This window comes from Puma concolor, chromosome B2, assembly GCF_028749965.1.
Source record: "Puma concolor isolate L17-30 chromosome B2, mPumCon1.1.hap2, whole genome shotgun sequence".
NCBI classification, from domain to species: Eukaryota; Metazoa; Chordata; class Mammalia; order Carnivora; family Felidae; genus Puma; species Puma concolor.
In genome coordinates, this window is record NC_141671.1 from 85,163,806 (window position 1) to 85,228,784 (window position 64,979).

The following is a 64,979-nucleotide window of genomic DNA, read 5'->3' on the forward strand; positions in this document are numbered from 1 at the left end:
CTTGAGAATGAAATCTGACTCCCATTATACTCAATATATTTACTCAATTCTAGAGTGCACTGAAAGTAGCTTCAAAATTGCCAACCTTTCTCAGAGACTGCAAAATCAAACCTACTGACCAGAGTTCAATGTTTGCTTGTAATTCGTTCCGTCTTTAGCCTAAGGATGTATAGTCAACATGTTTTCCAATATTACTTGGCTTAGTTTGGTTCTTTTTCGACTTCATCATTGTGGTTATATTATTCTTTTAAAATTGAGTTAGAGTTACTCCTTTCTGTTAGTATTTAATATTAGAATTTTCCCTACACATTTGTTGATATATTATTGGTGGTGCTGTTGGTAGTTAGTATGTAAAACATTAACCTGGTTCCAGGAGCCGCTATACTATTAGGTGTACTCAGAAAAGTGTTCCTCAACTCCTTACTTCCCCCTATTCTTATTCCTAATTCCCTTGCACTCTGTTTTCACTCCCCATTGTTTCTGCCACATTTCAAGCCATCTGATAGAATTTTATACATTCCCTCCATTCTTACACAAAATTTGTTCCTGTAGGTACTTTTTTCACATTGCTCTTTTCTACTTAATATATCACGAGAACCGTTCCATACATATTCCTACATATTTCCCTTATTTTGTTTTATATTTACATAGCATTTCTTTCTATTATAGTGTATTCAAAAACTCTTCGGTACATTAGTATTTAGGTTGTTCCCCAAATTTTGCAATTCTAAATAATGCTACAATACATAACTGCGTGCATATATTTTTAAGCTGTTGAGTGCGGAACATCAGGACAAATCCCTATAAGTTGAATTGCTGTCTTAATAAAGAAAATGTATGTATCATGTGTTACATATTGCCAAATTCCTCTCCGTGAAGCTTATACCAATTTTCCAGTAACGAGCATGCCAACTTCCCCGTAGCTCTCAGCCAACAGACTGGGTTGTCAAATTCTTAACATTTTGTCAGCCTGATAGGGGAAAAATTATATCACTGAGTAGTTATATTTTCATAAACTTAAAGACCACGTTTATATTTTATAATTTCTTCATGTTTTTTTTTTTTACCTGCTTTTGTATCAAGCTTAATTTATTTTGTTTTCCTCCAGCTTTAAGAGTTCTTTGTGTATTTTGGACATCATCCCATTATTTGCATATAGGATGCAAATATTGTCTTTCTGTCATTTGTCTTTCAGTTTTTCTTTGATTACATTGGTTTTTTGTTTTGTTTTGTTTTGTTTTTACAATGCAAATGTAGGGGTTTTGGTAGATGAATGTATTTTCATTGCATTTGAATTTTCACTCATAGTTAGAAAAGCTTTCCTTGTACTTAGATTGTACAGGATGTCACCCTTTTTTAATACGTGGGTGATGATTTATTTTTTATGCTTAAACATCTGAATTATTTGGAGTTTACTTTTTGGCATATTGTGTGGCCTGAGTCTAATTTAATATTTTTTCTAAAAGTTACTCAAGTGTCCCAGTACCACTTATTAAACAGCTCATCTTTTTCCTGGATGATTTTATTTTTTTTTTTTTAATTTTTTTTTTCAATGTTTATTTATTTTTGGGACAGAGAGAGACAGAGCATGAACGGGCGCGGGGCAGAGAGAGAGGGAGACACAGAATCGGAAACAGGCTCCAGGCTCCGAGCCATCAGCCCAGAGCCCGACGCGGGGCTCGAACTCACGGACCGCGAGATCGTGACCTGGCTGAAGTCGGACGCTTAACCGACTGCGCCACCCAGGCGCCCCTCCTGGATGATTTTAGATGCCACTTTAATCACTGCAAAATTTCGATCGCATCAAAATGTCTCCATGTGCTTGGATCTATTTCTGCACTTTTAAAAAACTGTTTGATATTTCAGTAAACTGTGTCTCCACTTGCATCATCATGACACTGTTTCAATGGTGGAGCCTTCACAGTATGTTTTAATACCTGCTGGAATCAGTGTGCCCTCTCAGCTTTTCTTTTCCTTTCTTTTTTTTTTTTTAAGTTTCTTTTTTATTTATTCATTTCGAGAGAGACAGAGTGAGCGGGGATGGGCAGAAGAGGGAGAATCCCAAGCAGGCTCTTCGCCCAATTCAGAGCTTGAATTTGCAAAATGCGAGATCATGACCTCAGCGGAAACTAAAAGTCTGAAGTTTAACCGACTGAGCCACCCAGGCACTCCTCACAGCTTTTCTTTTCACTATTTTCCTAGCTACCCTTGAATGTTTATTTTCCATATGAACCTAAGCATCAACAATGGCTACCTAAGAAGCTAGTTGTTTTGCTTTTTTTTTTTTATTGTGTTTTAAATGTTTACTTATTTATTTATTTTGAGAGACAGAGAGAGGCGGAGAAAGGGAGAAAAAGAATCCCAAGCAGGCTACACACTGTCAGCACAGAGCCAGACTTGAGGCTCGAACCCACGAACTGCAATATCATGACCTGAGCTGACATTAAGAGTTGGATGCTTAACCGATTGAGCCACCCAGGCACCCCATTTGGTTTTTTGTTTTGTTTTTTTCAAAATCTCTTAAATTGATAAATGAACTTAGGGGATATGACATCTTTATGATGTTGAGTCATTTAGTGCAGAATAAGGACTATCTTTCAAGTTAATTTTGTATCTTTTAAAAACATACTAGTTTTTTTTTTTTTTTCATTAAACAGTCTCCAAATTTTCCTGTCCCTTTCATTTTATCTTCTTCATTAGAAGCATTGCCTTATCAAGACTAACTTACTGAATCCCAAAGAAGTTTTAAGACCCTTCCTTATGGCCAGAGCTTTGATTTACTATGGCTTTTTAGTATTTCCCACTTGGGGTTGCCTTCCTTCTGGAAGGAAATTTTATCTACTGTTGTCTTCTCTCTCTTACACAGCATTCCTGCACCACCTTAGCAACCAAGCCACCATAAATGTTTGCAACAGGAGCTCAAGAGTAAGCTCTGTTGGAAATTGCTTTTTTTAAACTTAAATAACTTGAAGTCTTATGTTTTTATGCCTTCTGATTATGCTGAAGGCACCTCTATGATTTTATTTGTTCTTCTTTAGCATGTATTTGTAAGAGGCATGGAAAACATTTGGGTTTTGACTGATGACATAACTTATCAGTTCACAACAAAAATAGCTTCCCATTGTCAGGTTAGAGATGACTAACATACAGTCCTTACAAAAGAGTATCTGTTACAAAATCCGCCCATAATTAAATAATTCAGTCCAGCTCAACCTTATTCCCCCAGACAAATTTAGAATCTTCTTTTCATCAGTCAATGATTTGTAACATATTGTGCTCTCTGTCATGGGGAGGAGAGGGAGATTTGTAACCAATATTTGTTGTCTAATTTGGGTTTAGATGAGTTAACCCCAAGTTCACAATGTAAATATTTATTTCTACCCTTAAAATCTGTGGTTTTAATTTGTGTTCTATAGTCTTAGTGGTTCCATGGAGAGGGAAGAGTGGATATGTGGGCAGGCTACATTATCATTTCATCAAAGCAGTTCAACGTTTAATGTCTTTCTTTGGGGTTTGTTATAAATGATCATAAGAAAATATGGTTCAAAGCTTAGAAAGTACAAAGAAAAAGAAAAAGAAAAAATACATACCTCAAAATGAATTTGTCTTTTTTGCCCTTCTAAAGATGCACTGCTTTATGTTTATATACAGTTTCTTAGTAAACAAACTCCAATCCCACTTGAAAGTGTTCAGTAGAACTAGGATATGTGGATAAAAATTATATCTAATTAGCATGTCTCTATTCTGACTCTATTCCTTATAACTGAATGCCATTGTTTTAGTTATACTTTACTGAAAAAGATACAACTTTACAAGTTAGTGTGTTAAAATCACAACATTGTTAACTCTCATAGTTGTGTGAGTTGATGGGGTTCACCTTGGCAGTTTTCCGCTGTTCTACTTGGAATAATGGTGTGGCACTCAGATGTCAGCTGAGGATGAAGTCATCCAGACATTTGCCTGGCATGCTAAATGGCTGGGCCTCTCCCCATCTCAACATAGTCTCAAGGACTCTTTCCGTGCGGTCTTTTCACACAGTCTCTTAATCAAAATAGCCAGACACCTTATGCGGTCGCTTAGGACTCCCAAAAGTGCAAAAGTGAAATCTGTCAGGCTTTGTCAGGACCTGGCCCAGAACTGATATAGTGTTACTTCTGCCATATTCTATTAGTTAAAGCTAGTCCCAGACCCAGCCTAGACTCAAGGGATGGAGGCAATAAAAAGACATGAATACCAGGAAGTATGGTTTATTGTGGGCTATGTTTACTGTGCTCAAGAAGTTTTGCTGCACTCAGAGCTGAACCAGGAGCAAATGATTTCTCTTCAGTTTTGCTATTTTCACAAAACAAACCAATCTTTTGAGGGATTTTTCCACTTCTTTACATGTTTCCCAGTTTGCTCTGTGCTTTTACCCTCTGACTTCTTACTTCCTGATTTACTGTTGTTTAGATTGCCAGGACTAACTGTCAAACCATGAACATATACTAGGCAAGTTTTTTTTTTTTTTCCTTCTGCAAAATGTCTCTTAATATGAAGAATGCATCCCCCAAATATGGCATATTCCTGACTTTCTTCTCTCTGGTCTGACTAGAAATAACACGAGTCAAAAGACTTGTTGGTTGGAGGTCTTGTTACCGCCTTCCTGCCTTGTATGTAGTAAGTGATAAAACATACCTGTACTGAGATGAGTTCTGTAGTGAAATCCTTCTGTCCCATGTTCCTGTTAAGCCCAGTGAGAAACTGGGCCCAGACAAGATACTGCTTTCTCAGTCATTTCATTTCTCCAACACAGTGGCACAAAAGCCCTATTTGTGTTCTGAGCACTCCAGTCCCGGGTGACTTGGTGCGGAAGTCCTGGAATGAGATCGTTCCTTAGCTTGCAAGTCTATCCCTGAAAACTCTACTGCTGAAGATACTTCCCTTCTTGTTCTCAATCATTATTAGCACGAGTGTAGTATTGGATGCGCTCAAACTTCCGCCATCACCTTCTATGCCTGAGCAAACTCTGTTACATTTCATTTCCTGGTGATTAGTTCATTAATGTACCAAAAATTTCAAAAGAATAATCAGCTTAGATTTTAGTTGACAGCTTTTCCAAACCTTATTCTTGTAATCAACTATGATATTTAAAAAATACTTCTTGAACAGTTAATTTTACATGTCATTCTCTATCTCAAGATGCCACCCATAGATTAAGAAGGTAGATGTACCTTCCAGCTAGATCGCATCTGATGACTAAACGTTCAGTATGCGCCCTAGTAAATCTTGATCTGTGCCCTGTGGCCCCTTTCGACTCTATCAATGGAGTGCCTACCAGAAACTGAACTACTAAATTCTCTGCTGAACTTCTCTCAATAGGATTGTTCTCTATTGAAGGTTTCACAGTAGCTTATCATCCTGTGTGTGGGTGTGTGTCTATTTCAGCAGTCAGGAACCTATGGTACTTAATAATATAAAAAAATAGTTGTGAAGTAATGCTATCTTGGACTATAAGGTACATGCGGGTTTTCTTCCTAAGAACATTTCTATGAGTAGAAACAAGAGAAAGCAGATAAACTACCCTTCAACTAGAAGGAAAGAACATAGTAACCCGGCTTATTCTTCTCCGACTTCAGTGCAAGATCATAGTTAATCTGCCACAGGCCTGTGTAAGCCTTCTCAATCCTTTTTAGCAAAGGCAAAAGTGAGCAGGGCAGAAACAACAGTTAACAATTCATAGGGGTTAGTGGATGTGTATGACATGTTTCACTGTTTAAAATATAGTTGTTTATAACCTGGAGGATCCATTTACATAGCTGTGTAAACTAATCAGTGAGAAGTATTCTAGAAACTTTAGTGAGGTACCAACTGCTACTAGGCAAAACCTGTGTGTATTCTTTATCAGTGCCTAAAATTTGTTACTTAGGAGGAAAACACCAGAACAAGTCTAGAGAGCCTATTTAGATTATGCAATCTATCAACCAGTATATACACACAGGTAACCATATAAATATGTAGCTTATCTATGATTTGTAATTATATTCATCTTGGACCTTATTTATGTAACTTGTCTGAGAAGTGTTTTCTCTTCCTTTATAAACTAATTTGATTTTCAAACCTTCCCTGAGAGATTTGTCCTGTGCTTTGACTCCGACTTAGGTTCGCTGACCACCTGAATTGATTGTTGTGCATGCCAGCAAAATCCTGCTTCTCTCCAACTTTTCTCTGGCTAACTTTTTCCCTGTTAGCTCAACTCAATTTCTTTGTTTTCATTATTAAAAGGAGAAGGAAAGAAAAGACAAAGATGGAATGAAAATTTTTACTAATCAATATTAACTATAATCTTGGAATGCTTCAGATTCACTCATCAAACTAATTTATTCTATATTCTGCAGACTACTCAGAGTGAAAAAAAAATTTGCATGGGTAACCACAATTAAAAGAGAAAATAAGTAAGTGTCATACTCTTATAACAATATAGCCAATTCTCGGTTAAGCATCGAACTCTTGGTTTTGGCTCAGGTCATGATCTCACAGTTGGTGAATTTAAGCCCCACATTGGGCTCTGAGCTTCCAGTGTGGAACCTGCTTGGGATTCTGCCTATCTCCTTGTCTCTGCCTCTCTCTCTCTCTCTCTCTCTCAAAATAAATAAATAAACTTAAAAAATACAATACAGCCAACTTTTATATAATATTCTGTATATGCTAAGCACAGACCCATGGACTTTATTTTTATTAAGTGATTCAATTATCAAAACACCTTTCAGAATTTTGGTGTCATTGTTATTGTTCTTTTCTGTGGTAATGGTTCTTTCTTTGCTTAATGTTGTCATTTGAGGTTCGACCAACAAACAAAAAATAAACAAACAATACAGATGATTTATAATGTTAGGGCAAGTAGCAAATACAGAGTGGAAACGTTGAAAACCAGAAAAGTAGGGGTTAGCTCATGGACCAACAACAACAACAAAAAAAAACTGTCAGGAGACTGAGTCAAAATGTAGGTAGAGGTATCAGCTTTTAAGGAGAAATTAAAGATTTCATCATCTGCAACCAGAAGAGACACAAAATAGATTTTGAAGAATCGATAGTTATGGAAGTAGGACACTGATTTGGTTCAAGTCACATATTCTTAATTTTATTGGAAGAACTGGAGGTAAATTTACATGCTGAGAGGGGCTAGAATGCTACCTGTTATATAGTAGAACATTGACTATATTCAGTATGAGCAGCCAGAGAAAGGAAGCTTCACCCCCGTGGCACAGGTAGTCTATCACAGGGAAGCGTGGCTTCCAGCAATGTGTACCTTCCAATTAAAGGATTAGAAGACCTCTTGAACTTGAAGGTATTCCAAATTCTCCACAACCTGACAACGAAGTTTTATTTTTGTAGTGCAAGGAATTTGGAATACTTGAAAACAGAAACTAAAAAGGATTTTCAGTCAGTGAATTAAGTATTGAAAAGCTCCATATAAATGATTCAGGCCACATTATCTTTATGGCGCGGGGGAGGTTCTTCATAGAAGAATCCTAGCTAATTTTAAGAAATTAGATACGAATCTACCATGTTTAAATCACATTTCTCTCAGAATTTTTACTCTTTGACTTATTCTATTATTTAGTATTAGAATCCTAGGTCTGAGATGGTTTATTGTGTGTGTGTGTGTGTGTGTGTGTGTGTGTATTTCCCTTGTAAAATGTATTCCAGAATGAGAGATGGTTTATTGTGTGTGTGTGTGTGTGTGTGTGTGTGTGTGTGTGTATTTCCCTTGTAAAATGTATTCCAGAATGAGGTTTACTTGAAAACTGAGATAGAAATTTGAAATGGTTCATTCGGAGTTACTAACAAATAACAACTGGCATCTACAATTCATTAAATGGAATTTTCCACCAAGCAAAATTCTGACTTTTGTTTAAGTCTTTCTTTGATTTTCTAACTAATGCAGTCTCTACATCACCTTTGGTACTTAAAAATCCCTGAGTGGCTCTCTGTAATTTCCTCTGACCCTTAAGAAGTAAGTACATGACACAGCTATTCCTGGGCGGAGCTGACCCAGACAGTGTGGGAACAGGTTTGATAATAGTCGTTATTTCTTCAAGGACTAGATTCCAAATATGTATTTCTAGGACCTTTCTGATTTTGATCGTAGTAGTCCTTTTTCATGCTTCTATTAATTTGTGAGAGTTTTGACCTGTGCACCATTGATATGTAACTGGATTCTATTTGGTTATGTTTTTATTTAATATGCTAGGTAATTTGAGGCAAACATCATATATGACTGGCATTTTCCCTAAATTGACAGTTGCTTTACTTACATGACTGGTTATTTTGGCTTTGGATGTAAGCAAAATCTCTCTAATGAGTCCAAGGTAATTTATGATAGCATTGTACCTTGTGTGTCAAGCCAAATCTTATTTAACTAGCTTTTGCACATCTAGTGACAACAGTAGACATTACTCAGTTGCTAAAATTCAGCATTGTGCCACATAAAGTCTCCTCATCCCTTAATTTAAAAATAACTAAAGCTATCATATACAAACAAATAAGCATACATTACGTGTGCCAGTACTGCAAATGCTTTTGTAGTGACTTTTCTAAGTAACTAAACTACATAGAGGCCAAAAGAACTCCCCCATCCCCTGGATAATTTAAAGAATGTACACAAAAGATGACATTATTTACAAAAATCAGACACATTGGTTTTATGCTCTTTTAGAGTACATTCTGGGATAGGAAATGACTGGGTCAACCTTGGTCACTGAGGGTATATATTCTAAAATCTCATTATTTTAAACATCTGGCCAGGGGTAGAAGTATTTTTTTTACAGTTTAGTATCAGAATACATATATATATATAATATATGCATAATATGTATATTATATGTATATGTATATTATACATATATATTATATATTATACATATACATATTATAGATACACATATACTTACACTACATACGCACACACACACACACATATATATATATGTAATATACATACACACACATGTATATATTCTTTGTTCCTATCTGCTCCAGGTGTCATCACAATGTTCTTACAAATAAAGCATTCTATAAGCATCTATTATTTCAGTCTTAGAGGCTCAATCTCTTCAAAACATATGCTGAGGAAGAAAGACAAGTTAACAATGGGCATCTTGTATTCATTGTTTAGGATCACTTTAAAGCGAATCATTTCCTTGTCAACCCTTCTTCCTAGCACCTAAGTCATATCTGCAAATAGCTCCCATGATAACCACTTGCTTCCACGTCCACTTAAAGAAAAATGCGGAGCATTTTCCAGTTGCTTATAGGGAGACCCTGAAGTAGAAAACAGAAGGTTTTTTTTTCTGTTATCAGACTGTCTAACTCCTATCTTCCCCCTAATAAAAGACCTTTTAAAGTAAACCTATTTCTGTCTGTAATCAAATACTCAAGAAGGGACCCGTTAGTCATGTATGTGTACTTCCTTCCCTTATTAGAATTCTCTCCCTAAAGCCAAGAGTCCTCTGTTGACTTTCAGCTCAACAACTTCTGAAAAATGCAGCTTCCATTCTGCTGTCTTGGACTGGTAGTCATGTCTCTGCCCATGTATTCAAATATACAGTGACATGGTCGCCAATGTTTCAAATGCCAGCGGAAATGCAATCCACTGCTAGAAGGAAGCACTTATGATCTGGCAAAGAATAAATGGCTGCCATTGGGAATAAGTGCTTGTCATATCAAAGCTTTGGCAAACGTTGATGCTCAGAAGACTTAGTCTAATGAATTTCATCCACACCTACCAGATGTGATACCTAGAAATTTGCCAAGTGTTTGTACAAATATATATTGCCTGGGAAATTTTAAGAATAAATGAGGTTTCATTTTGAAATTGATTAAAATTTTATTTTGGTAAATAGGCCTGGTTTAGAATACATGAAAAACGTATTTATCTATGCTCACCATTGCACATTTTGGCCAAGTCATTGATATTTTAACAAGGAACACAATTAATTTATAATATATTTTATATTGGAAGTTTCCAGTATGTTTACAGCACAACAGTATTAAATATAGAATAGAAAAAAAAAAGACATATGAATGATCATACCCAGCCATTTGTTAGCAAGGATTATCTCTTTTTTTAATCCTAGAAGTTTTAGGTTAACTTTTTGATTGTCTTTTGAACTTTCTTTTTTAAGACAGGTCAGAAGCTGCTTAAATTAAAATGTTCTTCCTCAATTCAAATGCTAAATTGGTTTCTTGGATGCAGTCTAACACTATATCCAATAATTAGAAGAGGAAAGGGAAAGTAGACAGTCTTTTTAGATGTTACCACCAGAGAAATTTCATCATCCAACAAAGAACAAAATCTGTCTAGAAAAGACTTTAGTTCAATTACCTGTTGCCAACAGTTCAAAGAAATCAAAGCAGGATTAGTGTTAATGACAAAACAAACATGTTGCATTGTCTTCAGCATAAATGAGATACAGAATATCTGTACTCACTGAAGATCAAAGGATAATTTTCAATGCAAGTGCAGCATACTTTCCAAAAAAGCATGAGAAACCTAAAAGGAGAAGGAGTTCAGATTTCAGTTTTTTCTTCATGTGATTCTTTAATAAAGGCAGATTGAAATTCTTTCTCAAAGGTGTCATATTTAGGTGTTGAGAGCCGTAATCTTATTATTACAACTTTGCAACAGTAATGTATCTTTTTTAGTGTACGTTCTGACTTGTTAGTATTTGAATAGAGACACTGTAGGAAGAAATATTTAAAGTATCAGAGTAGAGTTATAGGAAAACAATAAAGGCCTACAGACACTGTTGTCGCTGGAGACAAGGGCATTTCTCAGAACATCTTCATTTTAAGAAAGAACAGAAATATCCTTAAGACGGTGCCTTAGACCTGCACACACACACGCACACACACATACAAAATCAGATATGGAGTAGGTTGATCCTGAGATCAACCTTGATCCTGAGATCTTTTGGAACCTCTTTTTCATCTTTTTTTTAAATTAACGTTTATTTATTTTTAAGAGAGAAAGAGAGTGAACAGGGGAGGGGCAGAGACAGAGAGAGAGGGTGACAGAGAATCTGAAGCCAGCTCCATGCTGAGAGCAGAGAGCCCATGTGAGGCTTGAACTCACCAACTGTGAGATCACGACCTGAGCCAAACAAAGTTGGAGCCTTAACTAACTGAGCCAACCAGACGTCCCTCTTTTCCATCTTATAGTATCACCACTTTCTTACCTGTCATGAAAATGGACTTTCCCAAATGTGTTCCAGTTTCTCAACCCAAGGGATCATCTATCCCAAGGGTTTTCAGTTTTTGGAATGCACTGTTCTTCCTCCACTTCTCTTTTTCTTTTTCTCCACACTTTTTCGTCATTATTATCTCATCAAAGAGACTTCCTTGTCCTCAAGATATTTTTGCCAGACTGGGTTAGATGCTCCTCTATCTTATATCCTGCTTACTAAACAATATTAGCATTCTATGTTTGTTTATCACATCTTCCATGAGATTGTGAATTCCTCAAGGACACTAGAATTATAATGATTACAATTCTCAAATTCTTTTGTTACCGTCGGCACGGTAAAGTTTGCTGAATGTCCTAAGATAAAACTTTCCTGGAAGTTTTCAATCCAGGCCCACAAGTGCATTCATTTCCACAAAATCACCCCAGTTTGCTAATGAGTCTCTTAGAGTCTCTGAGAGGCAGAGACTGGACATATTCAACTGTTCAACTTATCAGGTTCTCTCAAGACTCCTGGTGACATGAACAGGCCACAAACTACAGTCACCATCCAATCAAGACCATCACGGACATGGTGAGAACAGGCAGCTGAAAGTGTGGCTTTCATTTCACATTGTCTTGTTGCCCTGTGACTCTTTCCAATGTGGTGAAGTATATATGTAATATACATGTAGAGGTGAAGGTAAAAACTGAAGGTCAATAGGTAGATGTTGCCCTCCCACCATGAGAAATACATTAACCTTCAATGTTATCCCAGTTTTACCTCAAAAATGTCCCCTTCAGTATTCTTTTGTAACGAATAACCCAAATGGAAAGGACAAAAATTTTGCCAAACAAATTAAAAATTATTTTCCAAAACACAATACTGTATTATCAAGTATATGGCCACTCTGAAATGTGTAGGACAATCTTTTCCCTAGTTCTTCATGATATAATGTTATTGCTATATCACATAATTAAGTTTCACCTCAGAGGTATTATTTGTGTCCCAAAATTACTGTACTGAAAAAAAAGTTATTATAAAATACCTTATAAACAAGTCAATCTGCCATTTGAACTATTTTCAAGTTCAGAAATGAAAACCATAGGTATGGCAAGTATTGCATACGGTTTAAGGAGATTATTAGATGTTAATGAGGTTAAAAAGAAAAGAATGTTATGTTTCTGTAGTATCATGTGTTTGAAAAATGTATCACAAACTAGTTAAAGTCTTAGACATAAAATAAGTTTATGAATTCCACTTAATAGAACATTTACTGCTTCAGAAAGAACTAGAGCTTGAACTAACAAGCACTTGCTTTTTATGTATTTATTCAATCACTGCATATTATAATATACCTAAAATATTGTACTCACTTTAATCTGGCTAGTGATATAATGGTGACCAAGAGAACCTTCTTCTTACCATTAAGTATTTTACATGATTAAATATGTGGCCAAATATTTGTGAAAATCTTTCCTCTTAGTGTTCACCTGCTATGAATTACTACTGCTGCTATAGAGTTAAAGTTTGTGTAGAAGTCATCCAAAGAACAGTGTGGATAATGGGGAGTTAGTGAGCTAATGGGGAGGGGCACGAGGCAGAGCAGGAGAGCGTGAACAAAACCAGATCATACGGAACCTTGTTGAACATGGCAAGCAGTTTTGCTTATATTCAAAATACAATGGGAAACTATTGAAGGGTTTTAAAGCAGAGAAAGATACAATCTTATCTGCATCTTAAAATGAATACTTGAGCTGCTACAAACAGCACAAACAGTGAAAGGAACAGTTAGGAGTTTATTGCTGTACAGGGGAAGGCTTCAGCTTGGTGGATGGATTTAAGATCTCTATTCTGGGGATAAGTGATAGGCCTTTGATTAATTAAATGTGGGGAATTACAGAAGAAAAAGAATCAAGGTTTCTAGCTTAACAACTAAACGAATACTGATGCCATTTTTTGATAAAGGGAAGATTGAGGAGAAACAAATTAGGGAGAGGAAATCACTTATTATTTATTGGACATATTACATTTGAAATGTCTGTGAGAAAGCCAAATGAGGTGTCAGGTAGGACTTGACATGTCCGGCTTACACTGGAGATGTACATAGGAAACATCAGGTCTTCAATATCATGTGAGGCCATGGGACTGGGCTGATACCATGTAAAGATAGAGAAGAAAAGAAGTCCTGGAACAAAATACTAAAGGTCATCAAAACATATGCCCAATCCAGCCACTACTCCCTTCCTAATCTTTAGGTTATTTCGAACCACCATCATCTCCCACCTATTTTGACTCTTGCTTCCTAAAATCTATTCTTTAACATAGAAGTGAGATGATCCAGGGGGAAAGTAAGTCATGTGGCTTAAATGCTCCTCAGATTTAAAAAAAAAAAAGGGGGGGGGAGGGGGAGGATCTGGGACACCTGAGTGCCTTAGTCAGTTAAGAGTCCAGTTCTTGACTCTTGGTTTCAGCTCAGGTCACGATCTCATCGTTTGTGGCATCGAGCCCCCATCTCTCTCTCTCTCTCTCTCTCTCTCTCTCTCTCTCTCTCTCTCTTCCTCTCTCAAAATAAATAAACAAACGTTTTAAAAAATGGGGGAATCTTATGGTGACTGGTGAGACCCTACCTGATCTGGCCCACATTTAGATCTTGGATTTAATCTTCTCCCACTCACCCCTGCATCTCTCTGCCCCAGCCAGCCATAGCGCTTACCTCACCATTGCTTGAATCCACCAGACGTGCTCCGCCTCCTATCTTTGCTCTTAATGTTCCTTCTGCCTGGAATGCTCTTCTGTAGACGCATATGCCTCAGTTCCTTGCCTCCGTCAGGTTTTCACTCAAATATGACCTCAGTGATTTCTGCAACCACTCAGGATCTGGTGTGTATAATTGCACAAGATCCCAATATTAAAAGCGTGCATCATTTTGCTTAATGCTCTGCTACTGCTGTCTTGAAGATCTTAACAATTTCTGAACCAAGTTCCCTGCATTTTTATTTTGCACCGGGCCCCAGAAATTATACAGCTGGTTTTGTAACTACCAGCTCAAATCCTCTCTCTATTTTTTACCTTGATTTCTTTTTCTCCATAGTACATACCAACTTCTAACCCATTGTATTTTATTATTTAATTATCTTCCTCCGTGAAAATGCATGAAAGCAGGATATTGGAAAAATCGTTCATTGTTGGGTGGCCAGTGACTGTATGACTAGCACACTGCAGACACTCCATAAAACTTTTTAATAAAAGAATGAATACCAACATCAAGAGTGAAGGTAGAGGGGGGAGAGGAGGCAAAGGAGACTGTGATGGAGTAGCAAGTGCGAGAAAAATCAAGCGTTTCCCAACAGAAATTAGACAGTAGTGTTCCAAAAGGAAGAGTAGTCCAATGTGAAAATTCCTGAGCGGCCAAGTAAAATGAGGCCAGCGACTTCCTGTTGACCTTGAGAAGAGCAACCCAATTAGTGGGGGGGGGGGGGGGGGGGCGGTACACGAAAAATGGGAGTGAATTGGAGAGAATAAATAGGAGATAGGAAGAACTGTTTTTTTAATAAATTAGAAAAATCTCTAGGCTATTGATTTATCATGTATGCTCCATGTATCTATCATCTATCTATCTAAATAAAGAGCATAATGGATTTCATATAAAACTGATCCCCATGAAATGTATTTTTACCCTCAAACTATAAAATTCAAACTGCTACAGTACTTTTTCTAGACCATACTAAATCTCCATTATTTTTGAATACTTCTGAGGGAGGAGATGAAAAAATGTAAACATTTTCTCTGCACTCAGGAACTTCCAACATAATTAAGAAACAAGAAAATCATCAAGTAAAAAAAAAACCCTGAATTTAAATAACATTTCAAGGAAATATGAAAGAAATATCACAGTGTTTTACATCATGAATGATGTGTAACCAGAAATAATTACAGTTAAGGTTTCAGAGGAGAGAAGGATGATTCAGACTGTGGTGGTTAAGCAAAGCCTTAGAATAAAGGTAGACTTTCAAAGTGATCTGAAAGAATGAATAACACATATGCAGATATAAAATGTTTTTAAAAATACTTCACATCTTTGAAGAGGAAATCAGGATTAGGAAAAATTAGGAGATCAGAAAGTATAAGACTGATTGAGGGAGGCACATTTTGAACAAAGTTAATTTGGAATAAAGAGGTTAGGAAGATGAGAAATTGGATAAAGTAGTTTGGGAACTTATATGAGACTGTAGGTGCAACATGGTCTAATAAAAAGAGTATTTGCTTTGGAGTCATAGAGACCTATATTTTTATCCTATTGCTGCTGCTGTTGTGTAGAAACTTACTATCTTTAACCTAAAATCTGACGTAATGCTATTTAAGTTATAGGTGTGATGTAAGGGTTAAATTCACTAAAGTAACCAATTTAATGCACCTGATCTGTAATTAGTTCCCACTACCTATTGGTTACTTCTCACACTCATCCAGCCTCCAGTTAACAGGTACAGTACTTTAAGTGTTTAACATTTACAGTTTATTATCTAGATGGACATTATTAAAGGTTTCTAAATAGGCAGGCAATATGTTTGAAAGTGAGTATTTTGTTAAGATTAATCTATTTTTATTAAGCAAGAAAATTAGAACTATGACTGGTTAGAAACCTTATAGATTAATAGAGATTACTCTGAACTAGTATTTTAGTTCTATTCCATATATCAGTGATATTATAATCCTTATATATGCCTAAAATATTAGCCCCAGCAAGCATCTCTCTTCCTTAATACTCAATAATGATGAGAAGGGCATGTCTTATGTGTACAGCTTGATGAATTTTATCAGGAGGACAGACCTGGACACACAGTGACCAGATCCAAATATAAAATATTCTTTGACATCCAGGTATCTTTTCAGCATCTTCCCTCCACTACCCCTCCAGCATTAACCTTCCTGTCTCCAAAAGGTAACCACTATTCAGTCATCAACTATCATAATTGTTTTGCTTAGTATGGAATTTTACATAAATAAAATCACATAGCATTTACTTTTTCATGCATGGCTCTCTCACTTTACATCTGTAAGATTTGCCCATGTTGACTGCAAGCAGTAGTTCATTCTTTCTCCTTGCTATATACTATTCCAGTATATGAATATATCCCAATCCATTTTATAATTGATCAACAAGTGCTTCCAATTTGGGACCATTGTGAATAATGAATCTGTAAACATTCTTGCACATATTATTTGGTGTACAAATGTATGCACTTCTTCCAGGTATATACCTTGAAATCAAATTACTTGAATCATAGCATGTGGCAAGGAGTATCTACTAAATTAATTCAGATGTTTTATAGATGAAGCTTCTAGAAGATAACAAAGACACATATTTTTATAAACTTAAAAGAAGCAAATATTTCTTAAATTTTTAAAATAAACCAATAACTATAAGGAAAAGTTTGAAAACTCGACCTTCATTAAAATTAAGAATTTTAGTTTATCAAGTCACCTTCAAGAGAGTGAAAAGGCAGGGGAGAGAACCTGCTTTGAATTAATTTATCCAACAAAAGACTCATATCCAGAATATCTAAAGAACTCATTAACACATCAATAGGAAAAGCCGCCAGACAATCCAACTTAACAACAACAAAATAAAGGCAAAAAAAAAAAAAAAAAAAAAATCAAACAGGCACCTCACAAAAGGAGCTATCCAAAAGGCTGAGAAACATGAAAAAATGCTTGACTTTATTAGTAGTCAGGAAAAAGGTAAATTAAATCCATAATGAAATATGACTACAAACACACCAAAATATCTAGATTGAAAAAGGTTGACCATATCATGTATTGGTAAACATATAGAGCGACTGGCTCCCATGCCCTGCTGATGGATGTAAGTTGATACAATGATTTTCATTCATATTGTTTTAATATGCGGATCAAGCAAAACATATCTGTGGGCTGAATCTAGTCAGGGCTGCTGATTTGCAACCCCCGACAACTCCTTCTTGTAACAGATAGGGACCCTGAGGCACAAAGAAGTTAATTGAAGTTTAATTCAAGGTCAAATAGTTAGAACCCATGTCTCCTGACTGCTCAGTTGGTGTTTTTTCTGCCACACAGTGTGGCTTTCTCTAAATGACTAGACAGGAAATGAAGAGTAAAGCAGATGCGTTGAAATTTAACATATTTCACATTGTGCAAGTGAAATCCATTTCATGCAATCTTAAATGAATAATAGGAATTTAAATCAAATTTATTTCAATGCCACTAAGGAAGTTTAAGGCTTTAAATAATAATAACAGTAAGCCTAGAACCACCTATTAGAGATTAAAATTTAGAAGGTTCAAATACAAAAGCCTTTCATAAAAAGATATCTGGGCATTAGTCACCATTGTTTTCATACAGTTGAAAGAACTTAATAACCCATCTAATTATTTTTTTTCTGGAGTACAAATGAACTGTTCCAAAAAGATCAATTAAATAATAGCACTGAGCAGCGTCTTTTTATCAGAGGAGTTTCTTGTGAATTTACTGCATTAAAGTTAATTCCCTTGCTATTATTGAGGAAATAGTATGGTCATGTTGGAGTTTTAAAATTTCTACTGATGTAGCAGTGGAATTTCTTGGCAGATTAAACAATAGAATCTTTGGAAACACCAAAGTAGTCTTAAAAAAAATCATCTCTTAAATTGGTACATCTTTATTCAGAAAGAGAAGTTTGTCTCATTGTACAAAAGCTTTTAATTTCACAGCTAGTGAGATAAATTATTATTTTCCCTTACATAGGAATTTTACGTACAAAAACTTGAACAATACAGTCACATTCTTAAATGCATTGATATAATACTAAGTATAGGTAAAAACTGCTCCTTCTTCAGATTTTGTCTAGCTAAATGTCTAGCTAAATGTCCCATCCATTGTGTTGATGTTCCATCTGCTTTTAATTAAAAGTAATTATCTGAGGCTGGTAAGTCAGAGAGCCAATATAAAAGTCCTTAAAATGTCCAGTGAGCTTCTCTTAATTTCTCAGAGAATGTTTAAATATTTTAATGATACTGAACATTTTCAGCTCCCTGATGAAATTCTACCAATTCCATAAACAATAAACACAAATTATGTGCAATTAGCTGGATCCATCATTTTGCAAAAAGCCAATGACCACAGACTACTCTTACTGTGGGACAATAAAAGGGCATACACAAATATTAGTTCACATATAAAATGATCGACTGGGCTTTCCCCAACTTGATGAAGCTAAATGTGTTAGCAGTATAAAGGACAAGGAGCCAAAACATCAGAGAGAAAAAAAGAAGGAAATGAAATTTCGCAGCACATTGTGTAAAACTTTGTAGAAACTTTATTCGCTGCTATTAATCCTTCACTTTGATGAGAAATGTATTCAATCATTATTCCTTTTTAAGAAAATGCTCTCCGCTTTTAAAACAGTAATTGAAAGACTTTTTTTAGATTTTAAATATCTGCTTTAAAGTGCTTAGAACAACTAGCTACATTCATTTGAATCCCTTTATCGCCAAAAAGTCAGAGGGGAAAAAGAAAAGTGGCCCGATAGAGTTAGATTTAAATAATTTATTTCCTCAGAATATTTAACCAACAAACATGTGTAAGGAAGTACAAACAGAACCTAGACCTTTAGTTTCTTGCCAGCATTTTCAACACGCTAATATTTCTATAATATCATTTACATGGTTTCAGATGTCTACAACTGATCACCACACTAAAAAGAGCATTGCAATTTCACTGTGACCTAAGGCTCTAATCCTTTTCTTTTTCTCCTTTTCCATTCCTTCTTTCGCCCTGAAGAATTGCACACATATACAGACAGAAGCAGATAACGTCACACACTCAAGACAGGACTCGGCATGTTATCAATTCATTTCATTAGGATGCCATATCATTTTACAGGTCGGTTGTTTGTTTTGTCGTTAAGGGGACAGACACATGTCCTTTCATCTGTGGTTTCTGGTGAGCTCATCCAGGCTTTGAAACTGGTTTTTAGACAGAGCTTGATGAACAAAACTAGGTAGCCTGGAAATTCTATTGTCATTGTCTTTGCTTGCTTTGTTTTTAAACCATAAGAATATGTTACATTATGATTCATATCTAGAAGGATAGAAATATGAAGTTGCAACTGGGAGTGGTTACCTGGAATAGCCATAACAAAGAATGGAGAGGAGAAAAATTAAATTTACTTCCACATAAAACCGTCCCTAATATTTGGAGTTTACCCGTAGAGTGGGGTTAAAGTCAAGCAGGTGCATCATGCATTTTACTTGAAAATGTTTAATTGAATTTACAGACTATAAGAGTCAAAAGATTCCGAAACATATAGTTGAGATCTTAAATTTGTAACCTGAGATCTTCGTAGCCTATTTCAAAGGGGGGAAAAAAAAGAAGAAGAAGTCAAGGGGATGCTGACATGATGCTCTTACTCAACCCCTTTGGAAGTTCTGAAAAAAAGCTTGATCAGATTCTCAGAAGAAACCCAGATTACTTCTGGCTTCTTGAAGACCTACTAAATTTCTAAAAGTATGGGAAATGGTTTAAATTAAACTTTTTTTCCATTGAATCACTCTTCACTTTGGACTCTCTATTATTTCATATAAGCCTGTCTGTTCCCCTCTAGGTAACAGAGAGCAGTCTTGTGTTTTATTTACCCTTTTGTACTCTACAGAGCTGCTGGTGTTTGGGGAGGGAGAGATACACACAGGACCCCATAGGTACTTTGGGTAATATAATTGGGTGATACACTTTTCATTTAAGTTATAGTCTACTCTTCATACTTCTGCTGAAAATATTTCTGTTAAAAGTGAATTAAATCCTTGATATTGCTATTGAACAGCACATATAATAGTGCTAGATGATTGCTGCACTAAAAAAATAATTTAGTTACTCTCACCTTATACTAATAGCAGTAGTAAATCTGTTACCGTCAGCCTTTTCTCACTGCTTTTTCAAGCTGTGAGTGTGGGAGGAAACACAGTGTAGTAAAAAAAGCTGGGGCTATACTAGACAGTGTCTTGCCATGATCCAGCTCTGGCCCTTAAGCCTATCTGCTGACATTGCAAAAGGTGTGTGCTCATTCAGATAATATTTCACGGGGGTGGATATAGATCTCATAAGAGCGTGTGCTTGCAAATGAGTAGTAAGGCATAAAATTGTACAAAAGAGTTAGATATTAAAATTGCATCTAGGTGGCCTTGGGAAAATCATTCAACCCTCTGTATTTCCATTTCTTGTCCATAAAATATGAACCTCTAATGGTACTTTTTATTTAAATGTTTACTTATGTATGTCTAATAATTTGACAACTAAATTGAAGGGCTGAGAATAGAGCATATGGTTGGTCATCACCAGGGTTGATGTGACTCAGCCCCTTGAAAAAAAGTGGAAGTTTAGGCACCCTGGAAAAATAAGAGTGATTCCTAAGATCCAGCCCAGACGTGCGTCTGGACTGACACTAACCAAGGATTAAGAGATGTGTCACCTTCAGATCTACTCATTTACTCTTATTACTGCTCACTTCTTCCCGTTCGCTCAATATAAATGCACCTTCCCTTATGCCTTTGGCAAATATTTTTGCTTCGATTACTCAAGAATAATGCTTTCCGCACCAGCTGGAAAATTATGGTTCCTTACATCAAATCCAAATTGTTTTTCAAGATCTCTTCTACCTCTCCAAGCCAACAGGGCCCCTCATATTTTCCTTCTTTAGTCATTTTCCCACATCTTCAGACAGCTTTTTTTCTGTAAACATTCAAAATTCGTATTCATTTATTCCACAAATTCTTTCTCATATTTCCCCAAAACAAGACAACATTTGTTATTATAGAAGATCCAGCAGTTCTACATTTAACATTGTATTAGTCAAAAAGTCGATGTGTCATCCACTGAAAGATGAAATTTGGTAACAGAGGATAGAAAAAAGAGAGAAAATGTTGTTAACCTTCATTCTTCCAACAGAAAGTCAGGCCTGATCAGATAACTAAAGTATAAATCACCCGGGGTAGGAAACAGGACAAAGGAGGACAGGAAAAGGAGACTAGAAAATGGCTTTTTTAAAGTCAAATTCAATGAAAATAAGTATGTGGGACCATGATATTTTATGGTGTGTATTATCACTGATCCACTAGATAATAGTTTGCGAAATCTGGGGAGTTAATAAGCACCTTTGGACTAGAAAAAAAAAGGTAATAAGGTACTAGAATTCACAAAATAAAATTAGAATCCTAACTGTCCAGTTCATCTGTGCAAATAGTTGTTCCCCCTCCCAATAACTAAGTTCGATGAGAAATTCATATTCTTTCTATGAAATCATTTCTTTCACAGTATCTTCCTGCTTCATGCGGCAGCAAACATTTTGAGCAAGGCAGGGGCATCAGTAGCCCATCAAGCATCCTTTAAGGTGTTAGAATGGCAGGTAACATGCAGGGCTCACACACGACGATGTCAGGACGGGAGATAGCTTCCTTCACCACTGCCCTCCTGTCCAGAGAGAATGAGCACTCATATCAGAATATCATACATTAAATCGTGCCAGGACATTGGTTCAAAAGTTACAGCAGGAGGAAGAATAATCATAGTCGCTTTTGCCTTCATCTGTGCCTTGAAAACCTTGATTGCCATCATAGAATAGTTAAGATAGGACAGTCATACTGATACTGCCTGTTTGGTCCCACAAATTTGTGCCTAAGAGAGTTGACGGGAACAATCTTAGCTATAAGGTCAAGAGGCTCCCTGGGTAGCACATTGTCTAGGTCAGCATGCTTCTCCGTGAAACCAGCCAGATGACCTCTCAGCACTTTACCAGTAACTCATTTACCAGCAGCTACCAAGGGTGTACTGGAGACTGTGAATCTTTCTGCTTCCATCGTGGCTTATCCGACACAGAGTGTTGCAGGGGTTTTAATTTGAAATTGTCTAGCATGACGTCTATTAAGTGAGTCATAGCTTTTTATTATTCATTAGGTACCATAAATATACAAAACTGGGCATCCATTTTTAATGAAAGATAATGTTTTGAAAGTTAATAATGGGTCAAGAAGATGCATACGTTTTAAATGCCTTTTTGAAAATCAAATTGTACATTTTCCTCCGTTTGAAATCTCTCCGCCTTTCTCCAAGCGTTAGCATGTCAGTCAGGTAGGATCAAAGAACGCAGAGGTGATGACAGAATGAAATAAGTTTGTAGGCAGTTGAACAAAGCCACTTAAAACAGAATTTATCAGGGTGTGCAGGAGTTCTCAACAACTTCACCCCTGCATTCATGTTTACTTTATACATATGCAGTGTGTAATCGAAACATCCATATTCATTACCCACCTACTTCATCAGAATGGTGTCATTAACGTTAAAGCTAAACATGCATTTATAATCTTTAAGTCATTCAGATGTCTTTCTTTTTTTTTTTTTTTTTTTTTCTTTTTTTTTTTTTTATTTTTGGGACAGAGAGAGACAGAGCATGAACGGGGGAGGGGCAGAGAGAGAGAGAGACACAGAATCGGAAACAGGCTCCAGGCTCTGAGCCATCAGCCCAGAGCCTGACGTGGGGCTCGAACTCCCGGACCGTGAGATCGTGACCTGGCTGAAGTCGGACGCTTAACCGACTGCGCCACCCAGGCGCCCCCAGATGTCTTTCTTTAAACTTAAAGCAGAGCCAACTTGCACATAGAACACCATACTGAGAACCAAAGATTTTGCCGTGCTGTCCCAAAGAGTTTTTTAGGATGCCATCTCAGTATCTTAGCTCTTTGCTAAAGAATATTATAGACCTACATTTAAAATTAGCAGTTAATATAAAAGAGTGTTCCTTTTGTTAAGACTCATTCTCTTCATAATTTCCTCTATGGTAGTGCTAGCTGCACCTTATGTAATTTTCTTGTTCCCAAGTAGGAACAAGGTCCAAGTTATTTCATAAATGGTAAGTAATCAGTAGTTGATTCCTTGAAGTGAAGAGCTAAATATAGCTTTTTAAGGTATAGAACATGTTGATTTGATACATTTATGTATTGCAATATTGCCATCTAAATACAGTGCTTTTATCTTAAAACCATGTTATGTTTTAAGAATAGGCAAACAAAACAAATCCCATAAAAGAGAAAAAGAGCAAAGTGGGTGAAGAGTATATTAATAGGTTTAAAATATTGTAATTAGGTTAGTGGGTAATAGTATCACTATGTATGTACAAAATGTAAGGATTTATTTTTTAAGTTTATTTATTTTGAGAGAGAGAGAGAGAGAACGTGCGCAGGGGAGGGCCAGAGAGAGAGGGAGAGAATACCAAGCAGGCTCTATGCTGTTAGTATGCGGGGCTTGATCTCAGGAACCACAAGATCATGATCTGAGCCGAAATCAAGAGTCAGACGTTTGAAGACTGAGCCTCTCAGGAGGCCCTAAAATGTAAGGATTTAAGTCATGATATTATTTTAAGACAGATCTATGATCAATGATTTCAATTGATTACTTAAAAAATATAAAAATTAAATATAAATTAAAATTAAATTAAATTACATATAAAAATTAAAAATTATATATACTTTTGAGATTTGAAATCATCTGGATTCTGCATCTTCTAATTGGTGTTAGTGATTTTTTTTTTTAAGTTAGAGTTTTCTGCTTGGGAATCTGTGTCCTCTAAAATCTAAGAATTGTGCACAGTAATAGATGCCATACTAGATAATGAAAATCAATAGCTGTGGTCTGCTTTAAGGAGTGTAGTGATTAGTGACTGGCCTCATCCCCATGCTAGCCAGGAGCATGAGTCAAACATAAGATAATCAGGCATGCTTCTTTTATACTCGTGTTTCTTTTCTTGCGATTAAGTATCTTTTGAAAATAATGCAGAAATTTCACTTTCACTGAAATGACTCTCCTATTTCAAAATGGACAAACTTAGAGGAAAAACATTCAGGAAGAAAATGAAAGTAATATTTAAAAATTAAGGTTTTTAGGAGGCAAGGGGTAATACAAGGAGAAATTCTCCTAAAAGTTTATTTGTAACATTTATTGGGTGCTAACACATTATTTAAATTAAATTTAAACTCTCCTTACTATTTTTAGAGAAATATGGTTTCAGTAAAACCTAATAGTCTATCCTAATAATGGCGACAGTACTCTCCAAACCTTACTACCTAACATTATTATATGTATTTAACTTTCAAGTTCTTTACAATTGTCAAAGGAGTCCCAATAAATTTTTAAAAATTCTGAATATGACAGAGCTATGTGTTTACACAGCTACACGTTTATATATGTTTATACATAAAGCTGAAGTATAGGACTACATAGCTATAAAAACATAGATTGTACCCATTTTTGACTATGTCTGTATAAATGAGGCTCTTTCAGTGTAAGAGCAATCAGACTTCATGTCTTAACAAAAATAACAACAAAAAAACTTTGTATCTTTATTTGGTAACATTCAAACATATACCAAATTTTACAAGAGTCTCTCTCCTGCCAAACCATGCATTCCAATTTTTCAGTTAAGAGGCTGAATGAAAACAAACTACAAATAAACAGCCATTCAACCCAATTGATGCACTTAAATGGATCTCTGGGAATCATTTTGCCTAAAATATTTACATTACTCAGCTGTTTGTGGAGACTTAATTGCAATTTTCCTTTTTTAATTTTTAATTTTATAATTTTATGGTTTGCTGAGAGGAATTTAAAGTAAAACTAGTTGAGAGTATCCTCTTTATTTTCTCTTTGCAGTGTTCATTTGGCATTTACTATCTTCTCTGCCGGCTGACTAGGTGAGAGGGTTGCTGTTCTTGCCTTTGGGATCTTTTCCACTTGTGGATAGTCCAGGGCTCAGACTTCTCTATGAAGTATCTTCATGACCAGGAGACCCTGAGTATGGAGGAAAGATAAGAAACAGAACTTGCTGGTCAAAATGGGAATTGGAACCATTGAGACTTTTTTAAACAACGTCATTAATTTTGAGAGGGAGAGAGAGCACGTGTGCATGAGCAGGGGAGGGGCAGACAGAGGGAGACAGAATCCCAGGCAGGCTCCCCACACTTAGCACTGAGCCCAGCTTGAACGCAGGAACCATGAGATCATGACCTGAGCCAAAATCAAGAGTCGGATATTTAACTGGCTGAGCCACCCAGGTGCCCCAGGAATTTTTTTTTAAAGAAGTTATAAAAGATAAGGAACTGTTTACCTGAAAAGTCTTAAAATTTGAAATAAAGTGAAATTTAATGGATCAGGATGCTAAAGCAATGTTCGTCCATAGGTATTTAGTGGGTTAAATATCACCTAGGTTATTGGAAATCTACTGATTTGAATATATAAATACCAAAGTTTAAGTTACTACCCAAAGAATTAAGTTCTACTTATACGCCAGTGAATTTCACAAGAGTGTTTTATAATGTGCAATTATAGAGGGCAAAAGAAATCTATTACTGGATAAATTATAGTGACTACATATCAACATGATAAAGAAACAGAACAAAGTCTATTAATTAGTAATAAAGGAGAGAATGTGATATATAAAACTATACTAGTTAGCTAGCTTAGTAACATACTTCCAATCTGTAACCTTATCCTTCATCAGCCAAACTCAATAAACTTATCTCTACATTTCTACAAAAGAAACTTTAACTTAACGTGTGAAAGCCTTTAGTTCTTATCTTCTTCCTTTTTTGGGGGGTGAGGGAAGTAGATAGAGAGAATAGGTGCGCTTACATAATGCTAGCCAGCTCTAAACACCGACAGGCACCTTATATAAACAGGCACTTTATATAAAATATATAAAATATTATTATTCATACATGTTGTTGATTACTTGTCATTCTTACATTTCTTACATATAAGCTTAAATAAAATTTTCTAATTAAGCTTATTACAGTTTCTTCTTGTTGTCTATCATTAAGAGACTTTAGAGACTTTCTCGGGGTTTTCAGAGTCTCAGGTAGAGTGCGATAGCTATCAACTTACTAGCTTTCTCACATGTGACATATTTTGGTTTCTTTTTTTAATGCACAGCCCCTTTTCTTTTAGGTGGCCAAAAAGCTGAAATAGAACATTTGATCTTTGGGGGTGAACTTACCTCTCAACTTGGAATTTCTGCCACCGAGATCTCCAGTGAGGTTCCACACAAATTAATCTCCCTGACCTCTTCCCTTAGAATTATATTCCACTAATCATGAATCTCAGTGGGGACTGTTTCAGCAGAAAGATTAAAAACACATAAATGAAAGAAATGGTTAAAGGTGCAGTTAGCTTTGTGTCTAAAGCATCAAATAATTTTTTAAAGTCAAATTATCTTCCAATTTTTTTTGCAATTCATTTGTCTCGCCACAAATTTATTGTGCTATAATCAGGTTGTTGAATAGCCAAAAATCAAAGCTGCAGATAAGTTACATTCTGTAGGTTATTTGCTGACAATTAAAACATACAACCAACTTTCAGTTATATTAAGACTCAAGAAGATAATGAGTGTCATTATTAAAAGTGTTTCCAAGTTAGAATATTTAATACTGCCCATAACCGCATTGCTGACTATTTCTATTATAAATGCACACTCAACATGTTTTCAATAAGTTAGCATTTGGGGTTTTCTGGGCACATAGCATTGTACTTACCACACTACCTCTGCAGCCAACCTCATATTTGAAATATCAATCTCTCTCATAAGAGTGGCTTTATTCCTGCTGTTGAGGTCTTCATTTTTTATTTATCCGTTTTAATAAGCTCATGAATAGTTCGACTTGGACTTTGCTTAATATCTCTCTAACCTGGCTTTGGACTGCCTTCTCTTAGGCACTAATGGAATAACCATCTCCCCCCACCCCCGCCCCATCCTTGTGTTTAAACAATGAAAACCATAGGAAAGCTTGAAAGTTGAAAGATAAAAATTTTGAAAGGCCTAGGAAGAATCATACATTTGCAGACATGTGAATTATACATTCACAAACATACAAGGCTCCAGTCAATAGTGGAGTGATAAGTGAACTACTTATCATATGAGAATTTTGCTTTAAGAACTCAAAACTTAATGGAAAAAAGATCAATTATTTGGATTTCCCTTCCCGGCACATTTAGACATGCATCTCTCTTGCCCTGACATTTCCAAAGTCTTAAAGACAGGATGATGTGTCATGTTCTCATTGCCTTCTCTGATCTCTCTTGAGGTTACATGTGGATCCTGTCCAAGATTCATAACTGTACATGTGTTCATATAACAGTGCAGCAAGTTTGTGGTCAATGGATCTACACATGTATCTGAAACGATCAGTAAGTCTGGAGAGGCTACTATGTATTTACAGAAGATGTCTTCCTACAAGTCACCTATGCCTCTCGTGTTCCAACGATGTTGACTATAATAATATTAAGATTGTTTGAAAATAAATGCAATGGGAAAATCAAAACTTTCTATTCACGTGGTCTCCTTTAACCTTTAATTAAACTATTAAGATGGGAAATGCAGTCTTATTAACAAAACTGTCTTCTAAACAGAACATTCTACTAAGGGACTATATTATCAGGAAACAGTCCAGCTTTATTTCAGCCTCAGGATATTACCTTCAGATATTCTGAGAAATAAGTTAAAATTTAAAAATTATCATAAGAGATTTATAAATAAGAATATCAGTGGGATCATCTGGAGAAATTTGGGCACAAAGGATCAAAAACAAAAAAAGCTGTCGATCATCTCCTCCCAGATTAGTTTAAATTCCCCCCACCCCCCAAAACACAGAGAGTTTCATATGACAAATAAAAAGCAGAATCAGACCTAGCAATACAGAAAAGAAACTGACACTTGCCAGAAAGAAAGAGGGAGGAAGATGGGCAAAATGGGTGAAGGGGAGTGGGAAATACAGGCTTCCAGTTATGGAATGAATAAGGCACAGGAATAAAAGACACAGGGTAGGGAATATAGTTGATGATACTGTAATAATGTTGCGTGGTGACAGATGGTAACTACACTTGTGGCAAACATAGCATAACATATAGAGAAGTTGAATCACTATGTTGCAAACCTAAACTAATCTAACATTGTGTGTCAACTATACTCAAATCACAAAATTAAAAAAAAAAGGGGGGGGGGAAGTTTTTTTTGTAAGTTTTTGTTTTATTTTAATTAGTATTTATTCTTTTTTTAAATTTTTACTGTTTATTTATTATTTTGAGAGAGAGAGTGTGTGTATAGTGGGGAAGGGGCAGAGAGAGGGAGACACAGAATCTGAAACAGGCTCCAGGCTCTGAGCTGTCAGCACAGAGTCTGATGTGGAGCTCGAACCCATGAACTGCAGACCACAGGATCAGGACCTGAGCTGAAGTCAGATGCTTAACTGACTGAGCCACCCAGGTGCCCCTTAATTAGTACTTATTCTAATATAAACTTCAGTAAATTTGTCTATAGAGTTCTCTTATTGAACATAGTCTCACTGAGTAAACAGGATAATTGATTAATTTTACTTTCAACCAAGAGTTCTTTAACTTTCTTTAGCTATAGATTCTACTTTTATCACATTTTGTTTGTAAACAGGCAATATAAAATAATTTTTAATTAATTTATAAAGAATGAATAAGAAGCTAACATCTGTATCTTTTGGAATATAGGTGTTTTTTGGTCAAAATAAACACTGTTCAATGCCATGTTCCTTCTATACTACTGGGTGTTTTTATATACTCTAATGATTTTTGTTGCTATCTTTAATGTTAACCATAGTTTATCTCTAGTTTTGACTATATCTCTGGATTAAGAACTCATCTATATCCAACTTCCTCCTGGATGTCCTAACTTATCCAATCCTGGATGCATCATCTTCCCACACCTAAACTAGCTCCTGCCCCATTAGAACTATAATCCACAAATTAGACACTTATAACTCATGGTGATTACTTGCCCTTTTTATTTTTTATATAACAAATTAATCTTTATATTATGTGGGATTATCACTTGCTTGTGTCTGGCCAATTATTAAAATTTGTGTTTATAATTGTTATAATTGATGGGGCGCCTTGGTGGCACAGTTGGTTAAGTGTCTGACTTCAGCTCAGGTCAAGATCTCACAGTTCTTGAGTTCCAGCCCCACCTGGGGCTCTCTGCTGTCAACACAGAGCTCTCCTCAGATCCTCTGTCCCCCTGTCTCTCTGCCCCTCCCCCGCTTGCACGTGCACTGTGCATACTGTCTCTCTCTCTCTCTCAGAAATAAAGGTATACAAAATTAAAATTGTTATTATTGTTATTTTGTGTAGTTCTTGTTATTCAAATAATTCCATGTTTCTATGCCTCGCTGGAGATAATTCCCCTAAATGAAATGCTGTTTCAATTCTCTTCAACTGATTGTTAAGGAATGCAGGGTTGAAACCAAAGCTAATTCAAACTCAGTCACTAATGTACTGTGTGTCTCTTGAAATGTTGTTCATTCTGTTTTAGCCTGGTGGCCACATCTGTTAAGTGGGTAGTTTTAAAAACGAAATAGATATATACTTCATGGTTTTTTTTTAAGGATCAAATTAGATAGTACACATGGGATATTCAGAAAAATAATCAACATACAGTAAGCAATTAGAAAGTTTATTTTATTACTATTATTGGCCCCAGTTAAGTATTATCTCCACCATGGGTCCTTCCATGAATCCTCAGTATCCATTACACTGCTCCTTTTATCCTACAGGCTCCCATATGATCTTATGTTCATTTCTTATATCTCTTACAGTATATTAGACTCTCCTCTTCACAGGGCACTGTACTATAAATACCTCTGGAGCAATGATTCTTTCCTAGTCATCTATGCGTACATTCAGCATAACTCCTAGTACAAAATGAGCATTTGATAAATTTTTGTTGAACATAATTGCATAACCACAAAGTAATCAAGAGATTTTGAGCAATCTTATTAATAATCAAAAAATGAATAAATGAATGAATGAATGAGCAAATGAACATTTATTAAATATTTCTTGTGACAGGCACTGTGTTAGATATATATCAAAGGAAATATAGTAATCTTGTGACATAATGATTATCATCTCCAATTTACAAGTGAGATCATTGAGATTCGAAGAGTTTATATGGCCACATCATGTTGCCAGTAAGAGTTATAAATCAAATTGCAATTTTCAGCTCCAAATTGAAATATCATTTTATGAAAAATATAGAGTTATATATTAAAATCAAATTATTGGTAAAATTGGTAATTTCTGCTTTACTTTGGATCAGGATTTTTTATCCTAAGTCTGAGGATAGCCTTTGAAAGGTCCATAAATCTTCTATGAGCCCATGTACAATTGTGTGTATGTGCAATTTGCTGGGAATAGCATCCATGGCTTTTATCATACTCTCAAAATAATTTATGACCTGAAAAGTGTTATGAAGCAATGTTCTAGATGATAGTTTTTCATTACTCAAAATATTTGATTAAACAGTACGCTTTATTTTTTACTATTATTTATTTGCCATCATCAGCTTGTATGTATAACTAGTGTTCAATGATAAGAGCATATGAGTAATATGCCTAATTTTGCACTTCATAAATACAAAAAAAACTAATTAATTTGACACCAATTTTTGAGAGGGATATTCAGTCATAATGTTTCTTGACCTACTAAACAATTGTAACTTTCACAGTAAATGCCTATTCCACTTAAATAAGCCAACTAATTTTTAAGAATCACTATTCACATAAAAAGATGTGTTAACTACATACCATACTATTTATTAAGACATGCCCCAAAGAAATTTATTTGACAATGCTGTTAGTTATTATTTACTATACACTTTGGTAAAGATTGTCATCTGATTCAAAAAAACATTTTAATGAAGAAGGCTTACCTAGCTGGCCTCCAAGTTTCCTTCCAATATGGTAACCCTTTAACTTCTTGATTCATGTGAATAATTCAGACTTTTTATTTTTTAAAAAACCCTATAACTTAAATAAATCACCAATGTGCTCCTAACAAAATCTAAGAAAAATAATACCATATGCTTTTTCAATGAAATGAGCCCATCCTTGGCTGAGACTCCATATGTTCATTTATTTGTCCATCATCTAGCCTTAACTGATTCCTTTACACATCTCTTCTCTTTTGCACGTTTGAGACATCAGCAATGTTCAGTGATATCTCTTTTCAAATATTCTTCTGCCTTAGAGGGTTCACTGTCATAGGTAGTGTGTGTTAGGGTCCCATGCATTTCCAATTTCCTTTTACCTTTTCGTCCTGTTATAGGTGCTGAACAGCTTAAAAACCAAATTTTCAGACTCCCTTGCACATTAGGGACTGGGAAACTATCCAATTCCCCCAAGACGAGGAACCCACACAGAAGACCTGGAAACAGATGGAAGCCTGGGGAGCATCTGCAGCTCAAAAGTGCACTGAGCCTCCTGATGAGAAGGTGATGGAGCCATTTGGTTCTTCTGGGGTGGCTGCAATGTAGTGTTTTGGCCTCCACTTTCAGAATCATAGGTGACAAGTGGCAGGTTGTGAAGGCAGTGGTACACCCTCGAACGTCTCTGCTTAATGTGCCTATCTTAGCTTGCACCTGGATGTAAATTACCTCACTACTTCCTTACTGAGAATATCGCACTGTGAAAATAATTGTCAGCTTAACTAAATAGTGTGCCTAGCAACACAGTTCATTTGCAATCTGGTGCAAGCCCTTTTTCTCATCCCAGACTAGTAACAGTATGTGGATCAGCAGCAGGTACTGACTATACCTTAAGTAGCAATACCTAGGTTGTTAGACAATTTCCCGAGTTGTTTTTTCTTCTGTGTAGCTTTGAGCTATAATAATGTCTTAACCTGATTCATTGAGTCTTCTAAAGATTCTGTGAGCTACATAGCCCTTATTTCCCTTATATTAGCTACAGTGAAGTTTGTTTTCTCCAACTAATATGGTTCTCACGTAAGAATTTGTCCCTGAAAACATTATGCAGTGATCAGGGAGACATCTGACTTTACATCAGATTTATTTGTAATAAAGGCTTCAGCATGCATTTTGCTTGCACGTTCTAGGTCTTGGCTTCCTTTAACAAATCCTACATTTCCTACTATGGTTACCTCAACTTAATATTTCTTTTCTTACTGCAAATAACTCTTTGAAGAATACTGAGTTCTCAAATTTCCATTGTGATTTTTTACTTTTAGTCTATCCTATCTTGCCTGACTCTATACACGTTTTCTAAAACTTGGTAGTGGCAATTGTTTAATAATTATATTATACGTAAAATAACAATAGGTAGCACTTGTTAAGTATTACATTCATATGACACTATTCACATCTAAAGAATACATAATATGTGTCCAAAAGAATAACAAATTATATACCTTCAAAGTGAGCTAGGGGAACATAAAAGCCTAGAAAAGGTCAGATGCTCTTAAATTAGCTAACCAAAGACAAATTGGGATTTCCCTGAAGTCATTTTGCAAGCAAATTCACTAAACAGTTTTCTCTTTCCTACTGTGAGCAGTAAAAGCCTGTGACTTCCCAGGGCTTTATCCAACTTACAGAATTTTACATTCGGACTTTTTCAATAAAATATATCTGAAGTTGTTATTATTGGAAACACTCTCCCATGGTTACAGGTCACTCTTTCTCTGAAGGAACTCCACTGGGATTCATGAGGACTTTCTAGAAAAGTCTACCTTCGAGTTATTTTATTAAGGGTGTAGGCGCAAATTGGATATCAAAAGTCATTGACCTGCAGTAACAAAGTCCAGAACATTTTGGTTATAAAAAGAGAATTGAGGGGCACCTGGGTGGCTCAGTCGGTTAAGCATCCAACTCTTGATTTCAGCTCAGGTCATGATCTCACAGTTGTGACATCGAGCCCCACATTGGGCTCTGTGCTGGGCACGGAGTCTGCTTCAGATTCTCTCTCCCTCTCCCTCTGTCTCTCCCCCACTTGTGCGCATGTGTGCATGCATGCATTCTTTATCTCTCTAAAAAATTGTTTAAAAAAGAGAGAATTGATCACATTACAAAAATGTTAACTAGGAACGAAAACTAAAAGGACAATTATGAGTGAAAAGGAGTCTAAATGTCATACAAGACGCTGAACTAGTCATAGCCTTTCTATAAAAACTAAGCCTAAAAGAACTTCCCTCCTCCCTCAAAAGCGATTATAAGGTTTTATAAAATTTAAAATATATTTTAATTTTAAAGAAAACATAGTATTGTTGAAAACACAAATAATTTAGATTTGAATAAAATAAAAAGTAACATTTCCTCGCCACTTCTCTTCCACTCCCCCAACAAGTAGGCACATCTCTTTTTAGCCATTTCCTACTGTGAGAATACAGAATACCAAATATGCCATGTTCTCCCCTACATATCTCAGCCTCCTTATAGTTAGGCAAGTCCATTTCAGTAATTATGTCTATAAAATTTGAGTAGAAATGATATGTGTCCCTTCTAAGCAAAGACAGTGTTCAAAGCCCTGTATAGTTCTCAAGTTCCCTTATTCTCCTACTGGGTCAACCAGCAAACTTCTGTCCAGGCAGGAGAGCAGATGACTGAAGGGGTCAGGATCACTGAGTCACTGGAGAGGACAGTTACCCTGGTAATACAGTCTGCCACACTCGCAATGAACCTGTGCCAGTAAACCATCAAATTCTTGCTCTAAATCACTGACATTTAAAGATTGTACCTTACCACAGAAAAATCCTTCTGACCCTGGCTAATGCACCCATGCAAATAAACATACATTTAGAGATAAGTAAGAGTATGTGGAAATGCTTTCACTTTGATTTATTCAAAATTGATTTGATAGTATAAATACTAATTTAGAACTTGCTTTCACAAACACAGTATCTTTTGGTCATCCCAAGGAAAATTGATATTAACCAAGCATGTAATAAGCAACCAACACTCAGAACAAATATTTACTTCAATAATGGATGAATACTTACAACTAACCTATACAATCTATTCAATCAAATGATGACCTGTGATAATGTTGATAATCAAGGACTATTTTATAGTTTCTATAGTAAATTATACTGAAATAAGTATGGTAACTCACAATACACTTCAAGTTTATTTGAAAGATCTGTTTTCCGCATTTAAGGTCACCATTAAAATGTCATTCTTCCGAGCATACTTGCTTTGTGTAGAAAAAGTTTCCAGCCAAAATATTTTTTTTTTTTTTGGTTTATGCCAGGTGCTAGTTAGGGCGAGTTTTGTTCCCAAATCATCTCACATATACAGGTATGCAAAAGTGACAGAGGGTAAAAATGAGAAGATATTAGGACTTAGAGGCCCAAACATCACACACACACACACACACACACACACACACACACACAACCCTTGCCTGTCCCCAAATTTAAAAATCCAATCATATGCATTGAGATTGTTCTCATTGGTTCCTATTTCAGTGAATACAATCACAACTGAAGAACACCAATGACTATTTCTATTCCCAAATCTTGGGCTGTCCACATGGTGAGAATCTAAGGATTGTGTTCAATTAAATGTGAATGGATTTTGTTGAATTCTGTGGGGATGCTTGATAGGTTTATCTGCAAGTCACTGTTGGCTCTATAGTTAACTGGGCTAGGCCAGTAACTTGTTTCTCTTTCCACACAAGTGACTCTTTTAAAGCAAAAGTCAGAAGCAAAATTCACAAGGTCACCGGATCAACCAGTTTGATACAGTGGCAGCCTTGATACCTGCCATTCAAGTAATTTCAACAAACATTAGTGTAATTGCTAGCACAGGCTTGACCTTGAAAAAGAGGTAGCTTGAGGATTATCTGGTGTATTGCTCAATAAACTCTGCATTGTCAAGCCACCCAGACTTTAAGAGCAGCAGGATGTTACAGTGTGGTTTTCATATCCTGTTTTTAGGGTGATCAAACATGCCACAGAAGGGGCTCGGAGAGTCTTGTTTCTTTGCTACATTATACCCCAAGTATGATTACTCTATTCCAGTGACTATATTTTAGAGCTCTCGTCTGTTCCGGAAGTTTGGAATGGGCTACAGTCCTGCCAACACAAAACGTTTACTTTCTCTACATTCACACAAAAGAAATTGTGGCCAACTTACCACACTTTCTAAAAACTTCCTAAATAGGAAAATCCTATTCAAAGAAATAAAGGACTAAGCCACATAAAAACAAACTTTCTCGCTTGTGGAGAGGAAGAGTGAATGAGGACCTAAAGAGTCAACCAAGTAGATTTATTCAAACAAAGTGACTTTTTCACTGCACTCACCTGAGGCAATTCACAGGTTCCAGCAGGAACTATCAATTAACTTAACTGACAGCAACTTCAGTCTATTTCCCATTTAAGACTTAGACCCTTTTGTTAGAAGAAAAAGCACACTTCCTCCATGGCTTTGTAATCACTTAAGACTACAAAGTTCTATAAAGCAAATTTACAAAGAGAACCATGAACAATAACATGACATTGTACTTTATTTACTTTCATATGCCCAGTATAGAATTTGCTTGCCATTTTTTATAATGCAATTATAATACTTACTGTGTAAGTAGGGGTCAGAGCTGGTTTCAAGCAGAAGTGAATAAACCTTCACTATTTGAATTATCGCTCAGGTTCCAGCTACATTGCCAACACCTGAGAGCTTGTTAGTTATGCAGAATATCTGGCCCGGCCCAGACCTAATAAATGAAAATTTGCATTATAACAAGATCACCAGGTTGTTCACATTAACATTGGAGAAACACTAGATGAAACACTTCAAGGTGGTTCCTCCATAAGGGACCTGCTTTTGTGTTTATTGGTTCCGTGACTTAAGTTCTCATAGAAGACTACTCTGAAGTGCATTCATTAGCTCAAGATATGGGCACTTACTGTATACCAAACTCTTCTCAATGCAAAAAACCGTTGCTTTACTGTAGCCAAGAGCTTCAATCCTTGTGTCTTTGAGCAAGTGAAGCACATAATTTCTACAGAAAATTTTGGTGCATCATCCCTGCTAATTCTTTGGTGAAGCAGCATAATTTAAACAAATACTGGGGCTTTGCATCCAATAATTACATATTGATGGCTACATATTACATTAAACCTTTGTTCTTTACCTATTCAGAATGGGTGAAATGGTATTACCTAAATGGTCATTAATAAATGAGTATTTTACCTACTTAGTATTAGTATTACTTAGAATAATCTTTTTCTCTGGTTATGTATTTCCAGGGTAATCCCTGGAAAAGAAGCATAAAAACATGTAATCAGTCACAGAGCACTTACTAAGAAAATAATTACAAAATTACATTTCATAGAGAAAAGTATTAGTTCTAGGGCAAAACACGTAGTTGCATAAATTGTGAGTTATCTGTCACTTTTAAACATCGGTCTTACATTTCTAAAAGTAAGTCCCATTGCTCAGTCAGACCCATAAGAGAAACTAGAACAAATCAGTGATGTCATTTACTAACTTTAACTACATGGCACACAGAATTTCTGTGGTGTTGTTAATATTTCAATTAGTACTTTTAAATATTTAGTAACGAGCGAATTCATTCATCATTCTCAGGGTCTAACTTCAAGAAGAATAAAAATAGCATATGCCAGAAAAAAAGAGAAACTGTTGTCCATCATGTGATATATTTTATATACATGCATATTCATACATATGCATGGATATACATACATACAGTGCGCATACAAACACAGTATCCTGAGTGAGTACATTGATGATTATGTTGGTAACAAATAGAAGACTAAAAATATTTCAAATTATGCATCCCAGAGAGAATGAATGAGAGCTTCTGGAAGAGCCTTTCTTTTCCCACATCTGCTAGGTATGCCCATGGATGTTTCCTTTATTCCCATTGTTTGATCCTCAAGATTCCTACTTTGTTTCTTTTTTTTTTTTTAAATGTTTTTGTTTTTGTTTTGTTTTTGACAGAGAGAGAGAGACAGAGCATGAGCAGGGGAGGGGCAGAGAGGGAGACACAGAATCTGAAGCAGGCTCCAGGCTCTGAACTGCCAGCACAGAGCCCGATGTGGGGCTCGAACTCACAGACCGTGAGATCCTGACCTGAGCTGAAGTCGGACGCTCAACCGACTGAGCCACCCAGGTACTCCCCTACTTTGTTTCAAATCCTCTACCAAGTTTATGATTTCAGCAACCGCGCATTGAGCATCTACTACAAATCCGGGAGGAACTCTCTAAACACTGATGGATCAGGGCTTTGTCACATAATTAGCTAGGTGCTCGCCTAGACTCAGCTATCAAATATGTTCGCACAAATGGGAGAACAGTGGTCTGAAAATCATGGTCGAATCTGGTGGCAGTATATTTGTAATACGCAAATATGGGTTTGGTGGTGAGAAGAAAAACGTTTCCACAAATTTAAGAAAAGATGGATTGTTCTGCAGCCGCGGTAACAAGGAGCCACTAACTAAGCATCTACAGAGGATGTCATGAACGTTTGTCAATGCCCGTACTCGACCCTTCCCCCAAATCCTATGAGATCAGTCCTCTGCCCTGCCCAGAGAGGCCATGCCTGACCAGAACAGCTCTCCCACAATAAGTGAAGCCTTGTGCTTCTTATTGTAGTTATTGGGCAATGGTGTCATCATCTTTTCACAACGCGTAGCATACCTAGTAAGAAGAGAAAGGCACCCTGACTGCCCAGTTTCTCCATAGCACAGGGTCCCAGAATGCTCTCTGATTGAACGATGGAATCCCCTCAAAGTGTGTTATCAGCAATGTGGAGCATCTCCTGGGAGCTTGTTAGAAATGCAAATTCTTCAGTCATTCTCAGACTTGTTGGACTGGGAATCTCTTTAAAAAGCTCTGGTATGGGGCGCCTGGGTGGCGCAGTCGGTTAAGCGTCCGACTTCAGCCAGGTCACGATCTCGAGGTCCGTGGGTTCGAGCCCCGCGTCGGGCTCTGGGCTGATGGCTCAGAGCCTGGAGCCTGTTTCCGATTCTGTGTCTCCCTCTCTCTCTGCCCCTCCCCCGTTCATGCTCTGTCTCTCTCTGTCCCAAAAATAAATAAACGTTGAAAAAAAAAAAAAGCTCTGGTAAAGTTTAAGAAGCACTGAAATGAGGTACAGAGCCTACGTATTATTGATCCCAAATTCAAATCCCTGAAATACCACCTCCTAAACATTTGACCTTGGGTAATTTACTCAACAGTTCTGTGCTTTGGCTTCCTAAATAATTAGTAGAAAGTATAGTACTTCTAAGGTCATTGTGAACAGTAAAGGACATAATGATTTTAAAGTGTTTAACCTGGCATGTCGCAAGTGCTATATAATCTCTAGCTATTTTGTTATATGTATTATTATTAGTTACTAAATCCATTCATGTGTAACTTCAAAAATTCACTCTAACTATATTCAAGTATATGCAAATTATTTACAAGGAAAGTAGCATTTTGTATAGCTACGTACTCTGATAATCAGCTGCAGCTTAATTTAGAGAATCATGTAAACAAATGCTAATAACAAAAGCCAAAAAGTAAACTATCTTGACCTGAGATTACCATCCATCATGCGTGATGCAGACCAGTGCTTCTCAAATTAGCCATGGTAAAAATCAGTTTTTATTCCTTTTTTTTTTCCCCCTCCAGTCTATCTTAGACCGGTCTAACTAGGCAGCTTGAACTACAAGTGACTCACACAGACAGAAGTTAAACAAAATAGGAACCGGTCTATACCTTCTTCAATGAGATGAGTCCACTGATTTCTGTCTTTGTATGTCATGAGCAATGCCAAACTGTCATGAAACTTTATAAATTCTCACTCTCAATTTTTGTGGCTATTTCACCAGCGATTAGGAATCTACAGTTTATAGATCACAATTCAAATAGCACTAAAATAGACAATAAAGATAGCTGAGCTCCGACAGCAAATGTTTTCTTCTTTTTCCATATTGTTAACTAACACATACGTGCATGTAGAGAGTTTTCATTCAAAATTATGTAAAAATGAATAAATTTTTAAAGTTGATAACATTATACTCTTCTTCACGTGAGTAGTTCACGATTAAAATGAATTCTTTCTCAAACTCTGAACATAAGTATTCCACCGTAGTATGGAGTACTTGGTTTAGGAAATTAAAATAATTTCAGGACACTTGCAATCGAAAGCAACAATGTGTGAATGTGTGATACACGGTGTGAATATCTGAGGACTGTGAACAATAGTTATTTTTATTAAACTAAAAGCAGGTTCTACTATCTTCATGTTTTAGCCACCCACAGCTTTGACAATTCATTTTTTTTATTTAAAAAACTTTAAACTTTTTTTTAATTTAAAAAGTCAGTAAGGGGGCTCCTGGGTGGCTCAGTCCGTTGAGCATCCAACTTCAGCTCAGTCATGATCTCGCAGTTTGTGAGTTCGAGCCCCACGTTGGGCTCTGTGATGACAGCTCAGAACCCGGAGCCTGCTTCGGATTCCCTCTCTCTCTCTCTCTCTGCCTTGCCCCTGCTCACACTCTGTCTCTCTCTGTCTCTCAATAATAAATAAACTTAAAAAAAAAGTCAGTCAGAGAAAGACAGATACCATATGTTTTCACTCCTATGTGGATCTTGAGAAACTTAACAGAAGACCATGGGAGAGAGGAAGGGGGGAAAAAAAGGTTACAGAGAGGGAGGGAGGCAAACCATAAGGGACTTTTGGATGCTGAGAGCAAACTGAGGGTTGACAGGGGTGCAGGAGAGGAGAAAGTGGATGAAGGGCATTGAGGAGGGCACCTGTTGGGATGAGCACTGGGTGTTGTATGGAAACCAATTTGACAATAAATTATATAAAAAAATAAATAAATAAATTTTTTAATCTTTATTTTTGAGAAAGAGAGAGACAGAGTGCAAGCAGGGAATGAACAGAGAGAGAAGGAGACACAGAATCCGAAGAAGGCTCCAGGCTCTAAGCTGTCAGCACAGAGCCCGATGCAGGGCTCAAACTCATGAGCCGTGAGATCATGACTTGAGCTGAAGTCAGATGCTTAACCGACTGAGCCACCAAGGCACCCCTACAATTCATTTTTGAAGTATTCATTGTGTGTGTGTGTGTGTGTGTGCGTGTACTTCAAAAATTTTTGCAAGTTTTTTTTTAGATATAATTGACATATAATATCATGTAAGATTAAGGTGTACAATGTGATGATTTGAGAGATATATACTGTGAGCTGATGACCACAGTTAGGTTGGGTAACACTTCTATTACCTCACATAATTCTCCTTGTGTGTGTGTGGTGAGAATATTTAAGATCTCCTCTCAGCAACCTTTAAGGATTTGATACAGTATTGTTAAATAGTTACCATTTATCTTATAACTGGAAGTTTATATTCTTTGACTAATGTCTCTCCTTTTTCCCCAACATCTGGTTCCTGGTAATCACCATCCTACTCTGTTTCTATGACTTCGGGTTTTTTAGATTTCATATAAAAGTGAGATCATACAGTATTTCTCTTTTCCTGTCGGACTTGTTTCACTTAGCATCATGCCCTCAAATTCTATCCATATTGTCATGAATGGCAGGATTTCTTTCTTTTTGAAGTGTTCATTATTTCAGAAGATTTGTTTTTAATTTGTCATTTAAACGTGTCTTGAAAATTCTAATGTATAAATGGTAAAGTCAGTTTCAAATGAGAAAGTACCCAATTTATTTATAATGTAAAATAATAATTATAATTATCAATTATAACTTAACTATAAGCCATAATAAAAAGCATGTTGTATTTTATTGATATTTATTATTAAGGATGTTGTCATGTTATAAATTAATATGTTGATATAATAAATACTTTTATTAAATAATGGCTTGAGTTTATAATTTAAAATGACAGATCAAATTCTGTCTATCCTTTGAGGCTAGCGATTCTAGCAACATGGCCATTACTTACTTGGCAAAGGATGATAAGAGGAGTGTGATTAGTGGCCTCAGTACCTTTCCACAGCAATATAGGTATTCAGAATTCTTTGAACAGTCGCTGGAATTTTATGCCAACCACTGTAGGTATCATTCCTTACTATAAGCCCATTGCTGAGTGTTCACCACTTTCCAACATTTTAGACCAACAACATCTATAAAACTTAGACCTCTAGGGGTGCCTGGGTGGCTCAGTCTGTTAAGCATCTGATTCTTAATTTTGGCTTGGGTCATCATCTCATGGTTATGATCTCACAATAGTGAGACTAGGCTCTGCACTTGGCGTGGAGCCTGCTTAAGATAGCCAAGTTATGGAAAGAGCCCAAATGTCCATCTACCGATGAATGGATAAAGAAGATGTGGTATATATATATATATATATATATATATATATATATATATATAGTATACACACACACACACAATGGAATACTACTCTGCAATGAAAAAAGAATGAAATCTTGCCATTTGTAACAATGTGGATGGAAATAGAGGGTATTATGCTAAGCGAAATAAGTCAGTCAGAGAAAGACATATCATATGATTTCATTCATATGTGGAATTTGAGAAACTCAACAGATGAACATAGGGGAAGGGAAAGAAAAATAAGATAAAAACAGAAAGGGAGGCAAACCGTAAGAGACTCTTAAATTCAGAGAACAAACTGAGGGTTGTTGGAGGGGAGATGGGTGGGGGATGGGCTAAATGGGTGATGGGCATTAAGACAGGCACTTTTCTAGATGAACACTGGGTGTCATATGAAGAGATGAATCACTGGGTTTTACTTCTGAAGCCAAGATTACACCATATGTTAACTAACCTGAATTAAAACAAGCAAACAAACAAACAAACAAAAAAAAAAACAGATTCTCTCCCTCTCTCTCTGACCCTCATATGTGCTGTCTCTCTTTCTCTCCCTCAAAAACAAACAAACAAACAAACAAACAAACACACTTAGACCTCTAAATTCATTCATTTAAAAATATTGGGTATCTTTATTTTTTTCCTCTGCTGCTCCATATACTCTTTTGTTTTAAGGTATATATTCCTGGACATAATCATCTCAGTATGAATAGAGAGCCCAATTGAAAAATACTTCCTTTATTTAAAATAAAATCATGAAAGGACAGATAGTAACATTGAGCTCTCGTGAAATCACAAATATTACTCTGTAATACTGTGTTCTTAAGAGTTCACTGGGCTTATTCACCAGCATATATTCTTGAATTAAATTGATTGTATCATTAAAATTATGATTTTCTGTACCTTATAACTTTTAATGGCCACATTAATCCCTAAAATAGTGTATATGAATATGACCTTTATTTTCCCCTAATTGAATGAACTTTGTCTTTATTTCTGCTGATTCTGAGAAATTGAATCTTGCTAATGCATGAACACAGTTGCCACCAGCTTAACCCTCTGTCTTTAGTCTTTTAAAATGTGTCTGCTTTCAGAGTCTTCTCTTTTCTTTTTCTTCCCTGGTCATCGAAACAATCTCATTCGGCAGGACTTTTCTTTTATCCTGGCATCAGGAGAGGACAGTCTTGTCTGAGAGCCACCCTATGGCTGCCCTCTTCGATGGCTGCTTGAGTTGATCAAAACAGGTGAGATGGTACCACGGGCCCAAAATCGCAGTGCTTAAAGCAACAGAACTTGCTTTCTCATGTTATGGGATCACAGTGGGTCCACAGATGGCTTTGCCCAAGTGTCTTACCACTAACTTTGCCCCTTAATGACCCAGGTTGACGGAGGCTCCATCGTCTTACGATGGTGACATTTAAACATGTTTTCACAGTTGCCAAGGCGGGGAAGAGAGAGAGATTCACACACACTAGCAATAAATGCTTCCTCTACAGGGACACTCATTACCAATTGTCACATTTCAATGGCCAATTGCCATGTTTAACTTCAAAATGTAATCTTTCCCAGTGGCCTGAAGGGGAAGAGAACCAAATATCAGTGAGTAACGGGTCTATCTGGTACAGGAGTCCTACTAGACTTTACGAAGTCATTTTCTGTCTTTGTCACAGCCTTTGCTGAAGCAGAAACACGTCCCGTCACCCTGTGCTGTCCTCCACTATGCTCACACACAGCATTCTCAGGAACTCTCCACATTGTCCCAGGGCCCATTTGCTGGGACCCCTTCCCCAGTCTCTGCCGCCTTGCCACTCGATCACCTTGTTGCACTTGTCCTTGAGACTTACTATAACCAGGCTATGTACATGGGAGCCAAACAGCAGCTTTTTAGGTCACCCTGGTTTCACTGGGGGCTATATGAAATTTTAACGGACATCATTGGAATTTCAACTCCTAGAGAGAGCAGAATACGGTTCTTCCACAGGCCCTCACCAGAGCCTGTGCTCTATCTTACAACTCATGTTTCTGACCCTGTGACTCTACTGCTAGTTGTTCCAAATCTGTTCTTTCCTTCCCCTCACAATCCTTTAATTTTTTCACTTCCTTTGATTAACCCTCGTAGGACAAGACCCTTAGACTCCATTTCCTTCTCTTCCTCTTCTCTCATTCTTTCCCCCACCCCCAGCGAGACCGTGAGAGAATCTTTCACTCACACCCATTCCCAAACCCTAGGTTTTGCCAGAATAATTTCGTGATGACTGAAACTATTTTTGCGTTAAATCCATTATGGCTTAGAAGTCCTCATGTCTTCATTTACTGAATTCACATATTTTAAGTTTCATTGCTCACCACTACTTCCTCTTCCTGTATTCTGTGTTCTCTCTTTTGGCGCTTGTGGTCTGTTCTCAAGTATTTTCCTTGGATAGCATACTTGCATGGAAAACAGACTTTTTTACATTTACAGGAAAATGGAGTATAGGATTCTTTGCATGCTATTTTTTCTTTCCTTGGGAGTACTAAGTAAACTATTGTCTATTAGCTTCCAAGGTCAAATAAGAAGGCCTGGGCCTTATTATTGAGTGTTTTTCCTTTTCTGGTAAACTGGTCTCTTAAGTTGGAAGGATACACTGTTTTTCGTTATCCTTGAAGTTCACACATGTTGCAAGGATTTACCCGGTTGTGTATTTCTTCTTGGTAAATCATCCCGGAACTCAGTCAGCCCTTTCAATTTCTAGACTCAAATCTTTCTCAGTTTAGGAAAATTTATTTCTTAAAGTTATATAGTAATTACCTCCCTCCCATCCACTCCCTTTTCCTCCTTCCAAATCATCTTCATTTTTTGTTTTTTTTAAGGTAGTCTCACGTGGGGTGCCTGGGTGGCTCAGTCACGGCTGACTGCAGCTCAGGTCATGATCTCGCAGCTCCTGAGTTCGAGTCCCACGTAAGGCCCTGTGCTGACAGCTCAGAACCTGGAGCCTGCTTCAGATTCTGTGTCTCCTTCTCTCTCTGCCCCTCCCCAGCTCAGACTCTCTCTCTACCTCTCTCAAAAATAAGTAAACATTAAAACAAAAATTAAGGTATTCTCACAATTTCTCTTTTCCGTGTGATTTCCCTTTGTCTCTTTTTTTCCCTGCACTTTGAGATATTTCTTGTACTTCAATCACCTATTCTCAATAGTAACTATTCCTCCCTTTAATATTTTTTAATTTTCTAGTTCTCAAATCAGGGATTGTGTGTGTGTGTGTGTAAATTGCATTTGTATCTGTTTCAATGGTTCCTTCTTTTCCTCCTTCTTTCTTCCTTCCTGTTTTTCTTTATTTTTTAAGATTCAGTTGTTAATTTGTTCGCATGTCCCTGGGCATATATTCTCTCTGGCTGCTGTGGCCCCTTAAATGGGTAGTTACTCTCTCAAGCAGCTCCCTGGATCTCAGTTCTGGTGGCTGAAATTTATTTAGGGCAGGGATTCTTCCTCACAAGATAAAAGGCCCAAGGGTTCTCTTTTTCTCTTTCTTTTTTATCTCGTCATGTCTTTAATGGCAGGTTATCAGCCTCTTGCAGAGACATCCAACGTGGCCGGTGTGTTTTCTGGTTCCCTTGCATTCTCATCAGTGCAGGATCAGGAGAGAATCAGCCATACTCCTGTTCTGGTCCTTAGGGGGTCAAGTTGACCAGGGTCACCTAAAAGAAGTGATTATAAACCTCCTTTGGTGATAGAGTCCACATATTCCCAAACACTGAGTTCCTTCTAAGATCCTCCACTCACTTTGCCCACTGCTCTGGGCTTTGATGGTGTTCTTTAGTCAACTGAACAACCCACATGAGAGAGACCTAAATAGAGCCAGGAATCCATCCACCCTTGGTCACTTACAAGTCTCAGTAGCTACCAGACTCAGAAGGGACAAATGGCTTGCAACTGACAGGAGGAGAAAGGAGTGTGGGGGGCTTGGTTGCTACTTTGTTGTTACTGTTTAACTTGGGGAGATATAAGCCAGTAAATACTACTATATAAAATAAACCAAAAATGTATTAAATATATAATAAGCTATAGTATTAGGGCTCATGCGATCATGACACATATAAGGCAGAACAAGACAGAAGAGTGGACCCTATTGATTGGTTGCTCAAGAGGCATCATTTCTCTTTCCTTCTTGGGGTCAGAGCCCCTAATTTTCTCAGATGATTATCCTCTTATATGCCCAGCATAGTGGACCCTTCCTCCTCCCAGCGTGAAGCATAATCAATATAGGCTAAACAAGGGGTATCAATCCCTTTGCCAGTGTCTGGTTGAGGCTTGCAAATGTGACTCTAGTCTTAGGGGAGGAAATGTGTTTGGTGGGTTCTGGAAGTTTTTCTCATTGATCAAAATAGATTCAGGATGGGAAATGTCCCTCTTATTCATTAGATATCATTGTGCCTCCTGAAACTACTTTATGAATTTAGCAATTTTGATTTCATTCTTCTTTTGGGAATTATCTCTTTATTATTTGAACATTTGTATGGATCTTCTGACATTCCAAGCTAGAAACAGTCTCTCTAATAGGTGTTGTAAAAGTATATTGACTTTAGGGTCAGATCGAAATTTAAATGGGGGCAGTGCCTGGGTGGCTCAGATAGCTGAGCATTCGACTCTTGATTTTGGTTCAGGTCATGATCCCAGGGTGGTCAGGGGATCAAGCCCAAGCTCAGCATGCAGTCTTCTCGGGATTCTTCCTATCTCCCGCTGCCCCTCTTCCCCACTTGAACTCTCTCTCTCCCTCTCTCTCTTCCCCTCTCTCTCTCTCTCCCTCAAAAATAAAAATGAAAATCAACTTAAATGGAAACTCTACAATGTATTTAATCACATCAAGTCTGTTCTTTCATCAGTGATTTTTCTACTTCATTGGTTTTTGTTAAAATTACATTTGATAGTTTATATCAAATCCCTATATATTACATAGTATCTTGTGGTCGCCCCACAGGGGTGACAGGACCAACCCTTCACCCAATATTTTGTTCAGATATTGAAACAGATGACACCATGCATGCACCAGAGGGTATGAAAAAGTTTATTACTCATACAATGAGGAGTCTAGGTGGCTCCCAAGCATGTTTGAAAATGACTTGAGAGAGCCAGGAGGGGAAGTTGACTTGGGGATTGTATTTTGAGGGCAGGTCTGGGATGAGGGCTCCCGGCACCAGCAGGCAGTTTGGTGGTTTCGATTTCCTTCCCACTGGCACAGGCATGGAGCTCAAGAGACTTATTGATTTTCCTGGAAGGCAGATAAGGAAACAATAAAACAAAAAACATCAAAACTGGAGTAATTGCTCATTTAATGCTCCCCCATCACCATTTTCAGTGGCACATCACAAAACAATGATTAGGGTTTCCTTTTATAAAGATAGAGTAAATGCGTTCTTGATATGAAAACTAACATTATCCCCGTTATTTTACAAGTCTTTTGTTTCACGAGGAACAGAAAGCATACAAACTCATGTTACACATCTTTAATAATGATAGACCGTTAGACTCCTAACCGATTTCATTTTAGAATAAGATCTAATGTGTGGACCATCAAATAAAGTGAACAGATGAATGAATGAATGAATGAGCAACCTAGTAAATGCTTTCCTGGTCTCATGTAGCTTCCATGTTTAATTTCTGTCAGTCTGAAAATTTTGTTAGGCAGATGCTAAGAAAAATTAAAAACCAAAAAAAATAATTCCTTTTCATGATGTTCACTCATTCGAGATCTGTTTAGGCTTCCTCCATATTGACAGTTAACCATATTCTGTTGCAAACTTAAAACCGAAACCAAAACCAAAACCAATCCCAGCGTGTTAAGAGCGCTGGAAGGTGTTTCCTTCCAGCTGTCTGTCAGTTTATTTGGTTATATTGTAGCCAGTACTTGAAGGCGCAGCTAACAGTGCTGGGCAGGAGGAACCAGGTGCCTGTTGCCTGAGTTCTGGCAGAGGCAAGGAGAGGCCGCTCTGGTTTGCACATTGCCCTCCATTTGCTTTCAAGATCAAAAAGAAACATGCAGCAACATTGTTCCTTAATGGCACAAAGATGAGTGATTATGAGCTTTTGGCTTCCTCTTGCCTTGGAGGCCAGGCACCTTAGCTATTGAATGTATAAAATATTGGTGACTCGGTCAGTTATCCGTCACTCACTTCTGAAAAGGAAATTAATGCTCATTATAACGTTCCATCTCTTCCAAAACTGACTAGGCATGCTGTGCAAAGATTTTACTATATGCTTCTTTCCAAGCGATCACAAAACCTTGTGAGTGCAATTTTTTTTACATGTTCTCTGTGCTTTCTATCTCAAAAAAAATTTCTTTTCAGTCCATTGCCATCAGCTTTTAGAATACAAGGGCGTGTGGATCCAGCACATTCAACTCACTATAGTCTTGATCTCAGGCAGGCCTTGGCTGCCAACACCATCCTTCCCTCCCCACAATGCTTTCCCTTGGCTACCTCAAAAACAGGTCTAAACACCTGCTCACCAGTCAGGAACAACACACAGGCCCTTTATAGAGCTATTTACACAACACAACCTAGTCTGTTTTCTACTTCATTAGGGATGAACAAACATTAGTTTACTTTCCAAGCCAATCTGTTACTCAATCAGTTACCAATATTCCATACTTAGATTGGTAGCCTGTGTTTCTTCAGGTTTTCATGAATTATGGGACTTGACTATTGGGCTGGAGGTTGGCCTTCAGCAGAGACAAGGACAGGCAAAGCTCAGATTACTGGCAGCAAACAGTTTAAAAACGGAGAAGATGCTCAAACTGTGTGGCTTCTCCTCTCCCTCACAATTCACTTGCAGAAAGAAAGACAATTTGATTTGGGGGACAGGCTTAGAAGTAGGAACTAGGAAAAGGAGATCCAGTTCCCTACTGGGCACTAATTGATTACTTGCGTATGTTTAAGTTACTTACAGAGTCTGCACCTCGATTTCTTTAACTGTAGAATCAGGTTTCTAAAGTCCTTTTCAGCTCCAACCTTCAATCAAGGTGGAGGCATCTTCCTGACCCCATTTCTCCCAGGTTGCCCCTTGAGCTTTGGTGTCTTTTTTTGTCCTTTCTTCCATTCAGGGTTGCTCTTTAACTTGATATCTCCTGCAAATAAACATGGGAGAGATTGGAAAAGGGAACCAGACTCTCCAGAGAAACAGCCCCGTCTCCATACCAATGCACCAAGCACTAATGCGAGATACAAAGAAATGTCTTTGCCTTTGAGATTTCCCTGTTGAAAAACAGGAGAAAAAAAATAAACACAAGCACTTTCACCTTTGCTCTAGAGGACTCGAATATTTTTCACAGTTTTAGAGAGGCTGGCAAGATTTGTAAAAGGTTTGGACTTCTTTCCTCTGAAAAAAGAATCTAATAAAATCCTAAAGCCAATATTTTTTTCTCAGCAAGCTTTCATAAAACAGAGTCAACACCTCACATGAATACATGTGCATAAACCAGGGAACAAACTGCAAGTTTACATAGACATCCAGTGATTTCCATGTTTTCCTTAGTTGTTTGCTTAACTCAAACCACAACATGTGGTCATTTGGTTTTGTTTGACTTTATGATTATCGCAACTCTATAGAACTAGGTACAAACACTTATGACAAAAATCCTCCCTCTCTGTAGCCAGTGCCAAAATTCTTGCTCTCATTCTTCTTGGTCTAAATATAGTTTTAAAGATCTATATTCTAATAGTTACGTATTTTTGCATAACGCAAAACAGAACTGTATTTGATTGCCAAAAATACCTATGGAGAAATACTAAAAATGTGTCCAGGCAGAATTCTTTACATTATCTCAGGTATCTGTGACAGATGCTTTAAATTGTGCAGGCTTCAGAAGGAGCTGTGTAACCTAGACGATTCTGCAGTGGCTCCCTAACTACCAGGCTGTGTAGTCACTTGGCCTCTCAGAAAAATCGGCTTCTGCTGTTTGTTTCCACGTTCATCAAAGACCTCTTGCAAACATGCATCATTTTTGAGCCCAAGCCCTCAGCGGGTCTTGTGGACACCACCTTTTAGCAGCTGCCCACTGCCCACCAACTATTACCTCTCCATCTCGATCCATCTCCAAATATATGTTGATAAGCAATTAGTGTGGGCCAAACACTTATCTCAATGCTAAGAAGACACAAAAGAAGAAAAAGAGGCATTCTACTCTCAAGGAAATCAGAATCTATTTGGGAAGATAAAATTTGCATATATGGAAAAACTAAAGGCTGGTACAAGATAATTTATAGCCAAGCCCTAAATCATGTAGTTCAGACAATAAATATGTTAGGAATTGGGAAAAGTGAGAGATCAACGGAGCCTTTAATAATCTTCTCACTGATCCTAAGGGACGCAAGTTCGAGGTAGAGAAAAATGGTAATGTAGGTAGTTGGGTGTATTATTTAATGGTAGCTTCCTTTCTGACCTACTCATGTAGGTCATGGGAAATAGAATATTCAAATTGTATGCTGCCCTTTACAGACCAGTCTCTCCTCGTTTCCTCTCCTCCCCCTCTCCTCCTCTCCCTCTCTCTCCATCTCTCTCTCTCTTTCACATTCTCCCCCAGCTGACACAGATTTGCCTAAACACATTTCACTGAACTTTGCTCGGTTGAGTCATAAGGATAGCACATCTTTTCAGAAAAATAATTTTAAAACCTTACATGTTTAACACTTCTCATATTAAGGTCAGAAGTTTTCTTGCATTTACTTAAGGCTTTACTATCACAGGGAGGACAAATTTCATAGTAAAATCATTTGAGGCGTCACCACCATGAGGACCATGTGTAAAATGTTAACCAAGCAAGGCGATCTAAAAAGCTGAATATCTGAGAATATGAAGGCAGGGGAATGGTATCAGAGAGAAACAAATATTTTAGTATAGAAGAAAATGTGTCCCCTAAAAGAAGAGCTTCTCTGGTAGCAGAGTAAGAAAGTTTATGCCAAAAGAAGCTAGACTTCTCTTTGAGAAAAGAGAAGAAGCAGAGGAGAGAAAAGATGGTGATTGAGGGTAGAGGTAGTCCAGGAGAACCAGCATTTCAAAACACATAGACTGAGGCACCTGGGTGGCTCAGTTGCTTAAGCGTCTGACTTCAGCTCAGGTCATGATCTCACAGGTCATGAGTTTGAGCCCACATCCGGCTCTGTGCTGACAGCTCAGAGCCTGGAGCCTCCTTCAGATTCTGTGTGTCTCTCTCTCTCTCTCTCTCTCAAAATAAATTAATTGAAAACATACACATAGACTAATAAAATTTAAGGTCATCCTAAGCTGCATAAAATGGGACTTTATAGCTCCCTCATAATTAATTTTATAATATTTGTTCTCCATTCTTGTAAAAAATAATTATCACCAGCAAGAAGGCAAATTATTCTGTTTTCATTTGTTTACTTAGTATCTTGTTTGTGTTTTTTTTTTTTTGTTTGTTTGTTTTTTATTCAGTGAAGGACATTCTATTCACCAGTGGTCTAGGACACATGAGCTTGCTAACTATGTTTTTGCAATATTAGAGAAGAGTTGAATAGATTGAGATGAATAAACACACGCACACACAGAGACACACACGCATTCCTTGATGCTGTTTAATTTCTAATTTTTGCTCATCAAAGCCAAATGAGGCAGCAGACATTGTTACTTTTCAGTTCAAACTAATACCGATGTCCTGTTCACAGCACGATTTATTTGTGCCATAAAACAAAGAATGCTTTCACTCTTCTATTTGAAAACTTCATTCCAGGTAAAGAGAAGCAAACAATTAGGCAGCTTTGTTTAATTATTATGTGTTTCCATAAAAGGCAATGAGTTTTATGAGCGTAGACCCGGATACGAGTAAAACAAGTGTGAAAGTTCATGGTAAAGTCTGTTGGTACTGGAGAAATTTGAACCTGATATCCAAACACATGGTGAAATGAGAGAGAAGTAAACACAATAGAACAAAAATGACTATTTCAAAAATAATATGCCTCTGATAATCACAGAACAAACAATAAGGCGTATTACTTGCCTAGTCACTTAATACTTATCTTCAAAGTATTTGCTAATAAGTTAGATCTCACCTAAAATTCCACTCTAAGTAGTTTCTGGAGTGGCAGGAATCTACTAATCCAGAATTTTTTTTAAAAATGCAATAACTTAGAAGAAAAAGTTAAGAGAGTTTTCTAAATTCACATTTAGAATACCTTGAAGAAACAAATCCTTTAAGGGAAGCAGCTTTTATATATGAGGGAATATGATCATTTCATTTTCAAGTTAAAATACAGACACCTACCTTACATTTCCATAAAAGAATCAAGGAGCCATTTGCTAAGCCACCTACATAAATGCTATACACTGAAATATACCCAGAGGAAAAAGAATTGCAGAAGTTATAAAGTCAGATATTTTTCTTTTCCATCATTTCTGCCATCAGCAATAGCTTAGGGAGAAAGCCTTTAACTAGGATTAAAAATATCAAATGTTCTATTAGGTGACATTAAGTGTAATGGAATCTCAAGGTTGAATTAATTTTGTAGCTTTCCTTATCACTCCAAAGATTACTATCTCAATAACTGGCATCAACAGTCAACACAAGAAGACTTGAATAATTGGTGATCAATCATGACAATTGGGTGACCTCATCCTTCCCAAACCTTAAAACCTTCAAGATCTTGTTTAGGAAAAGGAAATCGAAAAACACAGCTATAGTTAGGTATGAGTTTAATTCGCCTGTTTGAAAGTACAGTCTAACCTTGCATTTCAAATTTTCATTATACTATGCTAATAAGCGCATGAGAATTTTATGGGCTTGGTAGTTACTCATTTAGGAATGTTTCATATCACTGAAAGTAATACATTTAACTACTAGTCAAACAACCTCATAAAATTCTCAGAGATAAGATTTCATAAAACTTGGACAGCAGTAAGGGATGAAAAAAATTTCATCATAATGAAATTCCAAGACAGGCATCATATTTCTACGTGAAATAGTTCCACACAGAAGACACTTTACATCAAAGAATCTAAATTAGGGTGAGTGCATCTTGGAGCAGAAGCCCACCATCGAGAGGGGTTTCAACAAATTCTCTTCTCAAGACCAGCCCTCTATGAAAATAAAAATATTTACACATCTATTTAGTCAGTGACAAACAGAGAGGAAACCATCTGGCCATTTGAATCAGTGCAAATTGCCCAACCACTCTTGTGAAAAGAGGAAGCTAGTCAAATTAAATGCTTATTTTGTTTTTGGAGCTAAACAATTGTCCTAAACTGTAATCATAAAATCCACATTTGCAGTATCAAATAAACAAAAGCAAATCAGGGAAGAAAACTTGTTTTTGTGTCGTAATTGGCAGGAGGATTAGCATTTCAGTGGATCCGATTTCCTAAACCTCCTCTTTCCTGATAACAGCTTCAGCGGTGAGGTGACACACAAAAAAGCATAAATTATCTAAAGCTGGAGATAAGCAGAGGCCATTTGGGGGTTCTGAGTGCAATATAAATAGATACAAAACAGTGGGAGAAGCAGCCCATCCAAAACCTCGGAAGGATTAGCCGTGTGAGCTCTGACTCCTTTGCCGTTGTTAGCTGTGATTTATCATCAGACAGTAACGGAGACTCGGCCTTATCTGTGATAATTCAATGGCTTAATGGCAGTACCTTTATCTGGAGGTCATAATTAAGCTTGTTTGATCAGGCTGAGAACAAGCACCTATGCTGTGCTTTCGCCCCAACCATGCTTTTGGTGTCAGGGGTATAGCATAATAAGAACATCATTGGAGATGCCATTAGTAATTTTGTTCGAGTGCTGTGGCAAGTTATTACTTACCAATAAGACGGAATCCCCAAATTGGGAGGAAGGACAGTGTGTTCCAAATTTAGAAACGTCTGTATAATTTAGGGTTTAGGAATACCAGGTAGCTTAAACATTTTTTTTAAAAGAAGAGAATACTGGCTAGCTTGGGTCTCAGGTGCTTGGACTTAAAACCAATTTGAGTATAAAACTACAAATGAAGAAATACTGTAGCATTATCTTCAGTTAATAAAAGCAATGCTTATTAAAAGGAAAATGAACATTTATCGCATCTGCAACTGAAACATCGTAACAAATTCCCGTATCTCTTCAAAGGTAATGGTAATTATAGGCATTGATTCAAACAGACATAATAAAACTTCATTAATCTGAAATTACTGGATGGAAGTTTCATTTGATGTTGAGAAATATCTGAACTATTAAATATTTTAAATGAACTATATTTTATTACTTTAAAGTACTTAACATAATTTCAGCTGTTATATATTTCTAAAAAGAGATCATGTCAGGTCTAAATTTAATAAGATGCACTGAATTTAGCTGTGCCATTTGGATGCAAATAATGAGTATGTTAAAACATACAGTGAGAGTTTAGTCTTTAGCTTTGGTACATATCACTGATGATAATTTTGTAAACAATGGTCTTTTCTTAAAAGCACGCACAGGTAAATTTTAGGTAGCTTAGGTATAATTAATTACAAGTTCTGAATTAAACTATTATAAATCGATGATGTCTTTCAGCATTTGATTTCAGTTTTATGTGACTGCTAACATATTTTATAAGTATTTTATTAATGAGAATTTTATAAAAATTAAATAAAAACGCCTTTATAAAGTATTTTCACATAAAACTGAATTGGTTTAATGGATACTGGGTCCTATTTCTATATGTAATGTGGGATTTGTAAAAAGTCCTCTCCTTCCAATATTTAACAAGTTCCTATGGACCAATATGTCCCCGGCAAAGTCAGATGCATCATGTTCAAGTCACAGCTCTGCCACACGCTGTGCGACCTGTGAAAATAATTTAATCCCTTGAAGTTTCATTTCATTCCTCTGTAAAAGGAAGAGTGTGGTAACACCCCAGGGAGACGTGAGGCTCCAGTAAAACAATCCCTGTGAAGTATTTTGCACAAAGCCCACCACACCCTAATCACACCGAATGCTAACTCTCCAGTTAGTGCTCCTTATCTTCACCTAGCCACTTGAGGCTCATTTGTTTAAAAAGGAGGATAAGAAATGAGGATACTAGAAAACTTAGGAAATCTAGATATTAAGAGTGATCAAATAGACAAGGAAGTCAAGACAGTAATCTAAGTAACAAATCAACTCAATTTCGCTGTCTATTCTACTGATTAATAACCTCTTTCAAAAGCTTGAGTACTTTTCATTTGGTAGTAACAGACACTTTATTTTCTTTCTCCTGCCCATAATTATATTTATAACCTCCTGGAGTAAATTGTCAGAAGGAAATGTGTATGTATAGTGTATTATACATATGGTAATATACGTGCATAAATGTGGATTTAGTGTGACCTGTTTTTTTTTTTTTACCAAATATAAGGAATTTTTCATCTCCTTAGTAAGAAAAAAACCACTATTTATATAATTGATATGTCAGACAAAGGGGTTATTTAAATGGTAATATATGATTATTTGCCTTGGAAACTCTATTCTTGTCAGACCCCAAGTAAAAGTTTCAGTATATGGGATCAGAGAATTTTGTCACCTTTGTTTTTAGTAAGCAATTGCAGCATAGAAATTGGGGCTTTTTTAGCTCCATATTGCTAAACCTCAGGTTCTGTATAAGGACATGCTCCAATGTTCCAGAGCCTGTGAACGGCGAAGTGATCACCACAAACCTGACCACTGAAGCAACAGCCCTTAAAATCCACAAAGGTGAAGAAAAATCCCCATTCCCTTCCAAGGTGGGAATGCATTTATTAAATGCCTTGTGAGAGGTGTGAGATTCCTATTCTCCATCTTACTCCCTAATAAGAGAGCCAAAACCAAAAACAGAACCCCTATAAGAGCAAGAGTTGAGAATATACAGCCATCTTCTGGGTTATGCACCCCCCCCCCACCCCAACCCCCCACCAACCTGGGGGAAAAAAGCTTGAGTCAGGAATTCTTGGAGGCAAAAAAGAAAAAAAAAATAAAAGGTGGAAAGACAGATTCAGGTTAGATTATTACCAGCTTTTCTAGTATCACATATTTCCAGGTCATTTTAAGGTCATCTCCTCCATCTACCAACTATCTATGCCAACACGTGCTTGAAGACACCCACTGCTAGACAGCTTTTCTTCTCACAAAGCACATCCTCCTTTCTTTGGAAACTATTGCTGAAAGTTACTTTCATGTTGTTCTGCTACTTCCATTTATTAGTACTTGTTCTTATTAGATTCACATCAGACAACTTTATCTTTGATGGGATATCTTTTAGAATATTTGCAATTATATAGCACATCCCACATGATATTTCTCTATATAAGTCTAAACCATAGGCTTGGTTTTGAAAATCCATATCAAGTAAATCAAAATATCAGAGTTAACATCCTGATAGTATTTACTTGTAATACTCTCTAGGTCTAGGACTACTTGAAGAGAATATCTGTTTATTACATTCTTATTTCTATTGGTTATTGATCTATTCATATTTGTCATCTTTTCTCACACCAATTTGGGCATTTTTCTTGTTTCCCAAAAATTTACCTGTATTTTCAAGTTTATTGACATGTAAGTACACAACATTCTTTATTTTGTGTATCTATTTTACTTAAGGTTATTTCTCCCTTTTATTCAATATTTGGTCTATTAAGTCTGTTTTATGAGGTGCTTAGCATATTAACTCTGCTTCATGGGGCATTCCATGGGATTTTTAATGTCTTTTTCATGATATTGACCTTCTTTGTGAGGGTGATGATTCTTGGTTATGGGCTAATGTTCTGCAACAGCATTATCTTATCCTGGCCTTCGGCCAACACATAAATGGCATACTCATTTTCTAGGCTCCTAGAGTTCCTTAGCTCTGACAGATAGTTTTTAGGAACCCTGCAAAAAGTGCTATTATCTGGTTTCTTACGTGCCTCTAGAGTACCAGGCAGGAACTTGACTTAAGATGCCATTCTGCCCTATCCGGCATGCACTGGGGTGCTGCTTATCAAATAACCTTAGCTTGGAGTCATCAACTTGTAGATGCCAGCTGTTATGTTTCCCCTCCCTCCTTTAATGGCTACAGGAGTGAGAAGAAGTTGGGGATGGAAGTCCTTGTATGTCATCAGGGAAAACTTGGGAACAGAATGTCAAAACTGTTAGAAATCAAGAGAACCAGATTATCTGGTATAGGCATATGGCCTCTGGACCACAGTTTCTAGCCCATAAGAATGTAGGCACCCTATTCATTTTTGTCTTTAACCAGAGTTCTGGTACATTTTTTTACCTTTTTTCTCAACAGTGATTTTGTTTCTGATATGCTCAAAATCATCTTAAGTTGGTAAGCTATTCATCCACAGGCACTAACTTGTTACCTATTTTATGAGTCCATTCACTAAGTCTGTAGCACTCAGGTCATATTCCAATACATGGGACAAATTTGCATCTTTGCTTTGCTGCAGCATCTCTAAAATGCTTACTAACTCCCAGATATCTCTTTCTTATGGCAAGAGTTTCACTTTCAGAATACAGACTCTATTTCCAAATTATATAGATATGTTTCCAAAAGTTAATCATTTCCATTATAATATTAGCCTATCTGAACCACTTAGCTCAGAGGGAAGCCTCAGAGTCTGTGTCCAGGCAATAGGGATATTTATGTTTCATAGAACTCTGGCAACATTGTCATGTAACACTCCAGAGTTCCAGTATATCTTTTAAGAGGAATTTTAAGGGGTGCCCGGGTGGTTCCATCGGTTAAGCATCCAACACTCAATTTTGGCTCAGGTCATAATCTCACAGTTCATGTGATGGAGCCCCACATCTGCACTGACAGTGAGGAGCCTGTTTGGGATTCTCTCTCTCCCTCTCTCTCTGCCCCTCCATCCTTGCGGACTCTCTCTCTCTCAAAATAAATAAATACACATTAAGAAAAAAACTTTAATAGGAATTTTGATTCTGAACTATGGGCCTTACAAGGCTTTCCATGTCATTCCTTTTTGGTTGTGTTTCAGGAACAAAGAGAGGTTGTTGATAATTATAAAGAGTCTCTATTCAGTCATATACTTACCTCACGGTATATGCTCAAGTGTTTTAAGGCATTTTGTGCCCTTTCATTTCATGTCTATACTCATTAGAATCACTATACTTCTAAAATCTGTAATTAGTTCTGACAATCCACAGTTATCTTGGCCCTGTGAGTCTTAGGACAAGCAAGGCCACTGTCCAGAGATAATAATTGGACATTAGCAAAAATATGCAGTCAAGGAGGATTGTTAGCAAACCCCAAGAAGTTCCAACATGTAGCAGGTTGATCCTCAATCCACATTCATAGGTGTGCACTCGAGTGTATGCTCCATCAGGCCAAAGACAGGCCTGTTCTTCCTTCATCTCTGTTCCCAGCCACTAGGACAGTGCTTGAGTGAATACAGTACTTGTTGAATGAATAAAGCATCACTTCATCTTCTGTGACTCCACCTAAATTCTGATTTCAAATGACATGCCTGAAAATGTAGACTCAGCCATGCTTAGAACTTCTTGTTCCCCGAATTTGTGTCAGGGGGCTGGAATCCAGGCAGATTCAAGGCAGATCTATGCTGAGCCAAGGAATGTTATTTGTTTGTTTGTTTTGCTGAACGAATATAAGAAAATGATTTAGGCATGCACATGTTCACAATGAAACTCAATTAAAGATGCATACTCGTTGAGCTCAAAACCAGATCTGTCCTTCCTCTCTACTTTTGTGTTCATGGAAAGAATGCTGCAAACAGATTAAGAACATTGGTGGAGCCTGCATGAATGGGGTGTTGAAAACAGAGAAGTCTTGCTCCCATCCCCATGGAATGGGACACAGAAGCCATCTCCCTGCAGCTCGGCGTGGATGCTACACAGTTATTGTACCAGGAGCGTACTCACCACACAAATTACATATGTTTGTTTGTTCATTTTTAATTTGTCTGTTTCTTTATAATAGGCCAGGCAAAGAACTCTGTGTGGTAGTAACTCTTTCCTGAAGCAAAAGGATACAGTCCCGACCCAGAGAAAGTCAAAGAAGGTGATTTATGACAGCTCTTTTTCTTCATGGCAAAATTTAGAAAGGAATAAGAACAAAGTGCTCTGACACCTCTGAGAGAATAAAACACCCGCAATTTACAAAATAAGTGCTTTAAGTGACCTATGACCAAACTGACAGCCTCTTTAAAAGCAGATATAACTTGCCAAGAGAGACAGAAAAGTTATGACCTGTTCAGAAGGATACAGGTCTCTAGCAGGAGGGGATGACATTTTTGACACCAGCAATATCAAAGGCATTGCCCTACGAAAAGACCAATTAGTTCTCTGGAACATATCTAAATTCAAGTGGGATGATTGATTGGCGTTGGAACTTTTATTTTATACCCAGCAGTCTCTGGAGTTGTATGGGTCAAAAATGGAAAAAGGAAAGGTCAGAATATGTGGTTGAGGTACTGCTGGGGACACTGAGCTTGAAGATGGTCTCTCCAAAGATTCCTTGAGAAAGATGTTTAGAAATGGTTTCACTGATGTTGATTCAGTTAATATAGGTAACAGGAAATTCCACTTGTTGTGTTCTGATCTGGCAGCTAAATGAACGAAGAGGTGCCATTTGAAGAAGAAAGGATAGAAAGAGAAACTGGAGGAAGTGGAGGAAGAGAAAGAGAGGGAGGAGAAGAAAGGAAACAAGAAAGGAAACAGGAAGTGGAGGAGAAAAACACCATGATCACGATCAGTGTTTGAGCTTGAATCCCTTTTGTGAACATCAAAAGTGGAAAATGAGCTCTTACTCCATTTGGGGGTCAATGTAGACAAATTAATTAAAATGAAAATATAAAATAAAATCTAGTTAATGAAGCTCCCTCTTATGCTGTTGGTTTAGATCTTTTCATGTAATGATTGGAAAAAAGAAAGTATGGTAATTATATTTGCTCTTATTGTTTAAAGAAGACTAATTGCAAATGGTAAAATTGCTTCTTTGTATGGGCAAATTAGACTTCTAACAAAAAATTTAATCATGAGGATATTATTTCATTTTTCTATTTAAACAAATAAATCACAGTTTGGATTTTAGTCCTTAATGTTTCTCTTAGTTACCACTGTGCTCTTTGAGAGCATAGCTTAAAGAATTCTTTTCATGACCAATAATTCTGAATGTTTGTCAATATTTTGCTTGAAATTAAAAAATATGCACGCATGGATTTTGTTTAAAAGACCTGATCAAGGGGTGTCTGGGTGAGGTCAGTTGGAGGAACATGTAAGTCTTGATCTCAGGGTTGTGAGTTCAAAACCCACATCAGGTATAAAGAGTACTTAAAAATAAAATCTTTTAAAAAATTAAAAAAATAAGGGCACCTGGATGGTTCAGTTGATTAATCATCCATTTTGGCTGAGGTCATGATCTCACGGTTCATGAGATCAAGTCCCACCTCAGGTTCTGCACTGACGGTGCTGAAGCACACTTGGGATTCTTTCTGTGCCTCTCTCTCTCTTTTTCTCTCTCTCTTTCTCCTCAGAATAAATGAACATTAAAAAAAATCAAAAAATAAAAATAAAAGACTTGACCAATGTAGAAGTAACAAGAACAAAATACGAATATTCCATTCACTTTTCCATTTTTCCTGTACTGATTCTCTTTTCCTTCATCAGAGGTAACCACTATCAAAGGCTAAATATCATCTTTTAGGCCCTATTCCTATGCATTCAAACCACACACACACACACACACACACACACACACACACATCCTTTGTCCTTTTACTAGTTATATTATTGGAAATACAGTAACACCTTGGATTGCAAGTAACTTGTTCTGCGAATGTTCCACAAGACAAGCAAACATTTCTAATAAATTTTAACTTGATAAATGAGCGATATCTTGCAATATGAGTAGCACGTGACGCCGAATGTCACATGATCATACCTGGGACAATGGTTCTTCTCTCTCTCTCTCTCCTGCTACAGGATTGTGGGTGATCCTCAATGCTATGTCACATTTCCACAGAATCCTCAAAAGGAGGCAAAAGCAAGTCTCATTGGATAGATTCCTTGTTAAATTTGCATGAAAAGAAAAGGATTCCCATTGAATTCTTAGATAGCCTTGATTCCATTAGTGATAGTGAAAGTCGCCCTACACAATAACCTTCCCCTCTCTTCTCTTCCTCACACCAGCCATGAAAGTTTTCAAAGGTAAGTGGAGGTTATTTTGTTTACTTTTCTTTATATTTGTATTTTCTTTATTATTTTGTATTATATTTATATGAATATTTTGGGGTTGTGGAATGAATCACCTGAATTTCCATTATTTCTTATGAGGAAATTGTCTTTGATATACAAGTGCTTTGGATCACAAACATGTTTCCAGAATGAATTATGCTCACAAACCAAGGTTTTACTGCATAACGTGCTGTTCTAAGACTTCATTTTTTCCTTAGTTTTCTTAAGGACTTGCCATGTCATTATTTATAGGTCCACCTCCTTATCATTTACTGTTGCATATAATTCCATTGTATAGTTGTACTATGACTTACATGACCACTCTCCTAAAGGCACAATTTTATTTTTCCAATTTCAAGTAATGTTGCAAAGAGCATGCTTGTACTTTTATCTTTATGAGGCTATCATTCAGCTGTTAACATTCACAGTAAAAACAAACCAAGGACGTATATTATGATGTGAACATGGTTGAGTATGCTTTCCATTTTTGCTTTATGAGAAAATGTAGGTATTTAAAAGGATGAATTTTTATACATTTTAGCTCTTATTAAAAAGCAGAATTAATTATTAAATATTAGTAAGTTATTTAAGTTTATAGCCAACATTTAAATGTAAACACTTGTTTGAATCATAGTATGCACATATTTTATTTTAGTAATGGTGATATTTAAGCATATCTTCAGAACAGGATGAAAAGTAAATTTTATGTTTTGAGCCAAGGAGCAAGGGGTCAGAGTGATATTTAGAGTTCCTATTATGTGGCAACCACATGAAGTCATAATCGTCATATAAATTTTATGAGGCAGATGTTTTTATTTCACTTTTTACCTGTGCCTATGGTTGACAATTATTCTTTGTATTTTTTAGGTCAACAGTCTCTGTTAAATTAGAGAGCATATGTATATCGGCTGAAATTTTAAATCTCTTTCCAACTTGGTATCAATCCATTGAATCTAGATTCTCTCAGAGAGTGTTTATTCAGTCAGTCCATACCTTTCTAACCAATCCCCTAAGTGATATAGAGCTGCTATGAAATGTTCTGCTGCAATCAAGTTGTGCTGTGCACGTAGAGCTCTGCCTCACCTGTCTAATAACAATCACAAAGCAAAGCAAGGCTGTTTACATGACTTAGCATAATCGGGCATGTGGTAGTTCCTTTTTCTTGTGTTAGGGATTCAAATCCATGCTGTAATTTTACCCAAGGTTGTCACTGGCATAGAGTTTCTGAATTCTGCTTCTGCCATTTCTTTTGAATATTAAGAAGGAATTAGGCATCCCCTGACATCTGGCAGTTTCCCATTCCCTATGACATTTCAAAGAGTGGAGGTAACACCTTTGCAGTCACAATTACAAATAAAAGCACTTCGAGGACAAGATCTGTATCTGCTTTATTCCCTGCTGTATGAGCATAGACTTAGAACAGTACTGGCACTTGGTAGGCACTCAATAAATATTTACTGAATCAATGAATGAATTGTTACACTGAACTGGGTTTTCATTTGTTTCTGCCTAAAGACGTGAATTTAAAATATTTAAGTGCCATCTTACCATCATGCATAATATTCTCTTTTTCCTGTTCTGAATTTAAATTTACTCTTAACACTGTCTGTTTTACTGTTTCCAGTTTGGTGATTCTCTTTTGTAGAAAAGACTTGACACATATATTAAGACAAAATGAAACCACGCGAGAGCGCTTTCAGGGTGACAACCCTGTTTGCCTTCCCAAGTGTTCCTCTCAGGAAAGGTTCTCAGCTCCACAGCCACATGTGATTGCTCATTTGAAGTAGGCTTTTATGCCTTCTAAGGTCAGTGTCAGAGACCAGGTCAGGGCCATTTATTTCATGGACTGTCAGGAAAGTGCAAAGTTAAATTTCCCTTGCTGACTCTTGGCCTTACCTTTAACCCAGAGGACTATGGTGGCCATAAACACAGGTGCACCTTTCCCAGGTAAGCTGATCCTACGGACAAATATTCAGTGGTCCTTCAGGATCCCTGACTTCCTGTCATGCCACACATGGATACTTTCTGTCACTCCAGGACTTCAGTCACCTAAAAATGCCTTCAGAACCACACAGAAGGATTGGAAGTCATCCAATCCAGGAGGAGTCATAAATTTTTTAAAGCTGGAAAAGATCCTAACAATCAGGAAATGAGGAACAGACAGAAATATTATTTGTCTAATTACAAGAGTGATTAATTAAGCCTATTACTTTTCTAAGCTTAAGGTATGTGACAAATACAAAAGAAAAATTAGACGATGTATGTTCATAACCCTTCTTTCACACACAAAGACCCAAACACAGACCACTTTGTCAGGAGATTTCTGCTTTCACCTCTTTTGAAGTCAAGTCTTTTTAATCTATAACGTGGGTAGAGAATTTGAAACAAGACTGGATAGTCTGTATCCATTTAAATTAGAAAGGCAGGTACAAGAAACAATGTAAGTGGGCAGGAAAAAGAGAAACTCCTATGCAGGCTTGGTCTGGGAAGGATTCCTGGGCAGAACTAGTGCTGAACGGCTGGGGTCTGGCCGAGCCGAAGAAGGGGGATTCTGGGAGAATAGAATGAATGGATTTTTTGTCTGGTACCTCCCATGACTCTCTGTAGAATGCTCAGAATGGTTTTAAATTGTTTTATAAACACAGGATAATATTTAGGTTTATATTTGTTTGCTTTCTTAATCTAAAACAGATAAATGACACTTTCCCTAAATTGGATAGAGGTGGGTGTTGTATTCTAAATACAAAAGAAAAAGCTAAAGTTTCCACTTCCAACAAAAATGGAACAACAGAGAACAGATTTACATTTCTATTGAAGCAAACAAAATAAATGAAGAAATATATATGAAGCAATAGACTTCAAGACTCTAGACGTCAGGCCATAAAGAACAGTAATTTCTGAGCAATGCGAAGATGGGAAGCCTATCAGGTGAAACTACAATTACTCCAGCTTTCCTCTTTAAAAAGTTTCCAGGTTGCAGTTCAGGAAGGAGGACCCAGACAGAGTATTGTAGACTCTGAGTTGAAGAGACAAAGCTGAGAGTCTGGGGAGATCAAGGTGCTAGACTTAGTAGAACAGAGTACTAAATAAATGAATGCTGCACAGGGAGAGAATTCTGACAATCTAAAGAGAGTAGTCTTGATTATTCAGCATAGTGTCGCTTAGCATATCTGAAGATGGAAACTGCCCAATACCAGAGGAAAATAAAAACAATCAAAAAGGTTACAGAGAATTGTAACCAGTTGTTATGCATACAGGAAAAATGTCTGCCCCTATCAATCAGACTGGAAATCTTCATAATTCATAGGGCATTGGGTACAGTGCTCAAAAAAGCTATTCTTCATTAATAGGAAAAATTTAGACCTAGATCAAATGCAGACCCAGTCCCTCTTATCAAAACTTAAAAACAGTGTCTGAAAGAAAGGGACTATTTCCAAGTAACTTATTGTGTCCCAGAAGAAAGCTCAAAAATATTTACAAAAATACAAAAATATTAAATTAGAAACAATATCAACAAAATGGTAGAATAGGAGTTTTCTACAACTTCTTGTCAAAAAACATAGATTTTGCTAACACTCACAGACAAGAATATCTTGTCCAGGAGAGCAGAAAAGTAGTTCCAACTACTTTGAAAAAATAGGAGATTGGAGGCAATGAAGACAGTAAAAAAGTTTCATTTTACCTACCTCACCTCTTCCCCAAGGCAGCAGCACACCTCAGTACCCAGAGAGACTGTCTCAGCGTGTGATCTCTCCCACAGGGTAGGTGAGATTACATGAGTGAGTGCTTGACTTCCCCAGCTTTGAGAGATGCTGCCAAAGAGGCCCACTTTTATCTCATCTCATCCAGAATATTGAGGCGTGCTGCTGAACTTGGGATATGGAAGGGTTGGGAAAACAGTAGCCAGGGCTGTCAGAAAGCATCAGAGGGACCCAGATTCGACTGTCTGCTCTGTAGACTCCATCAGGAAGCTCACCCTAGAGCCACTTGGGACACCTCACCTGATATCAACCTAAGATAGATTGTTAGCAATATAAGTTGTTGTATGTAAACCTCATGGTAACCAAAGCAAAAACCTATGAAGAGAAAGGAATATAAGTACACTGTGAGAGAAAGTCATGAAATCACAAAGGAAGAGAGCAAGAGAAGAAAGGAACTGAGGGGAAGCACAATAACAGAAAATAATCAACAAAATGGCAATATGCACATACCTATCAAGAATTACTTTAAATGTAAATGGACTAAATTCCCTAATCAAAAGACACAGAGTGGCTGAATGGATAAAAAACAAACAAACAAAAACAACCCAAGACTCATGTATATGCTGCCCTCAAAAGACTCACTTTAGTTGTAATGAAATACACATGAGTGCAGTGAAGATGATGGAAAATGATGTTTCATGCAAATGGAAACCAAAAGAAATTTGGAGATAAAACAGACTTACAACAAAGACTGTAAT

At 36.9% G+C, this 64,979-nt stretch overlaps 1 long non-coding RNA gene across 1 annotated transcript; it reads right to left on the reverse strand.

The window, feature by feature from the left end:
• Positions 1 to 24,861: 24,861 nt before the first annotated feature.
• LOC147581090 (uncharacterized) lies at positions 24,862 to 41,185 on the reverse strand. The gene is made up of 3 exons (XR_015250839.1): positions 40,978 to 41,185; positions 26,254 to 26,366; positions 24,862 to 25,049 (listed from the first exon to the last, which is right to left on the reverse strand). It is a non-coding gene; the product is annotated as an uncharacterized LOC147581090 (long non-coding RNA).
• Between the last annotated feature and the right edge of the window lie 23,794 nt (positions 41,186 to 64,979).